Consider the following 64533-nt stretch of genomic DNA (forward strand, 5'->3'; position numbering starts at 1 on the left):
AAATAGGAGCAATATCCTTTGCTCGGTTTCAGAGAAGAAGTCGTTTATATCGATGTAGCCAAATTGACCCCTTTTGGCCCCGCCCCTCAGGCCCCTGGGGGGTCAGCCCCATCATTTGTACAATTTTGAGTCCCCTACCCATAGGGATGCTTCTGACCAAATTTGTTCAAATTCTGATCAGTGGTTATGAAGAAGAAGTCAATTGTTGACGGACGGACGGACGACGGACGACGGACGACGGACGGACGGACGGACGACGGACGACGGACGCCACGGTATGGCATAAGCTCACCTTGGTCCTTCGGACCAGGTGAGCTAAAAAGAAGTTAAATAATGAATAATCAAATAATAGGGTGAATGTGTTTTAAATATTTGCATCATGCAGAGTTACACTTACTATTACACAGGGGTTTGTCCCATTGACTATTACACAGGGGTTAACGTTTGTCCCACTGACTATTACACAGGGATTTGATACGTTCTAATATTTTGCTGTATAGCGGTAAACATCAACAAACAACTGTCTAACACTAACATATCGCCACATTGTAACATTAACACTGGAAGCCAAAGCATCATCCAGATCTACGTAACGTGTACCATTTTATGGATGAGCGTGTGAATTTACTGACAAGACAGTATACACTTACATGAACACTTAGAGTGTAGTGCAATTACGATAAAAAATTGATGAGATGAACGACAATATCTCCAATAGTCAGTACAGTAATACCTTGATAAACCCATCATTTTGTTTATGACATGGATTAATAAAAAAAATTTCGACCAATGTATCAAAAAAAAAATTCTCAGGAAACTATAATTTATACTGCTATAAACATATCTAATGTTCCCATAGGCACACTTTCAATTTTCTCATGAAACAATACAATTTACGATCAACATATCTAATGTTCCCATATATGCACATTTTCTGTTTCTTCTTTTTTCTCTGCGAAACTATATATTTTACAATCAACATATCTAATGTTCCCATAGACACATTTTCAATTTCTCTTTTTTCTCTACTAAACAACATATTTGACAATATACGTATTTAATGTACATTACCCTCTAGGCATATTTTTCAATTTCATTTTTTCCAATGAATCAGCAATATAATTTACAATCTACACATTAAATGTAGGTATACAAACATATTTTCAATTTCATTTTTCCTTATAAATTCCTTTATAAGTCTCCCTCTTCATATAGCCAAATGCCTTTATAACACAAAAAATAGTGGCAGTATAACAAGGTGTTACTGTACATGTATGCATGAAAATCAGCTTAACAGTAGCAGGTCTATAATGAAAACTTCAGCGATTGATCTGTTATCCTGAGTAAAAGGATGCACAAACACAACTCATGATTGAAAGTATGAATAGGCATGGTCTACTAAAACATGGTTGAAATTGAAATCAGCCTGAAATATACAGGAATAATCTGTATATATATTTGGGTTTTGAGTACTGTTCTCACATATATCCAAATGATTTTTTCTTGAAATGCAATGTTAATGCAAAATCTAAGATAGCAGTTGGCTAATATTTTGGTGCTAGCATCACCCACTTGACATCAATGAACACAGTGGGTATTTGAGATAGTCCCCCACACATATCACTGCACAGTCTCGTAGATTTGTTCAGCATCTGAAGCAGCCGCACTCTCGCCACGATTTTGTCCGAGGAAAGGCTGGATGATCTCGTCCTCACTTCCATGTTCCTCCAAAGCCTCATTGACGGCATTGTCATTGGCATACATTGGCTGATCTGTCGGCTCCACTCTCTGTTCCAGATTGCTCGGCTTGCATGGATCTACCACTCGGTTTGCCTCATTGATGAGATTGGTAGCTTTTCCTTGTCTACTACCGGCAGACATATCCACATACTCACATTCTTGGACTGGTTTGGGTCGTCGATTGTTCAAACATGGGAGAGGGGGAGCTGGTGGGTTGTCGTCTCTTGATGTCGGGCACTTTTTAAGAGGGGTCTCGTAGCCTGGGTCCTCGCTACAACACATGTCCTTGCCCCCCTCTGCAGCCCCCTTGGCCTGCAGAGTGGAGGTGTATTGAGTGTCGTAGCGATTGACGCCATGGTCCACCTGCTTGGTGACAACATCGTACAGTCGGTTCATATCACTGGTGTCCATGTAAATATTACTCTGGGCCCTCTGAGGACCCTGGTCACGCTGGTCCACACGTGCATAATTGAGATTTTCAAAGCGCACTGACATTTCATCCATGGGCTTCTTGCGTTGGAACCTAAAAAGCATTGATATCATATTGTCAGTTTGTGTTTGTAACTTGAAATAAATTATATATAAATAAGTATATGTTATATTATGTGGTAAGTAAAAGATAAAAATAAAGCAAGATATTGTATGATCTACATTGGATAGGATAATACAGTTTTTTGTTTACTGATCTCAGAGAACTAAATAACAATATATGAATTATATATATAGTAAGAAAAAAGTTTGTGTCCATGTGGAGTTGGTAAATATGACCAACTTATATATAAATATAAGCAGTTTTTGAAAAAGGGCGAAAGCTGCTAATGTAAGTTGGTTGTCAAACTTTGTTAAATTATATATACATTGTATATATAGATTATATGTGAAAGACCTCTGAAGCATACTTATGATAAAACTGTGAAAAAGATTTGATGAAATTAAAAGATGTATTTGAATACTGAGTGTCATTACCTCTTACGACAGAAGATGAAGGCAAACACTGCCAACAGCAGTACAACAACTGCTCCAGATATAAACCCAATCAGTAAACCTGAAACATACATCATCATCATCATCATCATCATCATCATCACCATCATCATCATCATAAAACATCATCATCATCATCATTACACATCATCATCATCATCATGTTTAATTTGAATTAGACATCCTTGTATACCTGTTGATAATTTGTCTTAAACAATTTTTATGATCTCTATATAGAATCAAGGGATTTTCTTTTTTGTCAAGACTTTTGTCTAAGTTTATGAGAAAGATAAAATTTTATGAATAAAGATTTTTAAAACTGCTTTAAAACTTTAGAAAAGGCTCAAGCATGAAAACAGAACAGGATCAGGATATACAACATATATAATACATACTGTCTTTATCCGTGCTGTTGTCTGATTCCAACTGACGATCACCTGTAGACGAGGCTTGGTCAGGATCAATATGGGCATTTTCAAAGGCTGTAAATATACAAAACAACAAACAACATTACAGCTGCTGTTAAAAACTGTGGGCCTTCGTTAACACAAAACAACATACCACGTACGCGTGCTGTCAGAATCTGTGTGTCCGTAAACACAAATCTGTGTGTCAGTAAACACAAAATGTCGTACTCTATTAAAGCTACTGTCAAAATCTATGTGGCCATTCAATTGTTTTTTCTATTATACCTGTACATGTTACTACTGAATATTACCAGGTCGTATAAAAACTAGTAATGGATTATTAATATATACCATACTATATATTGCTGACTGTCAAATGACAGTCTAGTTATAAATAACAAAGGAGGAGTGCAAATTTCAAGGGTGATTCTGTAGCCTCTTAGCAGTAAATAAGTCAATTTTAATTTTATAACTTCACACACTGCAAAAAAATTATGTTTTATCATTGAAAGGCAGTAGATCTAGATATAGTGGTCAAAACAGGACAGCTACTGAAGATAACTTATAAAACTCCACAGTGATCAGTTTTACTTCTTGGGAAAGCCTTGATTTTACAATATAAATACCATTTGGTTTGTTTTTGTTTAACGTCCCATTAACAGCCAGGGTCATTTAAGGACGTGCCAGGTTTTGGAGGTGGAGGAAAGCCGGAGTACCCGGAGAAAAACCACCGGCCTACGGTCAGTACCTGGCAACTGCCCCACGTAGGTTTCGAACTCGCAACCCAGAGGTGGAGGGCTAGTACTAAAGTGTCGGGACACCTTAACCACTCGGCCACCGCGGCCCTTGATATACATGTAAATATAACCTGACCCCAGTTTCATCAACATTCCTTAACTCCGAATTTTCCATACCAATAGGAAATTAAAGCATTACAGAATTAAAGGAAGGTCGATCCCTTAATCAAGATTTTTCCCTTAAATTTGGTAATGCTTTTTTAATTTCTTTTGAACATTTTCAAGTTAAGAAATTTTCTTAAGTTAAGGAGTGCTGATAAAACAGAGACCAGATATATACATGTAGGTATATTAAAACATAAAAACACACTTATTTAAGTCAATAATATACATAATGTACGGTATATCTATTTAGAAACTGCTGTTTATACATGTTGTAATATGCCCTAAAAACCCAAGTGATTTGTGCACCTGTGTAATTTGTGCAGGAACTTTTTTGGGCTGTAAATTAAATGCTAGAAAGAAATTTCGATTCTATCTGTATATTTTGTGCATGAACAAATTATATTATCAGAAAAAAGATGCCGATATCATACTTGCGGTATAATGTCACAGCATGAACAAATGCATTGTTATTTAGTTTTAATTGTCATTTAAGAAAACAGCTGTGACATTTTCAATGATATAGCAAGAATTGTTCAGGACAATCAAACCATCCTTTTATCAATACATGTAATTTTAAACAGGGTTAAAAACTCCAAACTGCACTCAGCAGTCCCTTACTTAACATTTTAATGCTACAGTTTTTATTCAAGTAATTTGTCAAACATTTTCCCATGCTCATGCAAAAAATATGTGATAACACTTGAAATGGCTCCCACACACATCCTACTTACTAAGCAACTGCACATATACGTGTATATTAGCCCTTGATTGGCATTTCATACATATTTATATAACACTTGTAGTATATGTGTACTATATATACATAATATGAGGTCAACGGGTACAAAGTCACGACAAAATTCACTCGATACCAGATCACCTCACATAATCTATCATATATATGTTTACCTAAAGATCCATATAACTTAATTGTATTATGATGGTCATTTTATAGGTACAACTTAAGGGGCCAAGGGGAACTTACTTATATATGTTAGGAATATCAATGCAGAACTTACTGAGAAATAGAAATAATTAACAAACTTACTGAGAAATAGAAATAATTAACAAGAATTGATTTTTCTTAGATTCACCATGGAGGGAGGCGATTTGAAAATATAGCCCAGCCCACATCTAATGAGTGTGGGCTAAAAAAAGTTTTTCCTTAAATATTTTTTCTGAGAAGTGAAACTGTAAATACGATGATCAATAGTTTTTTTCTTATACTAAAGGTGAGTCATGGATTGACAATTCACATGGAGGTACCACTATACACCTACTACATATTATCTGTCAAATAGATGTTTTCTTGTTTGCAGTTACAATTAAATCAATGTACCTGCAAACACACATATACATATATATATATGAGTCAGAAAGTCGTAAAAAATTAACCAAACCTTCCCTTAACAAATATTTTCAACAACTTTTATACATTCACAATACATGTACGATACTTCATGCACCTGTGTGACAGTGTTAACAAGCCTATACATCAACAGAGTAATACATACATGTATACATGTACAATTCTGTATTGAAATACAAATAATGCAACCTTAAAATGTAGGTGTTATATGATTCATTGAGGAAGAACGAGACATAAAAGAAAATCTTTAAAAATGAAAAGTGGACATGGGAATATACCAACTTCTTCGTGTTGTGCCGACATTTTACTATATATTTTCAATGATCATGACATTAAAACAAGTTTATCAGCACAGGTTTTCGAGTTAAAAGAAATCTTTAAAATAAATCCAAAATGTTAATGATCAATTGACAATAACAAGGCATAACACATATGATAAATAGACAATACTTATACTCATATCAAAATGTTACTGCCCAGATGAAATGTTGACCGTGCGCATCATGATATATTAACCAATTAATTAATATGGTAAATTATCATATACCATGGTCTTACCTTGGTCACAATTGCATCAACCATGGTTTAGTGGTAGGACTGCATGGTAATGGTAAACCATGGTCGTATGACGGCATGGTCATGGTAAACCATGGCCATATGGTAAACCATGGTCATAGTAAACCATGGTCATATGACTGCATCGTCACGGTAAACCATGGTCGTATGGTAAACCATGGCCATATGGTAAACCATGGTCATATGACTGCATGGTCACAGTAAACCATGGTCGTATGGTAAACCATGGTCATATGGTAAACCATGGTCGTATGATCACATGTTCATGGTCAACCATGGTTGTATGACTGCATGGTCACAGTAAACCATGGTCGTATGGTAAACCATGGTCATATGGTAAACCATGGTCGTATGATCACATGTTCATGGTAAACCATGGTTGTATGACTGAATGGTCATGGTAAACCATGGTCGTATATATGACTGCATGTTCATGGTAAACCATGGTCGTATGACTGCATGGTCACAGTAAACCATGGTCGTATGGTAAACCATGGTCATATGGTAAACCATGGTCGTATGATCACATGTTCATGGTAAACCATGGTTGTATGACTGAATGGTCATGGTAAACCATGGTCGTATATATGACTGCATGTTCATGGTAAACCATGGTCGTATGACTGCATGGTCACAGTAAACCATGGTCGTATGGTAAACCATGGTCATATGGTAAACCATGGTCGTATGATCACATGTTCATGGTAAACCATGGTTGTATGACTGAATGGTCATGGTAAACCATGGTCGTATGACTGCATGTTCATGGTAAACCATGGTCGTATGATCACATGGTCATGGTAAACCATGGTTGTATGACTGCATGGTCATGGTAAACCATAGTAAAAAAATTGACTTTACAATGGAAAAAAAAATGCTCGTAATTGACTTTGGCCATGGTCATCCATGACCATGGTCACATTAGCTAATAATTATTTGGCTGAATTAATACATATATATGACATAGTCATTATGAGGGCTTGAAAAATTATCATAGGATCGTGAAAGTTTTTATCATTCCGATGACCCGTAATCGACCAAGAAGTCGTCATCATGCAATGTTTATTTTCTTGCCATATCATTAGTTATGAAAATCACACCACCCTCGCAAGATAGGCCCTCTAGCTTCATCAGGCGATTGACAACAGTCTGCATATATCCAAAGTCCAGCCCTAACCCAAACACACTTATAATTAAATACAGACTACATGGGTGGAAATGTAGGGCTTGGACCACTCAAGTTTCCTGATATAACGTTCAATATCTCTCACCTATCCATGCCACTATCACAATTTCTTGCGGACAGAAGATCTCTTGCATTGATATCAGTTGCCTCCAGGTTGTATTAAGATGTGGGTAACTGGTAACATATATATGAGCTTGGATGGTTCTCACAGCACCTGGACTACATTTACTGGCGAGGGTCTACAGGGATGGGGCACCCCCACACTTTAATTAAATCTTGATATCTTTTTCACTTTTGCACAAACATGCATACATATGGGAATCACAGCACTGCACATACACTTGAATGACATTCATATGGACAGACAGGTACAATATTACATATACATGTACATACAGTCAGGTAACTAATTATAAGTATATGTAAATAACTTAGAGAGGGGAAAACCTTGTCACATAATATAATGTATGAGTGCTGGAGTCGCATAATTCATGTGGTCACCAAGGTAGCTTTGAACGTATGGCCAACGTGCAATATGATAAATATAATGAAGTGGATATGAATGAAGATGATTTAACGAATACAAGCAAAACAAAATGAAGAAAAGGAAATGCAGGGATATACATGTACAGGTTGTATACACAAAGGGAAGTGGTGCCATGGTAACATAGTATTTGGTCTGAAGAAGACATTGTTACTAGACAATTAATTTATCATATATTGAACTATTATCAGATGCCATTTTAATAATTATAAGTCCCCTATTCCTTACTGTGCAAGTTCAGCATTTAGGTTTAGGGAAGGTTTCCTGACTTAGTCTTATTGTTTACTTTTTTGTTTTTCAAAATTGATGTGTTTGCAAGAATGAAGAGGTGGAGGGGGCTAATTTAATTTGTGGATCAATGATGCAGGGGCTTATATTATATACCAGGTATTTGCGGATATTTGAAAATATGGTACATTTTTTATGCAGGGGAAATTTATTTTAAGAATTCATCAACTTGACATACATTGTGTCTGTATTAAATCTGATCTGCTATTAAATTTTAAACTAAAACATTTAATTTCCAATGGAGACATTTCGTCATTCAACTGATAGCCATGAAAATGAAGTCCAACACTATTACAATATAACAATATTATATATCTATATATTCTACTAATGAAAGTCGAGTTGGCAAGTAGAATTTTCACATAATGTGCTTGTAAACTGATAATGCTGATAATATGAAAAAGTACACGTTTCTGCCAAACGAATCTAGTACAACTGTAAATGGCTGTTTAACATTCAATTACACGATGTCAAGGAAATGCATACTGGTTTATAAAACCTGAGAGATAATTAAATAAGAACAGCTCTTTGGCTGAATTATTCAAATGCTCATCTAGTGGTTGATCGCATTGCCTGGTGTGTGAAGTTGATGTACAGGAACAAGTGCCTCAGTTTTCACTTGTATGGCGCGCAGCTCTTAAATTGCTGTGTCACGAAACCCAGTTTTTATTTCAGGGCGAGGGTCATTAAGAGAGAGAAACAAGATATCACCGGAAGTCTGAGCTGAAAAGCATGAAGAAGGGTTTTTCTTCCTCAATTTCGAAGATTATATTGTATATATGAAGATGATAATCATACAGATGTCACAAGCCTCTCTTTTTTGGGATGCCATACAAGTATGTATTATTATTACTGAAAAATGCCATGACCTGGAAATGGTGGTGTGATATATGTTTGTTAAAGTCGAAGTTATCGGGAGGAAATTTTACTGGTTTTTTTTTTTTTTATTTATCTTCCTATGAATTACTTCTAAATATGACTATGTATAAATTTAACTTCTGCATGCCCTTATCAAGACCCTCATTTTCTCTAATAAATTTCTTCAGACATGCTTAGAACAGCTTAGGATTTGACATGCTTGTACAATGTACCAGGTATGCGTATTTATGACATACCATGCGCTGGAGTTCATCTTATCAATTCCTATCCCAGATTACCTGTTAGAGACTGATTGACTACGTATCTATCTAAACCATTTAAATCATTATACAATGCAAGCTGAATTTGTTTCTGAGGAAAAAAAAAACTTTTTGATCTCTCCTGTATAGACCCTCAAAATTCCAGAAATTCATTTTAACATCCTCTTAGCCAGAACATCTCGAATCTGTTTCAGCCAGAACTTGATATTTAAATTTTAAATTGAAAAAAAAAAAAAATCTCTTTGGTGCACATATATGTGTCTCTCCTGTATAGACCCTCAAAATTTCCATTAGAACTTCCTACTTGTATAGACCCTCAAAATTTCCATTAGAACTTCCTACTGTCATTTTAAACATCCCCATAACAATAACAACTTCAATTTGTTTTAGCTAGTGAAACCCTGTGAATGTGTGATTTAGGTGAGTGTGAAATTTAAACTGCATAATAGTTGTTTCGTTAGTAATAAAAACCCTATGGTACATCTCTCCTGTGTATACCCTCAAAATTTCCAGAAGAACTTCCTGCTATCATTTTAAACATTTTCCAAACAATAGCACCTCCAATTTGTTTTTGTTACAACTATTAAATTAAAATAACAACAGAACGTCTGTCATAGTATCTGCTTGTTTTGGACCTCAGAAGATAACATTTAAAAGAAATTGTGTATTTTTCAATTAAGTGTAAAGTGTCAAACCTGTTGACAATGACATCGGCTGTAAACCATATTATTACCCTTGATCTGAATGAATATACTCAGTGCATAGTACACTGGCTTGAATACAGTGTGTGATGATACATGGGTACAAAGGTTACACTGTGTATACATTTACAACACAGTCTGCCACAAGAATGTCACATCATGCAAATTACTCTTCCTAATTTTTTTTCAATGGATTTTGTTTTCTGCGTTCTTCCTGTAACAATTTTTCAATGAAAATGTTCTCCTTCTTTACAATTTTGATAATGATAATTTCATAATCTTAAATTTAAACATGAATTTTGTGTTAAAGTAAAGTTCAGTTAAATCAATTTTAGAATTTATATATGACCAAGTAAAATGAGATGAAAAACTGATTAATATAATATAAAGTAATAGACAAATACAGATATATATTGTGTTACCCCCAACATCACAATGAAGCCTTCCAATTTCCACAGCAGACAATCTCAAGATCTCCAAGTACATAGATTCAATATCATTTATTTGAAAATAAATTTACTTACATTTTGTTCTTAAAGTAAATGTATTTGAACTTCTGTAAGTTTTGAAATTATTTGAAATTCAATCATTTCATAATGAATATATACAAAATGAAATTTTGTGGAAAATGTCAAAAAAAAAAAAAAAAAAAACCTGAGAAATCATAATTATGATGAATATAACCATGAAAATGAATTTTGACCCAAAATTTTGAAATATGTTTTTGTCTTATCAAGTGACTTTAATCTTCATGATCGGTAAACAAGGATTGTATGTGTTAAGATGTGGATCCATTGTGAAGTAGGGTGGTATGTTCACGTCATACCACTGACCTTTGCGATACCCCGACTCCATTTTTTGGCTTTCCAATATCTTTGGCTTATCATGATTGGGGCCTAACTTCGGGACATGAATGACAACCAGTTCAGGCTCCTGAGTGGAAGGGGGTGGTTCTGTAGTAGGGGCAGAAGCAAGGGTCGTATTGGCCACGGTTGTAGAGGCTGAAGTTGTGGTGCTAGCAGTGGTGGTGGTGGTGGTAGTCGTACGAGGCGACATACCTTAATGAATAAACAAAAAATAAAGAGAGAAAAAATAACTTAAAGGATGAGCGGAAAGATGTAGCTGCAGGAAAAATTTTTTCGGACAATTTCTTATAAAATATTTTTAGAAATTTCTTTGATTTTACAGCTAACTCTGACAATTACATACCTACAATCTTATACTTAGCTACCCAAAAATTACTGAGATTATAACTTAAATATAAATAAAATGTTTCCATATCCTTCTATAACTTGTATATGTATACATGTTTATTTATATCTACATATATATGTAGATATCAAAGTGTAATTGTTTATTCAGCTGTACGTTATCAAATAATCTTTTGTATACATATGTATTGGTATGATGTCTGATCACAAATAATACTGGTTTACATAATACAGGTCTGTACTTGGATTTAGTGCAATAGATGTCTATATTTCATGAGAAAAAAAATACAGTACTTTCTGAATCTAAGAATTCTGTTGTTTTTTCTACAATTTAAGTATATTTGAACCAATGCAAGTTGTTCAATAAACTAACAATTATAAATCTTATGTCAGACAGCTGTTTTTGATATTTTTCAATTCTGAAAAAGCTGCACGTGCGAGCTCGAGGTACAGGTAGGATTTAGACAATGGTAATTCCTTCAACATCATGATGAAAATGATGAAAAGGGTGAAAAAGACAAAACAAATTAAGCAACGTATGAAGCATATACAGAGATGAATGAACAGACAGTAGAGTTGATCATGATATGAGTGGTTGATGATTTTAGGAACGTGTGCAGTACACTTTCTTATTTTAACAGTTACAACTAACACACACACAGTAATGATGGACAGACAACCACCGCTCAGACAAACAGTTTCAGCATCACCATATGATAGCCGGATGTACGGGGCTCCACAATTGCACTCTATAATCACACATGGTACTGTGCTGTATACAACTGAATACACAGTCAAACAATTCCCTTTAACAACGGCAGGATAATTGGTCTTCATTACAAACATCTGACATATACCAGAGAGGTTTCACGTCATATATAAATACTTAGGAGAGTACGTATACGTATATAAAACAGAAAAAGTCTCTGGATCCACAAGCATATTAGGCTAAGTTATCTACCTAGAGTCCGAATTATGGTAATCTATAACTGGCCAGCCAAGTCAAACTTTTATTTGGAGAAAAATTTCTATGAAATTAATATACTTTCTTATTTTGGGAAACTGAGGGCTCCATGTGACAGCCATCACGACAACATTGGAACTGTTCAAATTTATGAATTGTAAAATTCCATCTAATTTAGTTAATTTGTAACCATTATAAGTATATATATATGACTGATATAATTAACAATGATGAAAACAGGGTGATTAACTTTAAATTTTATCATCTAATCCTTCAATCCTGAATTTGACTTAATAAATGAATATTTGTACCAATTAAGGCAACCAGGTTTTTCAAATTTATAGTTCCATTAATAAATCATAGCTTGTATGAAATATATTTTATTACATTTTTACCAGTGAAATATCAAAAATTATTCATTCTATAAAAGTGATATTTTTCACTAGTGAAAAATATCACCACGAGTGAAAAATATCAAAATATTAGCAACACGAGTGAAATATATTTGGTATTACTGAAGACACTGTTAGATATCCTCTATATATTTGGATGAACTTTCATATACTGCCTGTCTACAGAAAATTCTTACTGGTAAAGAAATCAACTTCTAGAATCAATGAAAGCCGATGTTTACTGGAAATAGTTTATAGAAAAGTGCCTTTACATTGATTTTCAGTCTATTCTGTATTTGTGTCTCCTACAAATTCATTCCAGAAGATGGTTGGTACGGACGTGAACAGACAATTAGAGTTCTGTGACCATCAATTCCCAGACAATTGTGTTCGACTTTGTGCTTCGATTCTTTGACCCATTACAAGTACACATTAAGCTGCTGCTCTGGATCGGGAACCATTCGCATCAAATATTGATTCATGCATATAACTTGTACTTTATGTACAAAACAAATTTTCCAGTAGACTTGAATTTAAACTTCCCAAAATATAGACATATATATGCACATTACATGTATTCCGTGAACATTATTTGTCCCAGAACACACATATAAAATGTTCAGACTTAGTAAGTTTTTGAATAAAAAAATAAAATTCAAGCATAATTAAAACCAGGATGGAATGTACATTAATTTTATGTGGCATGACATATAATGATGACATAACGAGGACCTTATAGGCAAAATATATCAATTACCTAATTATAATTAATTGTCTCAGACAGACAACAGATTACAACATTGTAAAGCTATATAAGTAGTACACATAATTATATGTGTCATACAGCTGAGTTTATTGTTAAGCAATTTTGCAAAGTAAAATAAATGGACAGTCGTAAATAGACGATTCCCCTCTTCCCCAGCTGTCAAATGTTCAGTTTATAATGATCAACCTGGGATTTGGATTGATGGGTTTGTAATTATACGGATATAGGGGCACTTGTTATATACTTAATACATTATAGATGATAATCAGATAATGTTGTAATGTAACATAAATTTGTTTAAGAAAGTAAATATAAACTAGAAATAACTGTTATGATTGTTAAGTTTTTTTTTTTTTTTTTTTTTACATACATGTATATACATTAAACTAAAATATAAACTGTGAACACTAGTGTGTTGTTTAACAGTTTTAGCTATTTTTGTCAAAACTGAGTTTATTTTTGTCAATATTCTGCATCAGACAACAACTGACTAATTGTTGACTAATCATGCATGTCCTCGAGTCCTCGACACACTTACATAATCACAACTGGTGAATGATAAAAATTGAACTAGTCATCGATAACTATATATATTCAATATCTGACAAGATGCCAAAGGGTTTCCTTCAGGAATATAGATGGAAGATACAATGGATGACTGATTTCAATTCCCTGACTCAGGCGATCATGGAGAAAATATTTTCATGAGAAATAGTTTCGCAATCCTCGACTCTTGAGATCAATACAGGATGCGAGAGAACAACCAGGCCATCAGTATGTGTTGGCCAGCACATAAACTCTCTCATGTTTTTCTCCAGCACTGAATTCGAACTAAACTACAAGCTAAGTGTCTGCTGCATCAGGGAGGGAAATGTATTATCGGTCATCAGCCTCGAGCCATCACCACTTGAATGTCACAAAGCTTTCTCATCCCAGAACCGAATATCATATTTGTACAATATGATGCTTCATGTATATCATGTTATATGTCAGACCTGTACGTATACACATACACAAAATATACATTGCCACTTGCTAGCAGCCATGGATAAAGTTATTTAACCAATTTGCATATTTCACAAAAAAACAAAAAAAAAAACTACCTAATTCATAGCCTTTCCCTTATAAAAAAACCTACCTAATACATCCTCAATTGAGAGCCTCGATCTCCTTAATTATAAGATGCTCTCCAATTCAGAGCCTTTCCTTTTAAAAAGTCTTTCCTTATAAGAACCTCCCCAAATTCATAGCCTCTCCTCATAAGAACCTACCTAATTCAGAGTTTATCCTTATAAGTGGGAAAACTTCCCAAATTCAGAGCCTCTCGAAATAATCCAGAAATTCATAATGAACATTGGGGTCAAATTTGCTACTAGACTAGATCTAGAATATTAAGAAGCCATTTAAATATTTTAACACGTACATTTGACCCCCTAGCTGTGACCTTGAAAGAAGGTCAAGGTCATTCATTTGTACAGATTTGGTATACAGTCAAACTTCGATGTTTCGAAGTTCAAGGGACTAACAGAAAAACTTCGAAACAGCGGGACTTCGAATTATTCATGGTTGACAATAGATCGATGTTTTCTTGATAATGACCATATCTGTTAACGTAACATGTCCTCAGTGTCTTCGTGTTGATCGTCGCCTGTCAGGCTCACATCGAAAAGTTTAGTTAATTTATACCTCAAACACAACAAAATAAAAATTCTTTTCATTAATTATACCTAAGCATTTTATTAATTAAACAAAATATGTATCGGTTACAAAACACTTATATCGCGTTTAACAGATTAAGCAAAAGAAGTACAATGCACACTTACGTAAGTCGTTAGGCTTTTCTGCTAAAGACACGTGCGTTTACGTTATGTGCATATAAAATACGGAATGCCGATCGGTTGGAGAATGCATGATTGAATGACAAATAATCGATTTACTTGGATATTTATGTATAAGTTTGAAACGTGACACTTTGAATATGAGTGAAGCTATCGCTAATTGTTTGTGTTTAAAATTGGTCCGGTTGTTTTACAGTTCCGTAAAATTTACTCACCGACCGCTGATTTCAATGGCGGCGGAGATTATCAGAGACGACTACCGAAATGTTTTACCGGAGTGATTAAATGTCATGGCTTCTAAATACACCTTTTATCTATCAATTTGGTGTGATTATTAATTAACCCCATGACCGGGAGTGACAACACACGCTATCGTTATCCCTATGGTCAGTCAAGGCATTTGGGGTAGAGGCGTGAAATCTTGCCGCAGGGGTCACGACAAACACCTGTCCAGTGGTCAGTACAGGTAAATTTTTTGTTCGAATCATGAGATGTCAATTACTATAATATCATAGCTAACGGGTCATGAAAAAAGTTCGATACATCGAAAACTTCGATTTATAAAAATTCGAATCATACATAGTTTCGTTAGTAGTGTTATAAAGTGAACAAATTGGGGACCAAGGAAAAAGTTCGATACAGCGAGAAATTTGAATCAACGAAGTTCGAATCATCGAGGTTTGACTGTATATAATTAGCTTGGCCTTCATCCCAGCATGCTATATATTTATAAGATGGGGTTTGTTGTTAAGTGCATATAAATCATAATACGTGTATATAGTGTATACGTACTTGTGTGACTAATCAACTCATACAGGAAATTATGAATACTTCAATGTTGTTGAAAATGTCGTTCTTGTTTATATACACAATACTGTTGTCTTAACTTTTACAGCCATTGCAAGTCCATAACACCTGTTTCAGATGGCCTGTTACGATCACTCTTTTCCCCCCCGGCTTCGTGCATGTGTCCTCATTCATTTGCAGTGTGTGTCTAAACAATTCACATTTTTGTCTTCTTCTCAATAACCAAGAGTCATGATATTAGGTTATAGTAGATAGCTGGGATGAAGACAGGGCTACCAAAGTTGTTTAAATGAATGACCTTTGCCTAGTTTCAATGTCGTTGGAGTTTAAATCTTTAATTAACTTCTTCTCATTATCAGAGAGGTCCGGAATATATATACTGTATATATATTAAGATGGGGTCTAATTGTTAAGTGCATAAATCATGAAGTTATCTTCCCACTTGAATATAGTGTTTTCCTTCGAAGGAAGACAAGCTTAAGTATGTATAAATACCGAGAAAACAAAAACACTTGTATGTCCGGGATCCCTATCCAGATTTTAATTTCTGATAAATGTTGCTAGCCAAGATTTCTGAGAAGACTTCTACAATGTACATTTAAGACATGTACAGTTGCATATATATATATATATATATGTTATATATTATGTACAAAAAGCAAAAGTCTACATTTCTTGAACTTTTAAGGACATGTATATATATTAATTGGACCAAGCGCTTTTTCAAATACTCTAGACACTATTTTATAAGTATCAACTCAGACCCCACCTCCCATCCCCTCCTTGGCCAAATATAAATAACTGGTATATCTCTTTTCAATCAATAAGTATATTGCGACCATAGGTAGCTCATTTATAAGCTGAACATATATAATAAAATGCAGCAGATTTGTTTACAAGATCCAATGAAAAATAGAGGCCAACTGTTTTGATCCCCCAGACATCTAGTTTACTCTTGGGTCAGTGCTAATTTTCAAATCTGGCGGAAGTCTCCCATCGTCCTAGGAATTTACTGTATTTTGTTTCCGCCCTATACTCTTTGGTGATATCCGACCTTGTTAGACAATATGTCAGTCTGTAGAGAGGCTTGGCACATTAAGTTTTGTCCGTATCAAATTTCCACACCCACATCACACTCCGGCATGTCAACAAGCATGTGTTGTCTCTGTATATATATAATTACCCACTCTGTGTGGGGTGTACATGTGCAAAAATATATATACCAGTAGATTTTTTTTCAAGATAGTAAGTCAGGACCACTTCAGGTAGCACATATGTACTGATGTCTGAGAATATGAATGTTTATCATCAATTCCTTATAATTTTTTTTTTCAACATTCCGAAAGATTTTTAAAAAGATTTTCTGCATGTGCCGGACACTATATATAGTCAACATACAGATTTTAGAGTGAAAGCGAGTGTGAAAGAAAATCTATTGTCTTCTTATATATTCTATTGCATCTTGTGATTGGGGAAAGATTTCTATAGGATATAATCCTGCAGGTTAATCGAATCATGATAAATATATATTAAATCATATAAATATTACAATTTTTTTTTCTGTCAACCTGGCCCCATGAATGTTCTCTGCCCCAGTTTCATGAACATTCCTTAACTTCTCTGCCCCAGTTTCATCAACATCCCTTAACTTCTCTGCCCCCATTTCATCGACATTCCTTAACTTCAAGAGATTCCTTAACTTTACTTTTTTCCATATGAAAGCATTCTTGTATCTATTAGAAACTTCCGAAGGAACTTTCATTAAAATATGTAATACTTTCCAAGAGGAAAATTTCAAGCTAAGGGATTTCTTTAAGTTCAGGAATATATAAATTGATGAAACGGGGCCATGTTCATAACTAAATCCCTATATGCTTTAACGAAAGTACATATTTCAACAGTATAATACTTTGAATTCAATAAAATTAATTTATCCAAATCGAATGTAGAGATCAAAATATTTTGGCATTTTTATTTACCGGGGGTATGATAAAAAATCGCAGATGACCATATGGTGTACAAAATGTATATATAAATTTGATTGTGTATATATATATATATATATATATACTATCAAGAGGAAATTCCTCGTTTGAAAGGCATGGTGATAACATTGTGTAATAGGTAAACTTATTATTCATTGCAAGGTGAAATTCCATTAAACATATATATATATATACTTAGGTATATATAGAAGTTAATGTTGATATATACAGGTACAGTGAAATGCCACATGGATAAGATAAGATAATAACAGTGTAAACAGGTACATATCATTATTACATATGACGGTGCACCATACATACAGTGATATAATTATCAGTACATTAATAAGGCTGTGTATTTCACTATGACAATATATTTATACATAGTACCTCCTTTACTAACTTTTTAAAACTTGTTGCGAGAACTCCATTTTAGAAGCTGGGGCTCATTGATTCTATCCATGCATTAATATTGATCTAACTGACAAATTAAAACATGTGACAGTACAGTATAGTAGAAATACATTATCCTTTTTATGTCCTCAATGACATCTTTATTTGTTTGTTTTACTTAAGGTTTTGGGAAACAGTTTAATGGCAGAAAATTAAAACACAAAATATCACATGATCACATAAAATGCGAAGGCGTACACTTGGTCGATTCATAGTTACAAATTACCATTATCCAACACCTCTATTTTAATATTGAAACATGGAAGTGCTCAATGAAGGTTGACAATTACCAGGAAATTCTTTATACATAAACTGCAAAAGTCCAATCTACTTTTCAGATTTACAAGATCAAGAATCTTCGTTATTTTCTTGAACTCGACATTATATTATATTGTGAGTGATATTATCAGGGTTTAATTTCACTATATCTAGTACGGTCATTAAATACAATGTGAAAAATAAATAGCCAGCAAATATTTTTAAAGTGAAATACAAAAAAAAACTCGGATGAATGGAAGTGTTCATGTTAAATTGCTTAAAAAACTAGAATATCTACAAGGAAATGTTGCGAGAATTTATAAGTACCCGTGTCCTGTTTAACGTTCCTACTGATATAGGACCACTATACGAAATATTTGACCTGCGAAATCAAACAACTATACAGTATATATAAATATCAACAGTAAATCAGGTCTTTATTGATATATTGTATTATAATATTCTGAAATGTTCATAAGCTCACAGCTTACAGATCTAGATTACAAGTACTGGACCATTTTTCTAGTGTAGTAATTACCAGGCCAGGTAAGTATTAATCAAAATCACATACTGGAGAAATTTCACCTTCAACAACTTTTCATCAATTTAAGTTGTCAGTTAAAAGAATATATAATTTGTAATTGTAGTGTCAGCTGTCACCATGTTATATAATTACCAAAACACCAAAATGAAAAGTCTAAAGTGAAGCGATACTTACGGAAATCACAAACAGATCTGTATTTATAGAACATATCTGTGTCACAATGGTAATCGTGCCACCGATAACCGTCCTGTCTTTTCATAAGGGCACAGTCCTCTATGGAAAACAGACCAAGTGATTTGCTTGGTTGACCAGGGGCCCAGTAACCCCATTGAAGACGCTCACCTAAAAACAAGCAAAATATTTTACTCTAATTGAACAATTCAACTGCATTGAAAATTATACAAATACGCATTATAATTTTCAAGATCTCTCTGATCTACTATTTATGGAAAATTCAATCTGATCAATTTCAATTCAATTTGATCTTCATAAATGAGCGTTTTATCTGTAAATTATCATTTACTAGCAATTAATGCACTTCACATGATAGGCTAGCACATGCATGATATCACAAATTCATAATAATGCATATTAATATCAAGCTTATTAAATAAGCATCACAAAAAAATTACCATACAATGTTGGACAACCAATACAAATTTTGGATAGCAGTTTTTATACATTTCAGTATGTTTTGGCACAATGACATCAAGCATTGATATTTGGGACTGTCACTCAATTATGACATTTGAGTCTTCATATATATATATATATATATACACTTTTAATTCCCTGTGCTAGTGTCACGTGTGGTGTCTCCCTAAAATTATAGCCACTCTAGGCCTCTAAGCATTCAGACTCATCAAAATTTGTGAAATAGTGTTGTGGACTTGTCTAAAAAGTCTTACCAAAATAAATAAGTGATAAAACTAGAAATAGCTATCATACCTGTTGTCCACCTCCATACGCCTCCACTTCTACTATTAGCACCAATCCATGTGCCTGTATTTGTCCATCTCAAACTACCCAATGTCCGTTTGAGGAAATTCATTATATGTTCGTTAGGAATGGACACAAGCTCTCCTCCCCATCTATGACATTGCTCTCTTGCCGTTACCCATGTCCCTTCACGAGAAACAAACACATAACACTTGTCCTGAAATGTTCTCACACTGTAGCGTTTTGATCAGTTCTCGTCGTACAACAACAGGGCATCGGTATAAATCTTTTGTAGCTGCCACTGCAAAACAAAATGGAAAACACTTTCGTCATTCCAAGGGAGAAAATATGTACTTTAAGAATGTACATGTTAACTGACAATGAACAATTAACTTCACAATAACATATATATACAAGACACCTGTTGCATGCTATATATCTAGAGCGATTGAGGAGAAGTTTATTGGCGAAGGACACGCCAACAACACACTACAATAAGAATAAGAACTGGTGCAGAATGACAGCATAAGAATGCATGGTATTGGACTCATTTATTACAACCAAATTTAAAATGGTCCCAGATGGCAGCTTTTCCTTTTGAGCTTTTTGATCATTTTAAATTTGGCTGCCATTCCGACTGCTCATCTGCAGGTGCATTTTTGTTATGTTTCAGAGTTATTTCCCCTTATGATGAACTAACACACTTATGATGAATCAAAGCAAAATCACATGTTGCAATTTTCGTACCTAGCCCTTCATGAAACTGATTTTGTGATAGTGATAACATCCGATTTATCAGTGTTTGCTTTTGATAATTGGATAGCATGGGAAAAGTGACATTTTAGTCTGTTACAGTATCTGACTCTGAGAGTACTAGTGTATATCGTAATGTCTGAATGACCAATGTTCGTTATCAGGATGAAATCACATATAAAGTCACATACCATATATATATATATATATATAGAACATATTGAAACTATCAATAGATTGGCATGACTATCGAGAAATTTTTATGGTCTTGAGGAATTTGTCATTGATTAATAATCAAAATCGAATAGAGAGGTATACAATTGTAACAGGAGAGGAGAAAATGTAGCAGCCAGACCGGGGTTCGAACCCGGGACCCTCCAAACTCTAGATGGACACTCTACCACTGAGCTACCTGGTCGCCGATGATCGACCCAGTCCAGTTCCGCTACATTCCTCCCTCCTTTATTCAAGTCTTCGCCCCCGAAGACTACATGTTCAGATATCCCCGTGCTAAGCATACTCCCAATGCTTTAAAAAAGGGTAGGCAAGCTCGCCAACTATGTAACAGGAGAGGAGAAAATGTAGCAGCTAGACCGGGGTTTGAACCCGGGACCTTCCAAACTCTAGACGGACACTCTACCGCTGAGCTACCTGGTCGCCGATGATCGACCAAGTTCCGCTACACAATCGCAATATATCAATAGTATGATAATTACAGACGATATAGCCAAACTAAGATTTTTTTATTTGATCTCTAGACTCTGCTTAGGCTGCTGGCTATGTCAATGGAAGTGCTAGTTGAAGAATGTCTGCTTATAGAGCAAGAGTTTTCAATATTCAAGGCCAAGCATGGGCAAGATTTTTTTTCATTATAATATCAGAGAAACAGATAAAATATGTATCTGATTTAATATGTATAAGTATCATACATATACTACCAAAAGGCCATTGTACATTGTCGAACGCGCGTACGTGAGTCGGAAATCTATTGCGGACAATGTAAACAAAACAAATCTCCAACAGCATGATACGTATACCTCAGCTAGCGAATGGTAGTGTGATATAACGAAATGACACGATGTCCGGGCGTGGAACTGGAAGATTTGGTAAATAATTAAGATTTCTATCAGTTACATAAAATAGCAGATTAACTATAAAGTAAATATATCAGTAAATCCGGGACGAATAAAATGATAAATATGGCGAAATAATGTTGACTCGATATGATGTTCTGAACCAAAAGTTTTGGTTTTGTCTCGATCCGTCTTATTTCATGTTCACACCAACATCTAGTGCTACTGCACCAAACATTGATCATGATCTGTCACAAAATTTCGCTCAAAACCAACACAACTACGAGAATAAACGAAATGAGGTTACATATACTCACCTATTTCAAATGAAACGATCATACAAAAGGCTATAAAATGAGAGAGAACGCGTGAATCCATTACGAACTTCGTTGTTGACAGCTACTCCTCCACTAAAATAATATTATGTTGTGTACAGAAGTGGGTCATCCTAAAGGTCAAGCAGCAAATTGATTGAGACTTCCTGATTGGCTAATAATGCTCAGGGTGTTTACTACTATTTGGTATCATCCATGTGTTGACATTTATACTATTTACGTGTATTTTACTGTCTACAACTAACAAACGTATATCACATATATTATAGTATTCATTATTTTATCTATAAGTATATTACATACGATACATCTTCGCATATTAAACATATAAAACTGAGGCCTACCCCTAAAAATGGAACAATCCAAAATGAGGGGGTTGCTGTAACCGGGATGCTGAGACATCGCATATTGACTCATTTCTTACTCAATATTCATCTTTATATAAATAATCGAGCAATTTCGTGGTAGGCATACGGTGTGTTGGGATTTATTTTAATGAAGTGTCTCAGCTGCGTAGAACGAGAATGGAGAGGGTTATTTTGTTTTATATTGCCTTCAGTGGGTTTACCCAGAAACATGTATTAGGCCTAACTGTGTTAGGCTACAAATATATTTGTCCCGGAATGTAAACATATTTTGTCACGGCACTTGAAAAACGACCAGGTGTATAGTTGTCGGTTCCAATAAAATAAAGAAACATTAAGCTTGATGGTTCCAGAGACTTGTATATCTTGTGATATACAAGTCTCTGATGGTTCCAATATCAGAAAGAAAAAAATAAAGAAATGTTAAGATCCATTGTTTTCATCGACTAAAGCATCATACATGTACATAAACGCACGTATTTATAGTTGTAAACACTTTCATATGTGTCGTGCCCCCTAAATTCCTCTGTTATAAAAGAGGTATAATGTATTACACACACGGATTTTGCACAACCCACGATCCATTATATAAATGTATATATCATATGTTGGTTGAGAATTGTGCCAAGACCCTGTGAGTAGAGTAGAAAAATAGGTAAAAAATATCATAGATGATAAATACTAGCCAGATATTAGGCACAATTTAGTTAAATATCACAACACAACTTAGGGACACGGCTTCTGCGGAAAAAAACAATATATACATTTTGTATCAGACCTTCCTTGTAATTAATTTTTACATATTTGTATTTAGAATTAAGAAGAGAGATGAAAACAGAGTAGAAATTGGATTGAGGTAATGACGTGGGACTCAGGCCAGGCACAGGGACCTGTTTATTTGTTGCACTAGGTGCATTGATTTTGGATGAATACAATATATATATAGCGTGTATATTTTTTAGACGTTTATTTCGTAAAAATGATACCATAATATATCATCGAATGTTAATTCAGTAATTTGTATGTATATAAGGTTCGATCAATCTCTTTAAAATACAGATCGTCATTATAAGGACGAAATTCAAATTTGAGGATAAGAAAACTTTACATGCGAAGGGAAATAACTCCTGCTAGAGGCTTAACAATTTCTTGCTATCGTACTTTTCTATTTAAGCACAGTTAATCAAAATGATATTTCACAGTATAGAATAGAATTAGAATATCAGATTTGACTTTATTTAGTCAATGGCAAAACATGAAGTTAAATCGGTGTATGTTTTACTGGTTTAAATTTCGATTAAATCCAGAATTCGGCGACTTTTACATTGAACTAGTCCTATTTTTTGAAACATGTTTTAAAATGTGTGCGTGTTCGGCAACCGTTTGTTGTTTTCTTTAGTCGTGTTCGGTGCTCGGTGATATGCCCGGTTTCTCCATTGATATGCCTTGTGGTTCCACTGATATAACGAGTGGCTCCTTTTGCACCACCTTGGCTCTTGATTTGAGAACGTGACATTGCCTGGAATACACTTAGATTACAAGGCGGATGTCGTCAGTGCTGGAAAAGGTGAATTCCTATCAAAGGTAGGGAGTTGTTCGTTCGTACGTCGTTATACAGCAAAGCAAGGTATATCGACTGACATTAATCACTCTTGTTGGGTTGGAAGGAAGCGCGTGGGGGTCTTAGTATGGAGGAGACCTGGGTATACCCGGAGACAACTCACATGACCGGGCAGGTGACTGCTAACCTTTTCACGTCCGATCAGAGAATCGAACCCCGGCCGCCTAGGGGAATGACAAGTGTGTTACCTGTGTACGTGACACCAAGCCACCCAGCTGGAGACCTCTAAGCAATCTCAGTAGAACTAAACGTATTTGAAAGAGTTAATGCCCTTTGTTTCTTTTCAGTATTCAGTCTTGGAATTTCTTTACTCAGATATCAAAATGACAAGTTTTTAATTAGCACAATTTTTTATCAGAAGCATTTTTGTTAGCACATTTGTTTTGGACGGTTATATTTGTTTCGTCCACGGTACCATTGTTCCGTTTAAACCTCTTTATATTTTTGTTGATAAATGTAAAACTTTTACAAGCTAAACTTTATAATCCCCAATGGATCTGTCTTCATTAATTCCCGTTAAATCTGCTCAGTTACGTCAGCAATTCATAATTCAAGTGAACATAGAGAGGCTTTAAGGAATTGCTGAAGAATGTGTACACACTAAATTTTAGCGACAACAAACAGTTCAAATCTGTTTTAATTAACTGTATATTTTACTACGGACTTATATTAGAATAATTAAATCCTATAATTGATTTAATAAGTCCGCGATTTCATTAAAATAATTCGGAGGAAACTGTATCGTTTATATTGAGTCGCGCGCGGATCGGATATACGTGTGCAACACCTTCATTTTAATTTGCGTCCTTGGGTACATCACATGCAGGAACCTGACGAACTTTGATTAAATTACTTATATGTAATGAAAATTTAGTAAGAGGGATATAACATTTCCTTCTTTTTTATAATTATTTTATTTTTTGAAGATTTTCGCATATTAACAATAGACATATATGACATCATCGTCGTCGTCGTCGTAATCATCGTCATCGTAATCATCGTCGTCGTAATCATCATCATCATCATCAGCAGCAGCAGCAGCAGCAGCATCATCATCTGGATAGTAATGCAACCATCCACATTAAGGTGTTATGGTTCAATATATACTTGTATGTATTTGATCGATTATTCATAATGATCACGTTTTAGCTTAAACAGTATTTTATTGAACAATTTCAATGCTGTACTGTATCATGTATGCATTTTCACTGGAATCAATTCTTTGAAGTTACACATACACAAACATATACATTGAAAATAGTTTTATAGGTAGTTTGACTCAGTCAAATCCTTGTCGCACATCCTAGGTCTACTAGTTTTGCAAACAGGTAATTAATGTAATGTTTTAATCAGTGGCTATTGTCTTAGATATCACCGGGCGGAATTAAAAGGGGGCGTTCCCCATTGGATGGAACAGCTGATTCTACTTCCTGTAGATCTGTTTGAGCTTGCTGAGAGGCTAATGTATAAATAGTTACCAATCAACACATTCGTTGTGTCGCTTGTTGGTCGACCCTCAACACAAGTCTAGCAATATGTCAGCTCGCGGTGCTAAAAAGAAGAAGGCGACATCGAAGTCTGCCAAAGCCGGGGTTTTGTTCCCTGTGGCGAGAATGCGAAGATACCTGAAAAACATGACCCACCACTATCGAATAGGGTCCGGGGCACCTGTGTACATGGCGGCCGTGATAGAATATCTTACCGGTACCCGTCTATCTCCACCATTGTGACTTCCCCATTTGTGTACATGTTCACATAAGCTTTAAGCACAGTCAGCAGAAAAGTTTGTGGTCAAATAAACAAATGTTTTGGTTTTATTGATAATTAAGGATTAATAGTTAAAGACGTTATCATATTGTGATTTCAGACTGTTGTTTACTGCAGCACTATGTGTTAATAGATAAATTATCAAAACTATCGAATTTAAAATGTCAGTATGACCCAGCATTTGATAAACAAGGAATATAAAATTGGTAAATATTTAATTTATTTGCTGAACACCACAAGTTGATGAAATGGTACAAGCTAATGTTGCTGTGTGTATTCTTTTTGTGATATTAGCTAGCTGACCCGCTCAGTACCATACATATAATGTGTTACTTGGCAACACACCTACTAGTGATTTTAAGTCTGATTTCTTTTGGCCCCTGTATCAGTACTCTAGCTAGCTAAAGGTCTCTGGCTATTTATTTATTATGATGCTGATCAAAATTTCATAAAAAAATGTTTCAAGTCTGATGAAAAAAAATTTGGGAGTGCATATATATGCTTAACATTTTGATAAGTGGATATTAACCACAGCATGATATTGCACGAATCACAGGAACTTGGTGCAAATTCTCAACACTATTCAACTATAGGTTATTTATAAAAATATGGATGACACGCCTGGAATTTGTGCCATGTACCTGTGCCTCAAATGATAAAAAAAAAAAAAAAATTATGGATTCATAATTGTATGGTCATAATTAAAAAATTCTCAAAAGCTATTTTTGGAGGTAGAGGAACCAAAATATGTTTACAAACAATTTAGAAGTTGCATATAATGTCATGCATGTTTGAAAATTTGATAATTTGTATTAAATACATGATATATGTATTGTTACTGATTATGATAATGTTACACGTTGAATTCAAATTTTCTCACAATTTTTTTTTATAAATTGTAGGTATTATTCAATCTTGAAATATGTGCAATATGTATATGTACAATGTAGTTGTAATTTATGTTTGATGAACAAAGATCACTGATGCACGTTGACAGGTGAAAAAGTTGTAATTTATATTTTCTTTTCAATTTTTAGCTGAGATCTTGGAGCTTGCTGGTAACGCTGCACGAGACAATAAAAAGAGTCGAGTCACACCTAGGCACATTTTACTAGCGGTAGCTAATGACGAGGAACTCAATCAGGTTCGTTAAAAGCGAACACAGGTATTGATAATAGAGTGTAGGATATCATTAGATATACTGGAAGGGTACCGTGGCGATATCATTTCTACTAAAAAGTGTTATCTGAAGTTGTAATATATTTCATAAAATCACATGATTTTTTTTTACAAACTACACTCATACAAAAAAACTGAAAAAAAATAAAGAAATTAAACTCTAGACCTATCCACAGCCATACCTTCATGTCACAAGTGTTGTCATCCTGAAATTATAATGCACTGCATGAAAATGCGGAAAGATGAATAAATATATGTTTGTAAGGGAAGTAACTCTAAATAAGAAGACTTTAAAAGTCTGTTAATGCTTCTCAAATTTTAGAACTTTGCTTTTAAAGAGGAACTCTTCCCAGTATGATGTAGTCATACCATAGTAAAAAAAACTGTGTCACACTTTCCTCTCTCTAAAAAGCTTGTCAGTACATTTGTTTACATGTTTATGAATTGTACATCATGGATCTTGCTGTCGAAATATATTTATGAAGGAATTTTTTGTACTTATCCTTTATGACATGATTATAGATATTATCTTTTATGCCTCTTATATATATCATCTTAATTGTTTTCATTTCAGCTATTAAAACATGTGACCATTGCCAATGGCGGTGTGCTTCCTCGAATACTCCCAGAACTTCTCTTTAGAAAGAAAGGATCTAAATTCCAGATGCAATCCGAACCTCCTAAACTTTCTGTACAACCCAATTCTAACAAAGCTGCCAGTTCATCAAAACAGAGTGATGGTCCAAGTTCACAGAAAAAGGCAAAGGTCAAGGTCACTCCAAAAGTTGTAAGAGCACCTCTGAAACCAACACCAAAAGCAGGAAAGACAGGAAAAATAGCTAAAGTCAAGCCATTGAAGGTTTGTGACAAACGTATTAGTGACATTGATGTCGTGTTTGCGTCCTGTTTAGAATGTTGTGATATTTTTATGGTGTCTATTGGGATGCAATATTTTCACTCAAATATGTGAGGGAACTGCTCCATATCGGACAACATTGCTATATTATAAGTCTGCAAGCAGAAGGCAATTAATGATTGGTTTACTTAAAGAACCGTACATGCCTATAACGAAAGTTTTTGTTGCGAAATATTCACAAATTGTTTTTCTAACTATTCATAAGGATTTGATGATCGGATAATTTATACTACATTGTACTTAATCTCCACTATATATTAATCTACTGTGTTTATATTATATTTAGGGTATCACCGGAATACTGTGTTTATACTATATTTAGGGTATCACCGGAATACTGTGTTTATGCTATATTTAGGGTATCACCTGAATACTGTGTTTATGCTATATTTAGGGTATCACCTGAATACTGTGTTTATGCTATATTTAGGGTATCACCGGAATTCCGTGTTTATGCTATATTTAGGGTATCACCGGAATACTGTGTTTATGCTTTATTTAGGGTATCACCTGAATACTGTGTTTATGCTATATTTAGGGTATCACCGGATCAGCTGAAGCTGTTGCTGCTACAGCTGCTGGAAGCTTCACGATTCTGTCGGAGAAGAAGTTGTTCCTTGGTCAGAAGGTAAACCAGTTATTTTTATATGAATTAATTCTTAATAAACTGATATTTTAATATTGCTCTGGTAGGGAAATGTTGCTAAATGGTAAAATCTTCATATACCAAAAATCAAACCGGGGTAGTGACAACAGAACAACCAGACACATCACTGAATACTGAACCGGGGTAGTGACAACAGAACAACCAGACACATCACCGAACACCGAACAGGGTTAGTGACAAGAGTACAACCAGAAATACCACCAAAACTCGAACCGGGGTATTTGTGAAACAGCATTGTATTCTACATACTGTTCCGAGGATTCTGGGTAGTTGTCCCAAGCATGGCCTCCTTTATAGAGTGCATACATACTTGACCATGCAGCAGTTTTATTGTATTGAATTTATGCTGACTTTCTGTCTTTTGTAACATATCGCACTCGTAGTAAACAGGGAGGAGTGTTGTGAAATAGCATTGTATTTTATGTACGGCTCCGAGGATTTTGGGTAGTTGTTATCCGGAAGGCCTCGTACTTTTACATTACCCATGTTTTAGCCCTCGGTCATCGGTTAGACCTCAGAGCAATACAGACATATATACCTGTCATTGTTGTTCTGTCTGATATAACCGTCATACAGATACAATAACTCGCTCCTGTCATATGACACCACTCGATTTCACACCAATATCAATTCTGATGGTTATTAAGTTAGTTCTGCCTAAACAAACAATACAAGAGTTTTAAAGTGTATCTTTTCTGGGGAATGAATCGACTGTATTCTCAATACCACATTCCATGGGATTCTTCAGTGGACATCAATGAAAAACAGCTCCTTTTACATAATGACAAGAGTTTTGGTTAAATTTATTATTGTTTAATGTCCTAGCTATCAACAGCTAAGGTAATTTAAGGATAGCCTGTCGTTTATGTGATATGCATGCGTGTGGTGAGTGTGTATGTGTGTTTTTGAAGGCTGCGGCATGTGTTCGTGTTAAATCTCCTTGTGATAGGCCGGAAATTTTGCCAATTTATAGTGCTACCTCAATGATTAAGAAGATATACTTATTGCTAAAAATAATTTGTTAAACGAAATTGAATTTTTGATTGTACATGCAAAAGACATCTGTTGAACAGACTTTAAACACAAAAAAATATGTAGAGAAAGTTTTCTACATTATCTGTTTAGAGTTCAATGGTTTTCTGGTTTTGGGCTTTTAATTAAATTGGTGGAGTCTGACAGTTCCTTTGTCCTGTTACAGATGACAGTAATACAAGGCGACCTCGTTAAGATCATGTCTGATGCCATTGTTCATCCTACCAGTTCTGCCTTCTACATGGGGGGTGAAGTAGGTAAGTGTTGGTTGCCATGGTAACTAGTTTTTGAAGAATTATTGGCAGATTAAAGTAAGTATGTCATCCAAGCAAATTTATAGGTGAAAAAACAACCTAGTGTTTATGACATCTCAGCTATCTAGATACTTTTATAGACTAGTCAACCTAGTCCATCTCTTCTGTTTCCGAGGCCATTTTACGCAAAAATGAAGGGAGCAGACGACCAAGCATGTGTTTTTGTCCACGTGCCATTGTTTTGTAAACAGAAAGTATGGGAATCGGTATGTCACATCATTGGCAACAAGTAAGTTTCAGAAGGTTGCGATATGCTTTACAAAGAACAACTAAGGATGGTGCTAAGAATATTTATGCAACGGAAATTAAGTAACTTTCTTGACAAAGCAGATTAAAAGTGTACTTAAGTATAAACTTAAGAAATTACTTTGATTTTTTATGCATACGAGTCCTGGTATCAGCATCATTAAGGATATTCCTTTACTTAAAAATGTCCCATAGGAAAGCATTTCAGAATTTAAGGACAAAAATTTCTGTTAAGGAAGCCATACTTAAATTCTGTAATACTTTCTTATGGGAAATTTGAAATTGAAGGATTTTCTTAAGCAATATTGATGAAACTGGCTCCTAGAGATTTTCTCTCTTGAATGTGTCAAAATTTAGCATAATGCCAAATCTTAACTGTTCAGCAGTGATGAATTTGTGCACTAAAAGGTTGTTGTCATATGAACAAAATGACAAACTTTGGTTAGTGCTATCAATATTTAGCGGAAGATTTTGAATACGAATGTTCCTAAAACAGGATCACCCCTAAAATATGTTTGTTTTCAGTTGTTAATAAGTACTTGTACAAATTTCAGGTTCTGCTATTGAGAAAGCTGGCGGTAAAGAGTTCCGCAAAGAAGTGGATGAGCTTTACAAATCAAATGGTGCTTTAGACACGGCAGGAGGTATGTTTCACGATTCGTCAAGATAATTCATGTACATATATTCACATTAAGGTTATACATGGCTGGAGAGAACTTATTTTAAATTGTTTATTTTGGGTCAGTTTCATAATCATGGCATTTATTAATGCATTATTTCATATTGATATAGAAAATTAAGGCATTATTTAATTCTTGTTTTAAATAATTTCAATTTGATAGTGATATTTGAGATTTAAAATTATCATTTAATAAACATTTTACAACTGTTTTCTGAAATATATTTCAACTTCTTATATTTATATGTTTAAATACAAATGTCCAATATCAAATTGAAAATATTGATTGATATTTATTTCTTTTAAAATGTATTTGACTTCTCTAAAATTAGAGATAGTCTAAAACGTATTTCTTCAATAAATCTTGAAATACATATTTTCCATAATCAGTTTTAAAAAGTTAACTGAAATTTATTTAATTCAATCTTGAAAAATAATTTACCCTCTTATTTAATTTAAAAGATTGCCTGAAATTTAATTGATCTGATCTTGAAATGTATATTTCTATGGTGCGTTTTCAATGATTGCCCGAAATATATTAAATTTAATCTTGAAATTTACATGTCTCTTATTAAATTGAAATGTTGTCTGAAATATATTCATTCTTTTAATTTTGAAATTTACATTCACCTATGTCCCTAAGTAAATTTGAAAGAACACAATATTTTCATGAGTTGCTAACACCCAATTTTCAGCTGCCATTTGTCCCGGGCATAATTTTCCTGCAAAATATGTGATCCATGTCAATGGCCCATCATGGGGTACTACCAATTCTCAACAACTCTTGGAAAAGGCTGTCAAGAATGTTCTAACACTGGCCGACGAGAAAAATTTAAAGTCCATAGCTATCCCATCTATAGGTAGTGGAAAGTAAGTCTTGTATACATTGTGTAATGGCTCCATATGTAATTTTGTACACTAAGGTAGTTGTGTGGCATTCAGATAATTATACAGGAAACCAGACTCAAAAACTACTGGGATATATATATGATGTATGGTACATGCAGATTCTTTTTCTTAAAAGGATCAAAGGAAAAGTTTTCATTCAGAAATAAATGGAACAGCTTCAGATTGCATAACTGAGGAATTTTTGTGTGACAATGAAATTATCTTTTTTAAATGTTTGAGAAAAAAACCCAACATTTTCTCAAATTTTCCTTAAACGTATCACAGAAAATGTTTTCTTCCAGAAATAACTAGAACAGGTTGAAATTGCATATCTAAGCACATTTTGTGTAATAATATTATATTTTTCCAATGTTAAAAAAAACCAAACAAAAAAAAACCCAACTTCCTGAATATTATCCAGAAGTGCCATCACTACGCTGGTGTTTATGAAACCAAGCTACACCTGCCCGCAGATGATAAATCTGACATGTACCCTTGTGAACCTTTCGTGGTCACGTTTTGCATGATAATTATTTATATTGTCAACGCTATCGATGCGAGTAGCTTATTCTACTGCTGTAATTGTGATGGCAAATTGGCTGAAATTGCTTTTTTTCGCTCCTGCCTCTCCTTGAAACCTCTCGATGTAAATGTTATTTTATTCTTTCTATAACTGCTTTGGTGTTGGGTTGACCTCTGACCTGTTGACCTTTTTAGAGCTAGCATGCAAGGGTCAAGGTTATGATTTATCTCTAAAGTAGGTGTGGCTGTGTAAGAATACTGCTGGACAGGTAATTGACCACTGGTCAGTTCGAGGTGCCAGGTAATTATAACTGACCACTGATTGGTGGTGCCCACTTTTATCCCTGTAGCTGCCATATGCCCGGGACATAATTTCCCAGCCAGGTTTGTAATCCACTGCCATGGGCCTCAGTGGAGTTCCAGTAATCCACAACAGTTGTTAGAGAAAACCGTCAAGAATTGTCTGACTTTGGCAGACGAAAAGAACCTGAAAAGTATTGCATTCCCTTCTATTGGAAGTGGACGGTAAGATTGTAAATTAACATGCTCTCTCCTGTATGAGGCATTTATAGTTAATTAGGTTAGATGGTCAATGTAGCTGCATCTTCGCTAGCCAAGGCTTCTGATTACGTTACACTCCACGAACCCTTGGCATATATAGAAGTGTTTAAACCGTTGCGCCCTGGAACTCCAGGGCATCCAATCAAATCGCGTTTAACATTCAGGGTTGGTTTCGCAGTTAACAAAATTTGCAGCACCCAGTACAGAGCTACCTTGTCGACTATGTCATGGTATTTTACCTAAATACAGAGACGTTCAATCTTTTGGCCAAGATTCAGTGTTTTATCAATTGATAGAATTTATTGATCATAAATCTCCTCAAACCGACACAAGTTTCTATGTGTGTTTGTAAACATCACCAATGAAGTACATCGGTAACACTTGTTTTGATTGGTCGAAAATTTCATGGGTAAAGGGTGGTAATTTCGAAACTCCGCTAGAGGGCCAGAACTGACGACTATATCTGCCAAGGGTTCGTGGAGTATAACATAATCGGAAGCCTTGGCTAGCGAAGATGATGTAGCTGTTACCCTAGAAATTTGAATTAGGGACATGATAGCTCAGTTTGAAGAGCATCAGACTAATAGACCTCAGGGAAGATCCAAGATGTGTGGTTCCATCCCAATTTGTGTTTCTCAGTTGTTCTTGATAGCATGTAATGGGTCTCCGATATGTTGCTTAGTGAGGTATCCATCAGCTACTATGTAAAGAAACCCTGTCTCATAATTACTTGCTGTTCATAGGACAAAAACCCAGCAACATACACTTAAAATAGTCTAGTGAATCGACTCCCTTTATCATGAAATAGTCTAGTGAATTGTCACCCTTTATCATGAAATAGTCTGGTGAATTGTCTCCCTTTATCACTTAGGCTATTAAGTAATTGTTAGAAACACTATCAGACCGTAGACCTGACTTGGTGTTATGTTGATCTTATATGTTGTTCATTGAGGTAGTCACTGGCTACTACAAAGAGACCTGTCTCAAAATGACTCCTGCTGTTCATAGGCAATAGATCCAGCAATCAAAAACTTTGAAATTTGAAGTCTAGTGAATTATCTCCTATATTAAATTAGCAATTTAGGATAAGTAAAGAAAGAAGAAAAAAAATTGTCAGAATTTAGTTGTCACTTAGGGGTAAAGTTAACTCTGAAATGAGGTATTTGTCAACAGAAAACAGAAATTTCAGTTTTATAATGTCACATGGTGACATTTTAGAATACTTTATGTGTGATCCTTATTTCTCAGGTTTAATTCCTATCAATGATTTGATTGGTGATTCAGAGAAGCATTAAGGTCACAAGTCACCAAAACAAGTCCCTGTATATGAGGTAGATGCAGGTATTCTATTGAATGCTAAATTTTAGTTTTAGTAAGTTCCTAAATGCTTAAAACTGCCACAGATAGCTTCACTTACTAGGAGTTGTTCTATTGGCTTTGCATGTAGTTCACCCTCACCAACATTGACTTCTTGCACAATAAATATTGAATCTCCAAATAATGTATTTTTTTAATATTCACCCTAAAAGACATTTTAAGATTGTTGATGGGCAAGAAAAAAAACTCTGTCCATACCCTCTCTGATTTTCTGGCTTGTCAATGTTTTTTCATCCTTTTAATCACTTACTTATATCATGAGATATGAAATAAAATACATTATATGGACTTATTCATGAACCAGCTTTAGCTTATGATTTTGAGGTTGATAATTTTATTCTGCAAAAAGAAAGAAGGCAGGTTATTTGTAGACAGGGGCTTATACATTATTTATGCATGGTCAGCGTTTGCTGATGATTGAAATGTTTTTTTGTGTGTTAAACCTTGTAATTGTTAAGGATAAGTTTTTGTTCATTTTGACAAGAGAAATTTAAAACATAAAAAAAGTTCAAACTCGGTCAAAAATTCTTTTCTTAAGAATGAATGTTTAAAAAATTTCTTCATATAGCTTCTCAGCTGTCAGTTCCAGAAACACAAAGTAGTTGTATGGTACAAATATATATATCCACTTTGCTGTATATAAGTATTTAATCTATATGGATTCATATTTCAAATTCATTCAGATAGTCATGTTAAAAATATTATGAATGAATAACAGTAAAATATACCTTACAATGTTTTATTTTCAATATCATAATCATAATCAAGGAGATTTTCGTTTTCCGTCAACTCATTCATTTGATTTACGATAATTTTTGTCCTGCGGTACCTTGAGGTACAAGAAAGTTCCAGATGTGTTTTTGTTAAAAATTACACGTTTAAATTTATTTTGGTTAAAACAGATATTTTTTGGAGGAAATATCATAAAGCCTATTGGTTGATGGTGCTATTCACCGGTAGATCTTTTTTACAATGACAATTTTTTTCTCTCACAAAGTTAAAAAAAGAATGATGATCAGAATATTTTTTTTTAGATGCTTGTGAAAATCTTCTGTGTATTTTATCAATTTTTTGTTTGTTTTTGTAGTGCGGGATTCCCCAAACAAACGGCAGCACAGATTATCCTGAAAGCCATCAGTAATTACTTTGTCACTGTCATGAGCAGCTCGCTGAAGCAAGTATACTTCGTACTTTACGACATGGAGAGCATCGGTGTTTACACGAGTGAACTGGCTAAGTTAGACTCCTAGACGGATCAGTCATTCAAAAGGACTTTTATTTGTTATACTCAAACTTTTCTGTAGCCATTTAAACTTTGTGTCGTAAATTTAGTTAGAATTATGGCTAAAGATATCGGCGACAGTTTTTTTTTAATTTTAATTATTTATTTTTTTTTATGAAAATTAATGTTAGATATGACAGTAATTTAACATGGTACTAATGCATATCTCATTTTGTCACGAGTTAAGTTGTGACATTTCGAAAACAAGCAATATAGAGACACATAGACGGCATAGTCATAGCAATGCCTTGTTGATAAGGTTAGTTTCAGATTTAAACATTTAATAAACAATAATCACAAAAAAATTTTCATGAAATATTCATTTAATAATGTTGTAATTAAGTTAATTTGAGAATAATTTAAATCAACTTGATGATGACTGTGCTAACAATTGGGACATAAATGTGTAAAATGTTTTCCTGTGAGTTTTACACGTTAGTACATCGTTCTCGTCTGTCAGTTGTTTCATTTCTGACAGACGAGATGTAATATCTGGTAAGTGCCAGCTGTGGTACTTCAATGATTTATCATACTGCATCAAAAAATAATGAAATAAGTTCAGGAATAATTTAAAATCAGAAATAAAAATCATGAAATTGAATTATAAAATTAATCAAAGTAATATTTTAAGGTATCAAAAATCTGTATAGAGCATTCGGTAGTTAATAAGTCTCCTTGGGACCAGAGAGTTCATAATATGTGTATAGATAACAAAAATGTGTCTCTAATGATTTAAAACTACACCCATCTGAATACCATCTATATGATCCTTTAGTGTTTTTTGTTGTGTTTTTAATTAATTCCTTGGCAATCATATTATTTAATATATCATCTATGAGTGTGAAAGCCAGCTTTTTGCTGTAGTATTTAAAAATATACTTGCAATGGTGGAAGATTTGTTTTGGATAGTGGGTTTTACTTATTTTTTAGTATTTGGAAAAGTTAACCCGGTACAAGTTTCAAGGGAGTTTTGTAATTGTTTTATTTGAAAATGCTTTTTTAACCTAGCTTTTTCCTTTAAAATTTTTTTTTTATTCATTTTCAAATTATTGCTGCTAAATTGCATTGCTCCCATCATTTTTCCATGTCATTGTCAACATTTATCCAAGAGTTTTTGATGATTATGTTTCTTATATTAATCCATTCATTGATTCCCTTGGTGACCTTTTTATGTTGACATCAGTATTGACCTTTCTAATACATGCAAATACTGGGACATCCAGGATATAATAGGGGTGACTTATTTAAAAAGTTACTGAGTATTTTATATGAAAATGGAGTTAGAATATGTACATGTACTTAAAATATTATGAACAACTATCAAATAGTTATTTATTTATTTAAACATCAATGTACTTGTTGATTCTAATTTATGATAATATTTAAACAAATTTATTCATAAGTTATGTACTAGAAAATATAAAAAAATATATATAATTTTAGTTGCATATTTATGTAAAATTTCAGACTTGATACGCTAAAAAGTTTTTTTGAAGAAATAAAAAAAAAATCATATTAGTTCTGTAATAGCAATATGCAATAAGCCCATGGCCTGGTGATAAGCCCGTCCCCTCCCCCTTTTCTGTGAAAATATGCTTCAAAGTAAACTATTTGTTATTTAGAAATAAATGTGAACATTATGGGCCATATGAAGCAAGTCACTTGGGGGAGGCAGGTAATAAATTAAGTTGTTTATTTGATAAACTGACCCCCAGACCTGGAGGAAATATAACCCTTGTTTCATATTAAGCCTCTGTTGTTGATGTTACTGTTGTACTTTTATCCTATATCCGTTGGTAGATTTCCTGTGCTTTCATTGTGTGGTTATATATATATTTAATCAGTGATCCGTTGAGCCTTGTTGCTAGGCAACATTGTTTAAGCTTTTTATTAACTGTGATTCATAGCTATAAATAGAATATATATCTTTCTATTCGTATAGTTTGAGTAATATATTAACACTGTTACATATGATGATATAAAAGAGAGTTAATAGTATTTCCAATTTTATTGTAGATTAGTGTTGAAAGTTTTTCCTAACTTTTAGGTTTTTTGTTAGTACTTGTGATAGAATAAGATAAGAGTCATGTGATTTTTGCCCGGTATATCTGATAGTGTTAATTTATTCACAATAACAGTCAAGTTCCCATAATGCATGTACAGTAAATACCTATTCTGTCGCTTACAAAATTTTAATCTGAAGTTTGTTACATAATTTTTATGTATATTATAGAGCTTTCAAACTCTTATGTAAGAGATGAAAAAAATAACTCGAAGTAAAAATTCATTTCTGACTTTAAGAATTCTATACAGAATATAACTTGGTTGCTTGAATTCTCTGGAAATCTCTGAGTTTCTCTTGACCTCATTGCATGAACTCGAGGTAATGAGGTTCGACTACCGGTACTTATTTGAGATGAAGCTTATTTCAGCTGTACAACATCCTACTTTTTGACCTTATGCATGCATTATAATCCATCTTAAACTGTGTATTGGCTTTCATATGATTCAGATCAAGTGTCCATTGAAGCTTAAGATATATTCCCCAATATAATGATAAAACATGTTTTTTTATTCTGGTACATCATTGGAGTCCTACAATTACACCATTGTTACATGTTTTACATACGAGATTTTGAACATCATTGAGTCCTTAACATGCAATTTTCATAATATATACAACATCGCTTTTACATGTACGTTTAGGTGATCCATCGCGTTTAAAATCCATCGTCCATAGCACCGGGTAATTGTTTGTTTTAAAGGTGTATCATTTCAACATTACAATATATACCTCTAACATGGATGTATGTAGAGGTAAATTTGAACAAATGCATTTTCCCATACCATATGTGCTTTTATTAAACTTCATAAGACATGTATCAGGAAGAGAATATAAGATGGTGGTGACTGAAATATCATGAGTATCATATTTATAGCTACTGTACTGGTTGCACCTCATTTGAAAGATTGGTCTAGTATGATCTCGACCATTCCTGTCCTTAATTAATATAAACTTTTTAGAAGTGCTTCGTTTGTTTTAATTAAGATGTGTTGGACAGTGATATACACAGCGTTACTGTGTTAATACTGTTTAGTAGGTATATTTTTATTAGATTGAAGTTTAATTGTTTAGAATCCTCACACATCTAGCATGTTGAAGTGGATAGATATACTGTATCCAGATATTCTCTATTCGAGTGATAGTTTCACTGTCTGTCGATTCAACCATCTTTGAAATACCAACTTTGCACTTTCTATCTGATTATTACATTAAAACTTCACAAATTTGTTTTTTACTCAAGCATTTCTTTCGAAAATTTTAATCATGCAATTCTTTTTTTTTGATTTTTTTTGGTGATATGCAGTGAAATAAATTAAATTAAGATGTGTTTGAACATTTGAACAAATTTAAGTGATATTCCAGTAAGCTAGGCATTTTCAATCATTTTATGAATGGTTCCGATATATAGTTCTACATGGTGTAGTTGGGCGTGTGTGTTATCGTGTGATCTATCTATAGGTATGTGTGGTTATACGTTATAAACACATTCTGTTGGTGTGGTGGAAACTTAGTCCAACAATAAATATTGTACTTTTTGAGGTGTTTTTGTTGTTTATTAGGGCCCACATGTAAGTACCAGTGCCCTGTAGTAATCACTTTGTCCGTCCATCTTGTTTTTGTTGTTTATTAGGGCCCACATGAACGTACAGGTGCCCTGTAGTAATCGCTGTGTCCGTCCGTCTTGTTTTTGTTGTTTATTGAAGTAACAACATTTTGAGCTCTTTGTTTACCAGGAGCAGAATATTTTTGTTTTTTAGCTCACTGTTGTTTAAGTAACAGAAAAATATTCGAGCTCAATTGTCTACTGATAATAGAAAGACATTTTGAGGTCAATTGTCTACTGATAATAAAAAGACATTTTGAGCTCCATTGTCCACTGATAATAGAAAGACATTTTGAGCTCCGTTGTCTACTGATAATAGAAAGACATTTTGAGCTCCATTGTCTACCGATAATAGAAAGACATTTTGAGCTCCATTGTTTACTGATAATAGATATTTTGAGCTCCATTGTCTACTGATAATAGAAGAAAGACATTTTGAGCTCTATTGTCTACTGATAATAGAAAGACATTTTGAGCTCTGTTGTCTACTGATAATAGAAAGACATTTTGAGCTCTATTGTCTTCTGATAATAGAAGAAAAACATTTTGAGTTCCATTGTCTACAGATAATAGATAGACATTTTGAGCTCCGTTGTCTACTGATAATAGAAAGACATTTTGAGCTCCATTGTCTACTGATAATAGAAAGACATTTTGAGCTCCGTTGTCTACTGATAATAGAAAGACATTCTGATCTCCGTTGTCTACAGATAATAGATAGACATTTGGAGCTCCGTTGTCTACTGATAATAGAAAGACATTCTGATCTCTGTTGTCTACTGATAATAAAAAGACATTTTGAGCTCCATTTTCTACTGATAATAGAAAGACATTTTGAGCTCCGTTGTCTACTGATAATAGAAAGACATTCTGATCTCCGTTGTCTACTGATAATAGAAAGACATTTTGAGCTCCATTGTCTACTGATAATAGAAAGACATTTTGAGCTGTTGTCTACTGATAATAAAAAGACATTTTGAGCTCCGTTGTCTACTGATAATAGAAAGACATTTTGAGCTCCATTGTCTACTGATAATAGAAAGACATTTTGAGCTCCATTGTCTACTGATAATAGAAGAAAGACATTTTGAGCTCTGTTGTCTACTGATAATAGAAAGACATTTTGAGCTCCATTGTCTACTGATAATAGAAAGACATTTTGAGCTCTGTTGTCTACTGATAATAGAAAGACATTTTGAGCTCTGTTGTCTACTGATAATAGATAGACATTTTGTGCTCCTTTGTTTATACTGGACCAGGAAAAGCAACTCACTAGGTCCGAGTATGGTTCAAGATAATTTCATTTTTCAAACTAGTGGACACTGGCCCAGTGACCCCATCCCAGGAAGCAGTAAGTTAAACTTCATGATTCAAAGCCTTTACCTGAAGAATGTTATTTGTTTTGATTCAGACCAGGTCCCTACTAGATAAATATTACAATTGCTGAGCTTTTGGTTAATCAGGTGTATTAAATGTGACCCGTGTAACTTTGAATATGAGTCAAGGTCATTTCTTTCTGCAAACTTTAATTGCTGGGCTCCAACCAAGCCACTAACAAGCCTTGATTCCGAGACTTCTTGCTATTGAGAAGAAATTGTTTTAAAGGGGAATGTTAACGCTGGATGGATGGTGGCCAATGGAAGATGGACGGACAACGGAAACTGCACCACAGCATAAGCTCACTTGCCCCAAGAGAGTAAATAAATTGGGAGTAATCATTTGTAAGAAAAGCTTGTCACATTTAAAATTTTTATTCAATAAATTATTATACAGTTAATTCATTAATCAATAACAATCAGCTCATATTGCACTAATGTCTTTGTTTCTGTGGAATTTTGTATCATAAAGCCAATTTCTTATATCTTGTGAAACAGTTATAAATGAAATGCAATATGATATAAAGCAATATCCAGTGTGCAGAGTATTATATATATATGGCTGTTATATACCAATCCTCTGACAGAGACTTAATTAAAAAGATATAATGAAAATTTTAAGACAGTAATATGACAAGCTTGGACTTAAATATAGAACAAAAACAATGAAATTTAGCCCAACCAAAAGTTAATCAAAATTCCAAAAAGATTCTCTTTTCGGACTTTTCAACGTGTACATTAAATCATAAAATTAGGAGAAAAACCTTATCAATCTGAAAATTCATCACACAGTTTTAATGTTACAGCAAAAAAGAAAAAGAAAAAAAGAAAAAAATACATGTACAGTGTAGTTCATTTTTCCAAAATCTGTATCATGGCATGACCCAACAGGAACATTCACACCAAGAATTCAATATTTTTGAATGAATTTCTACAAAAACTCAATAATCAATAACAGACAGACATAATTGCCATTCCAGATGTCAGTACAGATTTGAAAAGTATATAAAGTGTTTCTAGTCTGGCCTAATAAACCAGATTTTAAGATAATGATATATATTATCTTGCAATACTTATTATGAAAATAAGAAAACATCACATACCATAAGACAAAATACTTTTGTGTTAAATGTTGATATTGGAATGTAATGCAAAAGTAACATTTTTCAAAGACCAAATTTTCACCCTAGCAATATTCAAAATGGTTGTTTCAAAAAGAAATATGTTTGTTCAAAGATCTTTAATTTACGACAATGAAAACATGTCGAAGATATCTCGTTGATGTCCACATATCCACCACAGCTATATCCAATATTAATTTCATAGCTTTATGAAGCAGATTACAACATAAGATATTTATTTGAATCAGACAGTTATACAGTCAAACCTTGTTATCTTAAAGTCAACTAGTTTGGACATGAAAAAAATTCCTAATATAACCTGAATAATCTAGGTAACCACAGGGGCATGTCTAGTCTTATATTGAAAACAAATAGACAGAAATATCTATACGAGGTATTTCTGTTTTTTTTTTTTTTTCTATCATATTTAAAGACTAGTCATGCCCCTGTGAAGTAACAGAGTACCAATTATATAGTACTTTCACCATTGGAACTCAATTTTATGTGGAGTTAAGCCAGGTGTTCCATGTAATACGGGCTCAGGATATCAAAGTTCGTCTGTACTTAAATTTGATGCCATTTTGTAAATAAAGGTAAGAACAGAGTAGACATTATCAAGTATGACAAGTAATTCATGTACATTAACATAATTATACAATTGCATGACCATCAAAATTATACATATACAACATGTATAATACACCCAATTAAGATTTATTATACTAGATCACACAGTATTTCCTCACACAATTTTCAGTTTAGCGGTCTCCTTTTGAAGGGAACAGAGCACCATTTTGAGATATATACTGAGTTTTATAGTGTTGGAAGTGTAAGAGACATATTTGTCCATTTATTATCCAAGGATCTTGTGTCGGATGCTGGATGAACATCTAGGTAGCTTATGGTTTGCCTCAAAACTGTACCCTTTATTGTTTGAATAAAATTGATGGGTGGTCCCTATTTGACAAATCTGGAGTTCTCCAGTTTGATAGATATTTAACTGGAATAGTCTTTTTTTAATTTTGACATGCCAGGATACTGAACTGGATAGTCCGAGTTTCCTCTGACTCCAACACCCAACATTTAAATATATTTCAAGTATCTTACTTAAACCTGATTATCAATTGATTCGCAAAATCATTTTTTGGTTGGACTGGTCCTTCAAATCGTAACTGCTCCCAAGTTCATTTCAATCATCTTTTCTCCAAGGCTCTAAATTTGGCTTCTGAAACATTTACAAAAAAAAAAATATTAAAAAATATCATTTTTTTTCTGAATAAAACAGACATTTTTATTGAGGAAAATATATCTAAATCCAATTTTTAACTTAATTCCCACTTGATCTAAATGTGAGCACGATTTATTAACTTTTCTTTTGTCCAGTTGGCATTCATAAGCCCATAACTTCCAACTGAAAGCAGTTTGATGCTTAAAGAAAATCTTCTTGTTGTATCGTGCATTATTTTAATTATATTATCCATAATATTCATTACAATGTTGATGCACATGTAAGTAATTCTAATGATGATAATGATGATAATGATTGATGATAATGATGATAATGATGATGATAATGATGATGTTTTTTTTGGCCTTCGGAATTTAATGTGTTCCATATACGTACCTAATCTTTTCGAGTATACATCTAGTTTGTAAGCTGCTTGCTCCAAATTACTAACATTTTCTTCAATATGATCAATTTGTTCTAGATAAGGCTGGAGTGTTTTATCTGTAAAATGATCGAACAAAACAGATTTTAAAATACATTTACATGAATTATGCCATCTTGAATTAAAGGATAATTGTTCACATCAATCAATCAAAGGAAACTCATTTGCAATTGAAATGTCAGATTTCCTTCAAATGAAGTTATAGAAATGATCGTCCTTTTAAGGTTTTAATGTACATGTGTAACAAAAAATCTAAATCTTGTTAAAATCAATCTCATAATAAACCAACTTCACAGATTGTTCCAATTTGATTGACTTATAAACACATTCTACAGAGAGCACCAAATACTGTGCTAAATCCAAAATAAATTTGACCCTATTTAAAGTTACATATTACCTTACAAAGCGGAGCTGATTTGACTATTGTTTGATTCTATTTCATTTTAACCATCTCGTCACACTATTTTCAAACTTGGTTTCAATAGGATCATAATAGACAAACATCCTAAAACTTCTAAACCCTCACGGTCACTACATATGTCAGTGCTTGTACGCTTCACATTGGTCATTAGTCTGATGAATATGACAGTGTGGTCATCGAAAAGTCACAGTCTTAAATATCATATCGGTTGTGTTACATAACTCCTATCATAATACATACCTTATAATGATAAGATTTCTAAGGATTGCCAGGTTGGAAAAAAAAGATTTAAAAAAAAAAAAAAGTTCTTTGTTTTCCATAGCCAGCTTCCTGAGAAACACAAATCGCTATGGGTAGAGTGCCTCACCATGCATCTTAGATATTCACCTCTGGTTATGTAGGTCAGCGTTCTGACCAAATCAGCTATTGCAACTCCCTCCTGTGGTTATGGATCAAGCTCTTAACAGATTTCTCAGAGTGGACTAGTTACTCTTTTGAAAAGGAGTACATTTCTAAGTCAGTATATGTTAGACCTCAAAGGACTAAGCTAAGAGTAAGATATACCTGAGGTTTATCTATCACAGGTAAAATGGGGTCAACAAGAGTGACTCTGCTGTCAACTTTCACATAAAATCTATAAAAATACTCAATTTGTACTCACATTTATCATTCAGTTCCTGAAGTGATGTACTTATGTCTTGTGCCAAATTCTTCATCTCTGAGTATTTGGCAATTGTGATTTTATTCATGTTTTCCAGCAATTTGTAATCCTCAATTGTTCCTGAAAATAACAAACACAAAGAAATGATTTTAAAAAAATATGATATAAAATGAATGATGACCCATTTTAAAATTGATGATATTACTGGTACATGTCACTCTGACAACTGATCATGATGGAGCATGTTACTTCGGCTCAGGAGGTAGAGACATTGGACTATCCTGCTGGAGTCTCAGATTCGATTCCTATCAGAATGATCAGTAGGAATGTATTTTTCCCTGTTTTTGTCACATGTGTATAGGTCCATGTGATGCCACTATCATTTCTTATTCATGACCATAAAAAAATCAATAAATCCAATCTTTATAAAATTAATGACTAGAATTGGTTTACCCTCCATTTCTCCTCTTAAGTATTCTGCCGTTTTCTGGAAAGTCTCTCTGCAAAGCTGAACAACATCTGGAGGTGGAGGTTCTTTAGCTTCTGTAGCGGTCTCAATCACTGGGTCCTCGCCATCATTTGAAGCTAGAACACACATACCCAAACACAAGATATTGTACACTTTATTTATACGAAGAGGTACGGCTTCGGCAGATCAAGACCTTTGAGAGTATAATATGTTTTTGACTCCCCAAAATCATATTTGACTCTTGGGAATGAATAGATATAGGTCTACTTGACATATATGGCTTGACCCTTATATTAGATTTAAGAAATATGACTTCTGAAATTGCTAAAAATCAAGGGTCAACTGGATGCTTTGAGATGATGATACAGCAGGTTTGGTATCATAATTATTTAGATTGAAAACAATGAGCAGATTATCAGAAGATGTTGACTGAGGGATTTTGAATTCCCCATCTGCAGATTATTTCATCAGGGTGTCTGTCATGATCACTGAACCTACTTCAATAATGTTAGAGATTAAACAGGTTTGAAACATCCTTGGATTTGTGAGGCTGCACTGGAACTCCAATGCATCCTCTCATTACAGGGGAGAAAAAAATCCTTTTAACTCGGATACATTGATGTAATATGGTAGTGATAAAGAACTTTCGAACAATAACCTGTCAAAATGTCATTTTCTCATTTAAATACCGAGTTATACACATAACATGATAAACTACATTTTCAAACAAACATTTCAAATTGATAAACCATACTCTGCTCAGTGTAATCCACCGTAAAAGCTTGCACATGTACATGTATAGGTAAGTGAATCTTTTTTTAGAATTTGTTTGCCAGAGTTTGTCTGAAAAAAAACAGTGTTATCAAATGCAATATTGAATTGCAGCACGATTTATCGATTTGTTTAAAAACAACATATATTTGTTTGCAAATGTAGTTTTTTATTTGAATACTGCGCAATTGTACCTCAGCATGTAAATGAGAAAATGCCATTTTGCCCCACCATTGTTAAAACAAACTTTATCATTTAACTATTCATTATGTGTCTGAGTCCATGCACAGGGCCACGTCAATATCGTATCGTTTTGTAAACACTTAATATGTCTACCCTACGACTCATCATCAGGTTATGAGTGTTTACAAAACGATACGATATTGACGTGGCCCTGTGGGCGGATCGAGACCTCTTACACGTTTGTGGTATATGAGTAACAGTGATCATGAAGGGACATTTTGTAAATGGATAACATTTAACTTTGAGGTAATAACGGTGGTATTTTTTCTTACATTTAGCAGCTCCGCTATCTCCACCTCTTTCAGCCATGATTGCTTTCTCTACAATGTCGCTAACGCCATTAAAAATACTCCTACTTTCACTTTCTCAAATGATTTCTTATGACAAAAAATTATGAAATCATTATTTAAAATGTTTCTATTTTTTAAATAAAGTATAAATCTTTGAAATAATTTAGTTTTTAGGGATTTTACAAAATTTTAAATTTATTAAATTCTTTGGTACATAAGCGGACCTATCGTTCTGAATTTTGGTGACATCACAGAAGATTCTGAAATTATGTAGTGTACAGCTGGTGAAGGCAACTCATTGCTTTGAAAGCAAAGTTACATGACGAACATAGCATTGTTTATATTCGAAAGAATAGTATGAAATATGCAAGTATGCGGATGTGTTGGAAACGTCACATGATAAGCAACATAATTGGTGTTGTATTTGTCTGTGTCATTGTAGGAATTTATATCAGTTTGTTGCGTTACAATAAGGCAAGCACGACTAGTTTTAACCTTGTTCCGAAAAGTGTTGGTGCATTTCCGGTGGCGGACCGATACAAATCTCGGAAAGGGGCATTATTTCACTTCTCTAATCTAGGGAAAAAGTCAATAAAACCAGGAAAATTGCCAGTCTACATCTTGGAGGAGCACCACGAAGGTAAGACAGCTGTACTGTAATGTACACTTATTAGACTGGAGGGAATTTTTTTTACCAATTTGCATGATCACAGACACAGGGGCATGTCTATAGTCTTATATTAAGAAATAGCAGAAATACCTACATGTGTATTGGAACTGGACCGGGTCGATCATCGGCGACCAGGTAGCTCAATCGGTAGAGCATCCGGCTACTGTGTTCGGAGGTCCCGGTTTCGAATCCCAGCCTGGCCGTGCATTTTTCCACTCCTACTACATTTGGTACCTGTGACCAAACTTTGTTCCAAGTGAAGTGAATACTTGACATGGGGATACCCGAACCTGGGTTGTGATTGTGAAGTCTTCGGGGTCGAGGCTTAAAGAAAGGGAGGGAAGAGTGTAGCGGAACTGGATCATCGGCAACCAGGTAGCTAAATCGGTAGAGCATCCGGCTAGTGTTTGGATGTCCCGGGTTCGAATCCCGGTCTGGCCGTGCATTTTTCCACTCCTCTTACACACTGTCCATGCCAATTATCGATCGTGACGAACATAATTACTGTGACATAAAATGGCACCAGATATTGAAAGGTCCTGATCCTGATCAGTATTTATATTTGACCAGAAGTTTTTGTTTTTATATATATATGTGAATAATACTTACCATGATGCAGAACATCAATCGCTGAAAAAGACGCCAAGAAATTGCTCGCATTAGTCTGCATGCGCCATATATGATTTAAAGGGACATATGTACATCACGCGTACGGTAAACCAATTTTTATTTTGTATTTTTTCATGTTTTTGGGTATATCTTTAAAAAATATAACCTTATGAACAATAACCATTCCAATTTGATGATATATGTCCATAAAAAACATCAATTATTAATTATAAAAAGGTTATCACAATTCGTTGATCAACAGTCTGGATATATATAATTATATGTAAATTTTGTGACATATACATGTGTAAAAGAATTAAATCTTAAAGCAGTTATATCTGTATATACATCAGTATATTGGTAGCATGTATATATTACAGGAAGTAGGCTCTCATACGGGCACTTCAATCTAGGGTATACCAAAGTTAGGGAGTAAAACCCTTTTTCATTGGATCAAGACAGGTACCTTTTTGTGTAGGAGTTGGGTTTCCCTGGGTTGGGGTATAAAAGGCAGTGTCCCTTACAGTTCGAGAGAGTCGAAGGCTTCCATGTAGCCGTGACTTCACCTCCCCTCCCTTAAAAGCCTCCATTCGGCTGCTCCCCTCCTCCCTAAGGCTACAGTAGTGTATACACCTGTAGTGGCTGGGGCAAACGCAGTGATAAGGCATGCGTGGTGTGTGTAGGGGCTAGCGCTAGCTGCAGGTACCTAGCTAGACTGGCGAGGGAAGCTGGGGAGGTCATCAATCAAATCTATACATAGGCAGGCAGGGCTTGTTAGGGGACACTACACTGTATAATAGGTATATCTGGACTATACAAATTGCTGTAGCATGTTATATACAAATGTACCCAAATAAATATACATTATATATTTGCATGGCCTTTTAGTCTGTCATTGATTCCGTATGTTATTATAAAAATAACCAATTAAGGTACCAACAGAACCCTGGATCCCCCGAACCTGGGTTGTGACAGTGTGCACACGTGTGGGGAAATCCCTTACGCGTGTGGCGGAAACGACGTTCTTTTACACATGATAGAACGCATGCACACAACAAACTTATTAATTATAAAACACCTGAAAACAAAAAGGCTTCCAACCTGAATGGACTGGGGTTGAAAACGATAACAGCTTCCGCAATAAAGAGAATAATAGGTAAATGGGTCAAAGCTAAGACAATCCTAGAATTACACTGGAGAAGCAGTACAAAAGATTGAAGCAGCTAGTTCAAACATGAAAACAATAACTGCAGTAATAATTGCTGGATAGTAGGCCATAATATGTTCATCACAATAATAGCAGGGCTTTTTTTCACTACTTTGGGAATGGGGCCTATGGCTTCGGGATTGGGGAAAAAATGCGCGGCAACAGCTGGTAAATTGGGAAAAAATGGACATAATGGTAAAAATAACAAGTAGACACAAATATTGATCTATGTTTTATTTATTTAGACTCTATAGAGCATTATCTCCCTTTATCAGGCCAGAATAACCAATAAAATGTAGACAGGACGGCACCATCTGGATTTTTAAAGACATAATTTTTTTATAGATCATTCGATTCGGAATTTTAACTGTCGATTGGGAAAAATATCCAATTTTGCTGTGGGGAATGGGGCCGAAATTCGGCCCCAAATTGACCTAAAAAAAAGCCCTGAATAGGCATATGCATGGACCTTACATGTGTATAAAAACTTTTATAGTCTTTATATATATACAACAAATGTATATAGGTATTTCTGGTTATTTTTTCATATAAGACTAGACATATGCATGCCCCTGTGATTTGACCGATTTAAACCATTTATATGATTATGTAATTACTGAGTTTCTTTCTGTATTTCAGTGCTTCCTATATGGTTTGAAGCAGCAAAGAATGGACATATACCACAACATGGGAATACCTTGGTAAGAAGATGAAGACCACTCTATTTTAATATTGAAATGATATATACATGTACATTTAAGCCTGTAACATCAATTGCAACCGAGGGGTGATTTACACTTCTATTACACTACTATATATATATACACACACATACATGGAGAGAGCTGGTTTCAATGACAATTGTAGTTACAATAATTTATAAACACTAAACAGGTATATAAAAGAAAGTTGATTTTAGATTGAAAATTTCAAAAGACCTTAAAACCCTAAAAACCTTAAATGCATACCAAATTACATATATAATCTCCCTGGAACAAGTTTTTCTGAGTCAAGGAGCTGATAGAGATCAGCCTGTTGTAGAAAAGTATGTGTATACATTGTAAATATATAATAGCTCCAATAAGGTCCATGCTCCATAGACTTCTTTGTATGATTTTCAAATTAAAATTCACACACTTCTGCACAACTATTACCTCTTCTACCCGATTCATACTTACAATCTTGAACAGTCTTTGAATTTTTTATTTAACTTTTGCCTTAAATGTCTTGAATCTCAGCAAAGTACTTTCAACCTGGTTTAAAAAACTTTAGCCAACAGAGAACTGATCATGATCATGATGGTCAAGAGGTATACAATGTATTGGGAAGAGTAAAGTTTCCTCATATCAATGACCTTGAGATAATTTCAAGTTCATAGCTAAGGCTAGAGGCCAAATAATATGTTAAAAACTTCAAAAATACTCTTCTCAAACTTAAGAAGTTCCAGAGGGCTGATGTTTGGCCAGCAGGTACCTAGGGCAGAGTGGTATAAATTTCCTCATATAAATGACCTAGACCTATTTTCACGGTAACGTAGGTGAAATAATTGAAAATCTATTTGTGAATCTCTTCTAAAGTTGTAAATGACCCAGGTTACTCATCTTTGGCCATTAGCTATAGGTTCCTGCTAAAGAGGGCTATGAAATTTCCTCCCTGGCCTATTTCAAGATGACAGTGCTCAAATATGTTAAAACTTTTCTCAAGTTACAAAAGACACAGAAGCCTAATATGTTGCCAAAAGGTACCTATAGCTAGCTAGTAAACAGTGGTATAAAAATTCCTCATTTAAATGAAGTTGACTTATTGTCAAGGTCACAGGGGTCAAATAGATATGTTTAAAAAATCTTCTGGAATCCTCTTTTCAAGTTCCAGAAGGCCCAAAGGGCTGATATTTTGCCAGCAGGTACATTGTTCATGAGCAGAGTGGTATAAAGTGTCCTCATGTAAATGACCTTGACCCATTTTCAAAGTCATATGATCAAAAATATTCTTCACAGCAGCTTGTTTATGTAAGGTACATGCATACATATGCATATGCACCCCAGTATTACAATGGAACAGCCACCCATCCAACGTTGTTAAACTTTGTTACATAGCTATATATAGACACTCAACCTCACAGCAACAAAAGCCAGATATATTGGACTATATTGGAAAACCCATACCCATGAATGTCATATTTATGCAAATGTTTGTTATAATTAATTGTTTTTTATTTTTTTGGCATAAATAAAATTTGATGTGAGGAGCCTAATTACTGGGAACTTGTTCACTTGCTATTGTAGATCCATATCGATGGCCACAGTGACATGGCACCACCGTTTTTCCTGAGCCGTTACCCAGCATGGCGTCCACCCAAAGACAACAGGGAGCTACACACCATGATGCAGAGAAATGATGCATTCATTGTGGTTAGTAGGAACGATCGGCATAACTTTAACGCAATATTTTAAATTCATCATGCATGCATTATGATTAACTTCATTTTGAGGATTTCAGTCACAATTTAATGAATTTTGATATTTTAGGCTAATCTGATGAATTTGATGTAATGCATTTAAAATTCTGAGAGTAAAGATGCTTAAATGCAATATCAAACACTCATGCATGTAAAATGCTATAGTATCTCCAGGAAAAAAACATTTCAAATCTAAAATCATACCTACATTTGAGTAAAGAGTTTATAAGAGTTATCTCCCATGTGAGCGCTGACACATAATTAGATGTAGTTAAAGCCGTTCTGGTATCTGACAGAAATATATAGGGGAGATAACTCCCCTTTACGTGATATAAAAAATTTTCATTTTCATGGTAAGGTCCTGTTTTTAGTCTTCCATGATCTGATTTTTATCATAATCTATCACTGCAAGAACAGTGATATAACTTCATTCAGGACAAAAATAATTTTTTGGAAAAATCCACAGACAGCTGTCATCTTTGTTTTGAATTGTTTGCAGATTTTGATAATGTTTTCTTTTCAATTCAATTCTTTGAATAATTTTTTGTCATTCTAGGAAGCAGCCATGGCTGGACTGATCAGGAAGGTGATCTGGATATGGCCGAAGTGGACAGAGCACAGACACGAGGGTGTAGAACAAACCGGAGAGGTGGAGGTGGGCTGGGCACAAGTGGATGGTCCACACAAAGAAAAGATCAAGGTCTTCTGTTTGTGTTATCACAATAGCACAAAAAACGGCCAGAGTTGTATTTATTTACCGTTACATCACGCTACAGAGACCAGTGTTTCCATCAGCCCTCGTCTTTGCCACGTGAAGAAGTCATTTTTCTACAAAGAAATCAGAGAAGATATTGCTATCCAAAAATTGAGCAAAAGTAAATTAGTGTCGTCCAGTGAATCTGTTTTACTTGACATAGATGAGGATTATTATGGCTGCACCTATGCTTCAAAGCCGTTGCTGGATGCCAACATGTCCATGGAAAATATTCACAAGATAGACAGTATGATACAGAAATTATTCTGTCCACAAGGGTCAGTTCAGGAACAAGAGGCTGACCGGTTACTTGTTAATGTACTTGGGATTTTGAGAAAGGCAGCCACCTGTAACGATAGTACTAATAACAAAGCTAGCAATGTCTTGTCGTCCAAAGGTAATACTGGTCAGATCCAAGGTCACGGAAGTAAGGTGAGCTCGAATAAAAGTGCTTTAGACACTGATAAAACAGCCAATAAGAAAAACCAAAATACAAACAACGAAAAATGCAAGGAAGTTTCTCTAGCTCTCGTTAAAGAAGCTGAATCTGTCCTTAAGAAATATCTTTGGCAGACAAAGAACTCTGTAGCATGTAGCAGAAAGACAGCACACGGTGAGAAAATTCTTAAAGAATTAATAAATAACTTCAAACAGCGCAGTCTCCGACAGCTTAGATCTTTACAATATGTCGGTTTTTGTCTGACTTCATCTCCCAGATCTAGTAAGCTTGTTAGCAAGTTTAGCTTTAACGTGTGTCATGGCGAGAATTACCCAGGGCATTCTGCAATAGATGTGTACATACCCCGTGTATCGGAGATCCAACACAGAACCAAACTTCTACATGATATGCTTTCTGCAGTGAAAAATAAGAAAACAACGATGGCCACGGTTTGTAGATCTGTGAGGGATGGATACACTCCACGTCGGTATTTCAGCAGGATAGAAAGTGATGTGCTGAAATCGCTGAATAAGACATTTGGTAATATTCAATTGCGATACGATTCCAATTTACTTGGTGGAAGAAAAGGATGGCCAAGTCGACACAAGGTATCCCCAAAATGACATTACACGTAGTTACAGTGCTTCAAGGATCTGATATATATGGTTGGGGAATGTATTGTATACATTTGAAATATTACTGATTTTGAGATGACTTTGCCCAGATTGAGCACAAGGCATGCTGTTCAAGTTAAATCTGTGTATGAAATTGCTGAGTAACGATGCACTAGCTTTAAATTCAGTTGTAATAACAGGATAGAATTTTTTACTAGGCTTATCAAAGACATCAGATTGTGAATTCCTAAAAGAATCCCATCAACAGCTAATTGTGTGTGGAATTCAGAGCAGTTTACATTAGAAAATTATGTAACAATATGCACAGATTTATATTGAATAGTCTGGCTTACAGCAAACTTCATGGACACAATCATTCAAATAATAAAATCTGCTTTCCATCAACTGTATATATAATATGATCTCCCACCCATGAAATACATTTTTTTATCATGTGAAAATGCAAAGTTTGAATGTATAACACACATGGCCAGTCCGAAGGTAAAGTACTGATACAGGAAAGGTGTAGATCTGCTCCCTAGCTAGACCCTCTAGCAAGCTTGATTGAGTTATTGTGGTATGGTTATAATGCAAACACATGAAGTATGATATTGTGTTTTATGCTGCCACATTGTGACTATATCAAGAGTAATATTGCTGTTATTGACATCAACAAATTGAAGATAAATTTCATGTATATACTCTACCTGATCCTGGACAGGGATTTTATATCGTTTATACCAACATGAGATTAATTAAGTAAAAGATTTCTAAGATAACCAGCTATATACCTGTAGTTACATGTACATAAGTAGAACTATTTGTCTTTATATTGGCATGGGCTGAAATAGTTTAGTTCATCAAAGTTTGCTCCAGAAGTTAAACCGGGAAAGTTTTACAATGAAAAATTTATGGAAAAGTTAAAAATTCTTTAAGAATTGATAATAAAAAACAAATAATTTCAATAAAATTTTAACATTTCAATAATTCTGTACATCGGTTATAATTGGCAGAATCATGTACATGTATATATAGTTCGTACATTGTATATGCCTTTTCCCTTTTGTCGGTTGGTCCATCAATCCTTCTGTAGGACCATGGCCACTTCGTTAATATAAAACCTTGCAAATTTGCTCCATTTCTCATAGATTAAATGTCTACAGTCACTTACCAAGCCTTTAACCCAGCAGATCTTCAGCACTGCTATAACATCATGTGATTTGTAAGTCATTACCCGTAATAATAATTATGTTTTGCATTTAACCATCTTATGTGAGCTTTTGGCATGACTATACTATATCTGCAGTCTATCTCCATCAAACCAGGATTAAGCCATAGTGAGATTTCTCCAAAAAATAATCCTTTTCTGTTTTATGCTTTGCATTATATAATTTCAATCCCTAATAAATAACCAGCTTTATGATTATATATATGCAAACTTGAGGATTCTGCTGACTATAGGAAATATATTTTTTCTGAAGTTTTAATCTATTATTTGTAGAAAGACAAGTTAGCAATGGTTTAAGGATTTAGTTATATTTATGTTCATTGAACCCAAAGCTTGCTAAAAAGAATGTGATATTTTTAGAATGATTACTTACAATTTGTATTTTTTGACATGCATTGATAATTTGAATTTTTAGCCCACCATCATCAGATGGTGGGCTATTCAAATCGCCCTGCGTCCGTGGTCCGTCGTCCGTCCGTCCGTCCCTCCGTCCGTCCGTCCGTCCGTCCGTCCCTCCGTCCGTAAACAATTCTTGTTATCGCTATTTCTGAGAAAGTGCTGATGGGATCTTTCTCAAATTTCATATGTAGGTTCCCCTTGGTGCCTAGTTGTGCATATTGCATTTTGGGACCGATCGGAAAACAACATGGCCGACAGGCAGCCATCTTGGATTTTGACAATTGAAGTTTGTTATCTCTATTTCTCAGAAAGTATTGAAGGGATCTTTCTCAAATTTCATATGTAGGTTCCCCTTGGTGCCTAGTTGTGCATATTGCATTTTGGGACCAATCGGAAAACAACATGGCCGACAGGCAGCCATCTTTGATTTTGTCAATTGAAGTTTGTTATCTCTATTTCTGAGAAAGTATTGAAGGGATCTTTCTCAAATTTCATATGTAGGTTCCCCTTGGTGCCTTGTTATGCATATTGCATTTTGGGACCGATCAGAAAACAACATGGCCGACAGGCAGCCATCTTGGATTTTGACAATTGAAGTTTGTTATCTCTATTTCTGAGAAAGTATTGAAGGGATCTTTCTCAAATTTCATATGTAGGTTCCTCTTGGTGCCTAGATATGCATATTGCATTTTGGGACCGATCACAAAACAACATGTCCGACAGGCAGCCATCTTGGATTTTGACAATTGGAGTTTGTTATCTCTATTTCTGAGGAAGTACTGAAGGGATCTTTCTCAAATTTCATATGTAGGTTCCCTTTGATGCCTAGTTATGCATATTTCATTTTGGGACCAATCGGAAAACAACATGGCCGACAGGCAGCCATCTTGGATTTTGACAATTGGAGTTTGTTAACGCTATTTCTGAGGAAGTACTGAAGGGATCTTTCTCAAATTTTATATGTAGGTTCCCTTTGGTGCCTAGTTATTCATATTGCATTTTGGGACCAATTGGAAAACAAAATGGCCGACAGGCAGCCATCTTGGATTTTGACAATTGAAGTTTGTTATCGCTATTTCTGTGAAATTTGTTATCGCTTTTTCTGTGAAAGAACAGAAGGGATCTTTCTCAAATTTCATATGTAGGTTCCCCTTGATGCCTACTTATGCATATTGCATTTTGAGACCAATAGGAAAACAACATTGCTGACAGGCAGCCATCTTGGATTTTGACAATTAAAATTTGTTATCGCTATTTCTCAGAGAGTAATGAAGGGATCTTTCTGAAATTTCATATGCAGGTTCCCCTCAGTGCCTAGTTATGCATATTGCATTTTGAGACTAATCAGAAAACAACATGGCCGACAGGCAGCCATCTTGGATTTTGACAATTGAAGTTTGTTATCGCTATTTCTCAGAAAGTGATGAAGGGATCTTTTTCAAATTTCATATGTAGGTTCCCCTCAGTGCCTAGTTATGCATATTGCATTTTGAGACTAATCAGAAAACAACATGGCCGACAGGCAGCCATTTCGGATTTTGACAATTGAAGTTTGTTATCGCTATTTCTGTGAAAGTACTGAAGGGATCTTTTTCAAATTTCATATGTAGGTTCCCCTCAGTGCCTAGTTTTGCATATTGGGACCAATACGAAAACAACATGGCCGACAGGCAGCCATCTTGGATTTTGACAATTGAAGTTTGTTATCTCTATTTCTGAGAAAGTATTGAAGGGATCTTTCTCAAATTTCATATGTAGGTTCCTCTTGGTGCCTAGATATGCATATTGCATTTTGGGACCGATCACAAAACAACATGTCCGACAGGCAGCCATCTTGGATTTTGACAATTGGAGTTTGTTATCTCTATTTCTGAGGAAGTACTGAAGGGATCTTTCTCAAATTTCATATGTAGGTTCCCTTTGATGCCTAGTTATGCATATTTCATTTTGGGACCAATCGGAAAACAACATGGCCGACAGGCAGCCATCTTGGATTTTGACAATTGGAGTTTGTTAACGCTATTTCTGAGGAAGTACTGAAGGGATCTTTCTCAAATTTTATATGTAGGTTCCCTTTGGTGCCTAGTTATTCATATTGCATTTTGGGACCAATTGGAAAACAAAATGGCCGACAGGCAGCCATCTTGGATTTTGACAATTGAAGTTTGTTATCGCTATTTCTGTGAAAGTACTGAAGGGATCTTTTTCAAATTTCATATGTAGGTTCCCCTCAGTGCCTAGTTTTGCATATTGGGACCAATACGAAAACAACATGGCCGACAGACAGCCATTATAGCTAAATCTTTAAATTCTGTATATAGGTTCCCCTTGTTTGAAAAGTACTAGAGGGCTGTTTCTGAATTTACACAGATAAGTAAGACTTAGAGGAAGGGAAAAGTAGGGAAAAGATCAATCTGACATGGAACCTATAAAGATCATTCAATGGTGGGCGCCAAGATCCCTCTGGGATCTCTTGTTCATTTTACATTTTAATTGTTATATTTCAATATTGTCCATGACAGATAATGTACATGTTCTAGGCTAAATTCTGCTAACTCAATTTCAAGGCGTACTTAATAACAAGGACTTGGCACATATACTTGAATCACATTCAATATGTATATGTATAGACTGTGTGTGTATGTGTGAATTGCCAAGTTCGTTGTAGATGTGCTGGTTGTTGGGATTGGCATGTCTGTTCAAAAGTTTTTGTTTTTAATCAACAAAACTAAAAATATGGACACCATGATCATTTCGGAGAAGTGTACATGTCACTGTACAGTCTTAAACAACTGAAAATATGTTGGTGTAGGCTAAATCAAGAAACACCCTTCTGATGTGTGTAAATGTATAAAAAATTTGATGTTTTTGGTGTCATTGTACATTAAGTTAAATATGAACTTGCTGCCATGTATTTCACTTGAAAAATACAAAAGTATTAAATGCTATAGAAACTCAGGCCATCGATTCACTTGCAAGCTGATAATAATAATGGAAAAGGGACATACATGGAACATGGGGACATACATATACATATATGGACAGTAGGTTAGCAAGTGCCAAGTCCCTGTGCATTGAAGTATGTTTTTGTAGGGTCGACCTGATCCCAGTTCAATTATTGTTTGCATTTGTAGATATTTTATATAAGATCCTCAATTGTGAGTCAATAGTTTTTGTGGTTCTCTAATGAAAAGTAGGTAATAGTGAAAACATGATATAATCCATGCATGTTTCAATCCTGCAAATATTGTACACAAAAGGTGCTCACCATATTTATTCATGTACACAGAGAGGAGCACAGGGACTTAGCACGATTTCAAGGACCTACTGTCCATGTATTGTATGAATTTATAATATAATACATATATAGACTGTGGGATGGGATTTGGAACCAATGCAAATCCATGTGAAGACGGTCACGAGTACATGCTAATTTAGAATTAACTGATGATATTTAATGTGCAATGATATTTAAAATCTGTTGCTATGATACACTCTCTATTAAAAGTCATGAAACCTATAGTTTCATTGTCCTATGAATCTTCCCCTTACTTCACGTTTATAAATACATCCGGTAATGAATTATTGCAGACAGAGGAACAACAAAGAATTTGCATCCACCATGATATGGAATCGATGAGGATATTTACTCTTCTGAATATGGCATGCATAATCAAGTTTCAAATTGTTACCTATTTTTTTTTTCTGTATATTTTGCAATGTTATGTAAAATAAATATTGTTTACTATATTGATTTTTGATAACCCAGATACCTTCAACTTTATTCTATACTGGCTGGTTATACCAGTACATGTGCTGATTCTTGCCAAAGTAGTGAAATATATATGATTGTAGTTTGCATTCTAGATGGTTTACAGAAGCAGATTTTGTAGCCGATTCTTGTATTATGACAGCTTTCATGTGAAAATCTGCAAATCATGTTAACCGTTCTTAGCAAGAACTGGTTGCCAAACAGTACATACTAGTACTGATGATCCAGACAGTATATATACATTATTACATTGTATTATTATAATTATGATAATGCACCTATGCTTGACCATTCTCTGTAGATAATATGCAGATAAGGGGTGCCTGTCACCTTAGCAGTTACCTCCCTTGGACCGGGTGAGGTGTAGCCGTGGCTATTTGAACCCCGTAGTGCTGAAGAGCATGATGCTGAAAAGCTATGGCTAACTATTTATTATTTAATTTCTGTTTGTAGTTACGTCGCGTACAGTCACTTTAGTTCATACTAGAGAGATCAGTATCCTTTGTTCTTGATAGGTAAATACTCAATTGCCTTTGTTCTTTTTATCAGTAGATAAATCACACTTGTTGGTAAATTTTTCCGTCTTCATAGATAATTCACTTACCATCGTTCTTAGTTACAAATTCAGTTGCCTTCGACATTCGTTCTTGGGACATAATTCAGTTGCTTTCGTTCTTGGTTAGTAATTACTCGATTGCCTTTGTGCTTTGAAGTTGATTATTACTCAATTGCCTTTGTGCTTGGAAGTTGATTCAGTCACAATTACCCTGGGTATTTTTCAGTCACATCTGTAATTTGTAGATAATTCAGTTCCCTTTGTTCTTGGTAGATATAACAGTTTTCTATGTTCTATAGTTCGAAATTCAGTAGCCTTTATAGGTAACTAGATGACCTTCTATTTTTTGGTATATAATTCAGATACTAGTACCTACTTTGTTCTTGGTAGGGGGCCGAGCGGTTAAGATGTCCCGACACTTTATCACTAGCCCTCCACCTCTGGGTTGCGAGTTCGAAACCTATGAGGGGCAGTTGCCAGGTACTGACTGTAGGGGGTAATTTTCTCCAGGTACTCCGGCTTTCCTCCACCTCCAAAACCTGGCACGTCCTTAAATGACCCTGGCTGTTAAAAGGACGTTAAACAAAAAAAAACAAAAAACAAAAACCAGATCGTTTTTGGTAAATAATTTAGCTGTCCATGGTTTTGGAAGATAATTTTTAAGACTTTTATTTGAGTAACAAAGTTTCAAACAGTATTGCCCTTAAATTTGTTTATATACTCAAATCCATGTGATTATTTTGTTACTTTATAAAATGTATTTTTTGTATATCTTATTGCTTGAATACTGTGAATATGTCTGTGATAATAATAACAATTTAAGGTCTGATGATGATGATACACCTTGTAGATGGGGGCTTTGTAGAATCATCAGTTATTTCTAAAATACTGCATAGGAACTAAAATTTAAATTTTTTAGATATAAAATTCTAAATAATTTCAAGGACAAAATGAATAATGATAATATTACTAATAATGAAATAAAGAAAGTATATTACGAACAGCCTCCATGTTTGGGATTTTGGTTTGAAAAAGAACAATTGTATTGTTGAGAAAAAAACAATGCTACGGTTGAAAAATTATAATAAAGAATACTAAAGTATTAGCTAGAACATAAGTTAGTAAAACAAGGAAGATGAACCAAAGAAATTTATTTATGTGGAGACACTTCACTTTCCTAAGTTTGGAAGGTTATGGAGCAATTGCTTCTGTTTCATACTGCGCTTTCAGTGCCAAGCTTATAAAGCACGACTGTATATCAAGTTGTTGTTTTAGGATTTCATACGGTGTTAAAGACACATAGGTTTGAGCAATGAAATTGTCATTGGGGAATTACAATTGATGTACCTTGGTATTGGGACTAATTACTATTCCAAATACGGCGATTGGTGCACAGATATATGTATCGTTGATTTTGTTTACATTTAATGTATATGCAATGTATCTTTTGAGTATATATTGTATATTGTGATGTCATATGCGAATATTTTCAGTCTGGTGAATTGAAAGCATCAACATACTGAACTGACATGGTGTTATTTTTTAATGGTGACACAATTCATATTAATGTTACTCACAAAGAATTCATTTCTGAAAAAAAAAGTCATTTTGTATATTAAATGTTCAGTGTTTCTTGAAAAGAAGTTTTGTCTGTCCGGGAAGTATTCTGTACTTGTCAACCTTTCCTATTTGGAAAACTCCCAGTTTTGGATCCGAAATGTAGATATATAAGTTTAAGTGATTTATGGTATGAATGGAGAGGTTCATATCATACTTGTATACATATATGCTTATGCTTAGGTGTTGATTTCAAGGTGTTCGAAAGTACGGCATATGCTTTTGATTTTGTAACGATATGTACGTAATGAATGTGATATTTGTTTTACCTGCAGTATATGTTGTCTCTGTAACATGGATCTCAACTGTTGAGCTATGATATTAAATTTGGATATACATGTACGTAAGCCAATGTTATATATGTATAATGATTACACGTGTAAGTTGTAAAATGTACCTTATAATGACATTCATGTCTATTTTGGGATATTTAAGATATTTTACGGGGACTTCCCAACCGACAGTCCAAATAGGTGGGCGTTATTCAACTCCCCATGACATGAAATGATCATACACTGTAAAACACATGTTGTATAATATCTAAGTGCATTTTGATGGGGATGATGACCTTTTTAACTGTTGGTGGCATTTCATTTTAGGTTATATTCTTAAACCCAAAATGATATTGTGGAAAGAACACACAGAACAGGTCTAGTCCTATAATATAAGACTTTGAAGGTTCATATTGTGATTTTTTTTTTACGTTTCATTATCGGATATTAACATTTTTGTTATACGTCGAACCTCAAAGTCTTCGAGGTTTGGCAACTAACAAAAATGTTAATATCAGATAATAAACGGGAAAAAAAATCAAGGTATGATCCTTCGAAGTCTTATATTATAGGACTACAGTTCAATCCATCCATAGAATGGCTTTCAATTGCGGTAGAAATAAGTTACAAACTTGTGGTTGTTGTATGTGGTATTTCTTTCACTAACTGTCGAGAGTTAAAGAAATGCTACAAATAACAACCACTTGATACACCTCTATGGACTGTTGGTTGGGAAATTGTTTCAAGTCCCTGTGGGGATTATTTCATGTATGGCCTTTATTTACTCGGTTTCGTTGGGGTTTTTTGTATGGAAAAAATGTTATCTTTAAACGGAAACATTGTTGGCGTGGGTTTTATTTTAACACATGAGAACACAAGCTGAATTTATGTTAAATTTGGTGTCATTTACAAGAAAATAATATGATAATAAAACATTACAAAGTTTGGAAGATTGTTTGTTTTGAATGAACATAGAAATTACAGAATAGTTTACCAGGCAAAACCATATATATAAATATATAAAATTATAACGTGCTCAATGATCAACACAAGTTTCCTAACAAGTATCAGTTAATTAGTCGGACATGAATCGAAGACGCTAACAGAAAAAAACCCGGATACAATAAGTCCATAACGATACCGTAATTCTTATTCTTAATCTATAAAACGGGAGCAAAATACGAACAAAAATATAGATGTGCATGGAGACTCTTGGAACAAGTACAAGGAGAATAAAACCACGTGTTCCGGGAGATTAAGCGTTTTAGGCTTCATCGATGACACCCGCCATATAAACCCGGGTTTGTCATTCTCAAAATTGTTACATAAGTTGGTGACAACGGAACCACTAGGCATAACGGCAAACATCGAACACGTCTGACTTAATATCGCATAAGGATATAAATTTATTTTTTAAAATAGATCATGATTTCGACCATGCACACTTTCCCGTAGTCTTAATCAATCTGTATCTCTAGATATAATTATATGTTTTTAATATTCCGTCAGTAGTCGAAAAATGTCGCGGGAATTGTGATAATGGTTACAAATTCTTTGACATCAAATTAACTGGGACTTGTAAGAGTTGGGGAGCAGGAATGCTACTATATGCAAGGGAAAATTTAACACTGGGAAATCGAAATCATCTCGCTAATCATTATCAAAGAATTCCATTCCTTCAAACGCGTCCGATAAATGTTCAGCCAGGACAATCGCAAACAGTTGAGTCTACAAAGATGTTTATATATAATCGTTTTCACGAGTAGCGGGGCATTTCGACAAATCTACTGCGGCTTAATTATATGTTTTTCTCGACCAATTAAAGGAAACGGCGACCATGTTAAGTGGCTAAACATCAGAAGTTTTGTTGTTTTGAAGAAAAAGCATATAAAAGTATAATTGCAACAAATCAACTTGTCTCGCAATGTATCTAGACGCAGTAATCGGAACGATTGTCTCCGTCAATTTGCTGCAACAGTAGCACGAGTTTCCTCTGGCCCTGTAGTCATGGTGTCAGGGCAAGAGGAAACTCGGGCTTCTGCAACAGTTGCTATTTTGTATGTTCGACATTGATCTTGATTTCTGTATCTAGAAAGTACAAAAACCTTTATTATGAAAATATCAGCCGGTTAAAGGCCCATCTAATGCTGATAACTGACGAAACGCCAATGCTCTCTGCACGCAAGGAAATATTAGAGGTCACTCAAGGGAGTTCAATAGATGGGACTAAGCATGTCTGAGAACGCATTTGATATTGACACCGATGTAAGATGAAAGATTGATAGCGATGCCATATAATATGGTAAAAAACAATTTACTTGCTATTTTGTATAAGAATTTAGTTTCAAGCACTGGTTTGGTAACTTCAACTTTCGATAAACAGTCTTCCAGAAACTGCTGTAAATTGGATCTCGGGAACAAGCATCTTCCAGATTAATTCATCAAATTCTGGCAAGCTATGTCGAGAACATTCAACCGATCGAGTACCAATCACGTAGGCAGAAAGCGATGCAAGTAGAAATCCTCAAGTCTAAAAGCCGAACAATTCTCGTCACTTCTTTTATATCTAAATTGAGAAAATCCTCTGATTTGGCAACGTCGTGTAAATATTTCTTCATATATTTCGAACAATCTATTAGCAAATTCTTGAGGCAAAACATTCCATCCAGTTGTAAGATGAAATCCGCGTTACCTCTGGTTACCATAGAAACCAAAATCTTTTGGCACTCCCCCACCAGCATGTCCACCAAGAATGTTCAGCCACGGTAGAGGAGAGAGACCGTATTGTCTTCTATAATATCGATTTTATCGTATAAAGTTACCTTAAAATTACAAAACAAGCAGTAACAGGATTATCATTTCCCGGTTTCATCCATCTTCCTTAACGCATGATAATTAATTTGAACTTTCCATAGGAAATCATTACAGAATTTAAGGGAAACTTCTTTGTTAAGGAACTTTAATGCTGTAATATGGAACATTTTGAGTTGAGGCATTTCCTTAAGTGAAGGAATAATGATAAAAGTGGCCAAAGGAAGTTTATTTCTGTAAAGATCACAAAAAAAAAAAAAAAAAAAAAAAATCGCATACAGTGTTCATATATTCGTGTAAATATATATATTTACCCTATCTAGTATATGTTACTACAATCTTACACATTTTGGCGGATTCAAATTTTAGCTCGTTTAAAATTGCAAAAGGTAAACATGGTGGTGAATGGCGCACCCATATAACTGGATATAATGTAAATAATAATGAAATCATATTTAAGTCAAATGCGTCCAGAGAAGAAAATAAAATCACCGCTAAAATATGTAAAGATGTACGTTTATATACACAAATCTAATACTGGCCCGAGTTTCCTCGGGCTCTGACACCGTGTATTAGTGTCCGGGCCAGAGGAAATTTGGGCTTATCTAATACATGTACTTATTTATTAATTTTACTCTGCTATCGAACTAGAACATAAAACACATATTTACTTTCGGCAATTCTCGAATCTCTTTCATAAAAAAAAGTTTCTGGATACCTGATCAATGCTTGGAACACATCAACGTCTATATCACCTTGAACACTGCACTTGTATCCGCTGAAACGCACTTGTGTTCGGGAACTACCCATAACGTTGAACCCACTAGGAACCTTAAATTACAGCTGTACTAAGGGCATAACATGTTC

General features: G+C 34.5%; 4 protein-coding genes across 6 annotated transcripts; 2 read left to right on the forward strand and 2 right to left on the reverse strand.

Moving 5' to 3' along the window:
- Window positions 1–325: 325 nt before the first annotated feature.
- Window positions 326–22260, reverse strand: LOC117337442. Of its 2 annotated transcripts, XM_033898431.1 has the most exons (7): window positions 22137–22260; window positions 20003–20294; window positions 19229–19396; window positions 10670–10894; window positions 3120–3206; window positions 2707–2785; window positions 326–2263 (listed from the first exon to the last, which is right to left on the reverse strand). In XM_033898431.1, exons 2-7 carry the CDS (start codon window positions 20103–20105, stop codon window positions 1621–1623), a joined length of 1305 nt encoding a protein of 434 aa, XP_033754322.1. In that variant the 5' UTR covers window positions 20106–20294; window positions 22137–22260; the 3' UTR covers window positions 326–1620. The 2 variants fall into 2 exon arrangements, with proteins under 2 accessions (XP_033754322.1, XP_033754330.1); XM_033898439.1 differs by lacking the exon at window positions 10670–10894.
- Window positions 22261–25632: 3372 nt separating this feature from the next.
- On the forward strand, window positions 25633–39170 carry LOC117337458 (core histone macro-H2A.1-like). Of its 2 annotated transcripts, none has more exons than XM_033898455.1 (8): window positions 25633–25844; window positions 26945–27051; window positions 27661–27945; window positions 28541–28630; window positions 29868–29958; window positions 30816–30905; window positions 32701–32875; window positions 35376–39170. In XM_033898455.1, the coding sequence occupies exons 1-8, from the start codon at window positions 25676–25678 to the stop codon at window positions 35536–35538; spliced, it is 1170 nt and encodes a 389-aa protein (XP_033754346.1). In that variant the 5' UTR covers window positions 25633–25675; the 3' UTR covers window positions 35539–39170. The 2 variants fall into 2 exon arrangements, with proteins under 2 accessions (XP_033754346.1, XP_033754341.1); XM_033898450.1 differs by lacking the exon at window positions 32701–32875 and adding an exon at window positions 31636–31810 and having other exon boundaries at window positions 25634–25844.
- Window positions 39171–40973: 1803 nt separating this feature from the next.
- On the reverse strand, window positions 40974–46298 carry LOC117337469 (biogenesis of lysosome-related organelles complex 1 subunit 2-like). Its single transcript, XM_033898467.1, has 5 exons — window positions 46243–46298; window positions 44941–45072; window positions 44488–44607; window positions 43360–43464; window positions 40974–42960 (listed from the first exon to the last, which is right to left on the reverse strand). Exons 1-5 carry the CDS (start codon window positions 46277–46279, stop codon window positions 42929–42931), a joined length of 426 nt encoding a protein of 141 aa, XP_033754358.1. The 5' UTR covers window positions 46280–46298; the 3' UTR covers window positions 40974–42928.
- A 205-nt stretch (window positions 46299–46503) lies between these two features.
- LOC117337476 lies at window positions 46504–53766 on the forward strand. Its single transcript, XM_033898478.1, has 4 exons — window positions 46504–46900; window positions 49386–49447; window positions 51032–51157; window positions 51761–53766. Exons 1-4 carry the CDS (start codon window positions 46618–46620, stop codon window positions 53018–53020), a joined length of 1731 nt encoding a protein of 576 aa, XP_033754369.1. The 5' UTR covers window positions 46504–46617; the 3' UTR covers window positions 53021–53766.
- The last annotated feature ends 10767 nt before the right edge of the window (window positions 53767–64533 follow it).

This window comes from Pecten maximus, chromosome 1 (genome assembly GCF_902652985.1).
Source record: "Pecten maximus chromosome 1, xPecMax1.1, whole genome shotgun sequence".
Taxonomy (NCBI): Eukaryota; Metazoa; Mollusca; class Bivalvia; order Pectinida; family Pectinidae; genus Pecten; species Pecten maximus.

Excerpts from the sequence above, each read along its gene's own strand:
- LOC117337476 (XM_033898478.1), top strand. The coding sequence starts at position 46,618 with ATGAAATATGCAAGTATGCGGATGTGTTGGAAACGTCACATGATAAGC. Across the intron at positions 46,901-49,385 it reads CTTGGAGGAGCACCACGAAG|TGCTTCCTATATGGTTTGAA; the intron begins GTAAGACAGCTG and ends TCTGTATTTCAG. Across the intron at positions 49,448-51,031 it reads CACAACATGGGAATACCTTG|ATCCATATCGATGGCCACAG; the intron begins GTAAGAAGATGA and ends TTGCTATTGTAG.
- LOC117337469 (XM_033898467.1), bottom strand. The coding sequence starts at position 46,279 with ATGGCTGAAAGAGGTGGAGATAGCGGAGCTGCTAAAT. Across the intron at positions 44,608-44,940 it reads CTTAAGAGGAGAAATGGAGG|GAACAATTGAGGATTACAAA; the intron begins GTAAACCAATTC and ends TGTTATTTTCAG. Across the intron at positions 43,465-44,487 it reads TCAGGAACTGAATGATAAAT|ATAAAACACTCCAGCCTTAT; the intron begins GTGAGTACAAAT and ends ATCATTTTACAG.
- LOC117337458 (XM_033898455.1), top strand. The coding sequence starts at position 25,676 with ATGTCAGCTCGCGGTGCTAAAAAGAAGAAGGCGACATCGAAGTCTGCC. Across the intron at positions 27,052-27,660 it reads ATGACGAGGAACTCAATCAG|CTATTAAAACATGTGACCAT; the intron begins GTTCGTTAAAAG and ends TTTTCATTTCAG. Across the intron at positions 29,959-30,815 it reads CTACATGGGGGGTGAAGTAG|GTTCTGCTATTGAGAAAGCT; the intron begins GTAAGTGTTGGT and ends TACAAATTTCAG.
- LOC117337442 (XM_033898431.1), bottom strand. The coding sequence starts at position 20,105 with ATGAATTTCCTCAAACGGACATTGGGTAGTTTGAGATGGACAAATACA. Across the intron at positions 19,397-20,002 it reads CGTATGGAGGTGGACAACAG|GTGAGCGTCTTCAATGGGGT; the intron begins GTATGATAGCTA and ends GCTTGTTTTTAG. Across the intron at positions 3,207-10,669 it reads GGAGTCGGGGTATCGCAAAG|CCTTTGAAAATGCCCATATT; the intron begins GTCAGTGGTATG and ends GTATATTTACAG.